At 49.5% G+C, this 64,932-nt stretch overlaps 1 protein-coding gene across 6 annotated transcripts; it reads right to left on the bottom strand.

The window, feature by feature from the left end:
* Positions 1 to 8,610: 8,610 nt before the first annotated feature.
* Positions 8,611 to 63,048, bottom strand: DAGLA (diacylglycerol lipase alpha). 6 transcript variants are annotated; one of them, XM_054275101.1, is made up of 22 exons: positions 62,994 to 63,048; positions 61,886 to 62,183; positions 57,922 to 58,011; positions 35,868 to 36,006; positions 35,036 to 35,247; positions 32,983 to 33,084; positions 32,395 to 32,533; positions 29,056 to 29,143; positions 25,463 to 25,597; positions 24,683 to 24,760; positions 23,754 to 23,878; positions 22,654 to 22,810; positions 22,372 to 22,455; positions 22,175 to 22,252; positions 18,221 to 18,301; positions 16,832 to 16,974; positions 15,512 to 15,580; positions 14,502 to 14,574; positions 13,521 to 13,717; positions 12,589 to 12,718; positions 11,984 to 12,165; positions 8,611 to 11,329 (listed from the first exon to the last, which is right to left on the bottom strand). In XM_054275101.1, the coding sequence occupies exons 4-22, from the start codon at positions 35,960 to 35,962 to the stop codon at positions 10,402 to 10,404; spliced, it is 3,096 nt and encodes a 1,031-aa protein (XP_054131076.1). In that variant the 5' UTR covers positions 35,963 to 36,006; positions 57,922 to 58,011; positions 61,886 to 62,183; positions 62,994 to 63,048; the 3' UTR covers positions 8,611 to 10,401. The 6 variants fall into 6 exon arrangements, with proteins under 6 accessions (XP_054131076.1, XP_054131077.1, XP_054131079.1 ...); XM_054275102.1 differs by lacking the exons at positions 61,886 to 62,183; positions 62,994 to 63,048 and adding exons at positions 38,672 to 38,844; positions 60,431 to 60,514; XM_054275104.1 differs by lacking the exons at positions 61,886 to 62,183; positions 62,994 to 63,048 and adding exons at positions 38,672 to 38,840; positions 60,431 to 60,514.
* Between the last annotated feature and the right edge of the window lie 1,884 nt (positions 63,049 to 64,932).

Raw genomic sequence — 64,932 nt, 5'->3', positions numbered from 1 at the left:
GGACATTGGGAAAATCCCATTTGGGACTCACCTTCCTTGCAGAAAGATCCCAGCATCCAAAGGGTAGATTTCCACACCATTCTGACTCATATATCCAACCTAATTGAATATTTGGGATATATTCTTGACTGAGAGTATTCATCTTCCTCTTCTATCCTTGTCATTCCCATCCACTCCCAAAAATTCCCTTGTACTCAACTTTATTTGCACTAAAATCCTTCTTTTTATATGGCAGGATAACTTTAACTGAGGATAACTCAAAGCATCAAGCTCCTTCCTTAATTTCCTTCTCCACTGAAGGACAGAGTCCTAGAACTGATCTTGAGGGACAGGGATCATGGAATCCTGGAATGGTTTGGTTGGGAAGTGACCTTAAAGCCCATCCAGTTCCACCAGCACTTCCACAAGTTCCTTCCTGCCTGTGATGTTGGATCATATAGCCAGGTCCAAGGACGATCAAAAGATTTGGGAAAGGATCCTGAGCCCAGATTTGGATCCCTCTGGATTGACCATGTTGGGCTTGGCCTGGGATTCCTCACCCTAAAGTGTAAAATCCTGTGGAACAACTAATTTACAATAAAAATAGCACACTTCCCTCCCTTCCTTAGGGACAATGTCAACATTCCCACATCCCAACCTCTTGTGAGACAGCTCCAGAGTGCCACACACTCCTTAACAGAAAGGAAAACCCCTTTGGGAACAGCTCATTGAGGATTCAAATCCTCAGATTTGAGGGTTCTGCCCTCACAAAGTGGCTGCCATTTCCAAAATGCCCTCCTCTGGACATATCCCTAAGGAATCTTTGCTCCTTCCCATCTTTCCTCCTCCCCTGGTGCCTAAATCGAGGTGTGGATGATCCATGTCCTTCTCACCTGAGTTCTTCTCCTGCCTCCCAGTCCTGCTCAGCTCCCACTCCCAAGGAATGCTGCTCTCTCCCTTCCCAGGCCTGATTAAAGGGAAAAGACCCATTGGAAAAACACACCAAGGGATGGAGCCAACCTCCTCCATATGAGGTGGGAAGAAGGGAGCTGGGATGGTCCAGTGAGCTGGGAATGCAGTGAGCTGGGAATGCAGCACTTCAGGGATGGACTTGTGTGATCCCTAAAGGATCTTAGAGAGCTCTGAATCCCAAAAAATCCCAAGGTATTGCTTTGATCCATAGGGAGGCAGCTCCAGTGGGTCCATACCCAGTCCCTCATTGGTTTTCCTTTCTCCTGCCCTCCACATTTCCCACATTTCTCCCCCTTCCCAGTCCCCTCTGGGCCATGCTCCCTGCAAACCCTGCTCTCCCTGTCCCACGTGGCTCGCAGCAGCACGAGCCAGGAAGGGGTGCAGAGATGTTACTCGGGATATTACTCATGGAAGGTGCGGCCGGGGCTCCCTCCGGCGCCGAATTTCAAAGTCCAGTTTCTAACAAAACAATAATTCAGGAATTTCCCCCTCCCTTACCCCATCCCAACCTCCAGCTGAGACTCCCAGGCATGGCTGGAAGGATTTGGAGTCCATTTTTAAAGTTTTTCCACCAGCTCTGAGCACCGACACCTCAGTTTCTGGAAGGGCGCCGGAATCATTGATCTGGCTCACATGAGGCTCAGCTGAGCTGGGATCGTGGATCCAGGGATATCCAATGGATATAAGATCTATTGCTCCTGGTGGGACCAAGTCCCAAAGAAGCTGTTGTGTCACTGTTGGAGGTGCTGGAATACTTGGAATCTCCTACTCACAAACCACCCCAATCCAGGCACAAACTCCCCAAATCCCAGATGGTTTGGGTGGGAAGGGACCTCAAAACTCATCCCATTCCATCCACTGCCATGGCCAGGGACACCTTCCACTGTCCCAGGTTGCTTCACGCTTTGTCCAACCTGGACTTGACACTTCCAGGGACGAAGCAGCCACAGCTTCTCTGGGAAATCCTTTCCAAGCCCCAGGGAAGCTCCCACCCCGCTGGAGGCGGAAGCAGAGCAGAGCTCCCTCGGTTATCTCCTCCTGGCAGGAGACCTGTGCGGATCAATCCCTGCCTGGTTACCCATTAACTCCAAAGGGTTCGTTCCCAAGACAGAGAGAACACCTCCATTGATTCATCAGGGAATAAAGGATCATCCTCAGGAAGGAGCACACACCTCCTGGGACACCTCAACACCCCGGGAAGCCTCTGGAGCTGGAAGTGCAAGGACTCAACCCAGGCCTGGAGCAGGGAAGTGTCACCCACCCAATCCCAAGAAGGACATCCAGGCTCTATGGAAAGCCCCTGTCCACTCTACCAGGACAAACAAGGCCACAAGCGCTGGATGTGCTTTCCAAGGAAGTTCTGTGGTGGGAAGGATGAGTACAGATTGCTGGAAAATCCAAGGAGACATTGCTGAGGAGGCAGGAAAATACAAATGCTGCTGGAACAGGCCAGGAATTACATTCGGACCATCACCCTCACATCACCTTTCCTTTCCCTCTTTTCCAATGGAAATACAACCTGGAAGTCTTGGAAAACCCTGAGAAACTATTTGTGCCATGCTGGTTTCCATTGAATTAATTAACAATTGGATCCCAGCTTTAGTTAATTAAATATTCCCATTATTTCCCCCCATCTTCTTTGCTTGCTGGAGAACACTTCAAAAATTGTTGGAAAATTTGGGGTTTTTTTTCTGTAGTTCTGGATATTTTCTCAATGGATTGGAAACAACTTTTCTCAATAAACTGGGATTTTTTCCTAAGGCCACCAACACACCCAGCAGCTGGAGAATCTCCCTGGAAAACACGACTACATCCCAAAGGAAGGCTTTTAATAGGTTTTATAGCAGCATCCCCCACTCCTGCTGTGTCCACATCCATATATTTTCATCCTTAAAAACTGAATTAAAGCAGCCTCTCCTAAACATGGATTATTCCGTGTTTATCCAAGGATAGCAGCCAGAGTTGGATGTTTTCCTTCCCCAGGAGAGGAAGGGTTTCCAGAAGAGCCAATATGCTTTTATGAGGCTGATATAGCTCTGGGTAGGGAAAAAAAAACCCACAAAACCATCCCAAAACATCAGGCACTTCAACATTCCAGCACTTTTTATAGGCATTTTTATAGGAACTCAGTAGTTCAGCCACCTTTGAGCTCTTAATTCCCTGATAGTCCCTTCAGGAGCAGCCATAAAAAACAATTCCATGCAGCCATTAATAGGATTACACACTTCCAGGCATTCCTTTTCTCCCTGGATTTCTCCTGGCTGGTCAGTGAGCTCCAGGACTTCTCCTGCCCTTATTCCCCAATGCTGTAAGCCATAAATGCAGCTTTTCCCTCTTCCAGAATATTAATTATATGGAATTATTCAGCTGGGAACAGCCCTCAGGCAGTAAGATCCTGCCTTACAACTCCAGAGCCGTGTCCTGTGGGACACTGGGAATATCCCAGTTTGGACTCACCCGGCACACAGAAGGATCCCAGCACCTTCATGTTCATCCAAAGGGGAGATTTCCACACTGTTCAGGCTGGAAAATCCAACAGATTGAGTATTTGGGATATATCCTCAACTGAGAGCACACATGCTCCTCTTCTATCCCTGTCATTCCCATCCACTCCCAAAAAAATTCCCTGTTTGCACTAAAATCCTTCTTTTTATAGGACAGGTTGAATTTAACTTGGAATAACTCAAAGCATCCAGTTCCTACCTTAATTTCCTTCTCCACAGAAGGAGAAATTCCTAGAACTCATCTCAAGGGACAGAGATCATGGAGTCCTGGAATGGTTTGGGTGGGAAGGGACCTTAAAGATCCAGCTCCATCCTAGCCATGGGCAGGGACACCTTCCACTACTGCCAGGACAACTTCCAGCCTGCTCCAGCCTGGCCATGGGATGGCAAATCCACAAGCTCTGGATGTTCCCCCAAGTGTTTTCCCACTCCAAAGGCTGAGATCCAGAGCAGAGAGAGCTGGAGAAGAAACAACCAACCCCCAGTGATTCCCAGGATCCTTCCCAAGTGCCACACACCCAATTCCTGGTGTCCTTCCCACCTCACTCACCACCCTTCAAGGCAGAAACCTCAGGCAATTCCCAACCATCCGTGTCCAGGACATCCTTGGCAACAGTCACATACTCCAGCCATGCTTCCAACATCCATTTTATACAGAGTGCCATAGAATATACAGAAAATTTATATACATCCATGTTTCTGGAATTAGGTTATAATTCATCCAATCTTTCTTTACAGCGGGATTAGTTCAGATCTTTCATACAGAGGTACAAAAAAAGTCACGTGGAGAATGAAGGGCACATGAGGAGTGCTTGAGTTTCCTTGGAATCTTCATGCTGGGGCAGCTTGGAGCAGGGATTCAGAGGGCAGCATTCCCAGGATGAGCATGGGGACGCAGGATGCTGGGCTGTTTTCCCCCCCCAGTTGCATATCCGAGTGCTCCAAGCCCTGCCAGAAGCAGTGGGAGTGCCTCAGAGCTCCCTGGAAGGGCTACTTCTCCCAAAAATGCCAAAGGCTTCAGCTCCAAGGAGGCAATTAGGATCCAGCAGGAAATGAATCCAGAGGTATCCTGCTCTGAGCTGCCCCAGCACGAGATGGGACACAGGTGACAGGCAGGAAGGGCTTTTCCAGAGAGGCAGAGCCAAAGGAAAAGGGCTCACAGGGCTCAACATTCCAGACAGGGAGGCACAGCCCATCCCCAGATATCCCTGTGCCAGTAGGAATTCCACATAGTGCCAGGACAGGAGCTCGAGAGTATTCCCTGGACTTGTGGAGAGAAAGGTGGGAAGCTGGAGCTGCAGGTGAGGCCACTTTGCCACCACCAAGTGCTGGGGACATCCCAGGAAAGGAGTGAGGACCCAAAGGGTGTGGCAGCGTCCTAGGAAAAACCCCTGCCAGGATCCCTCTGCACACAAACTTCCCAAAAGTGGATATCCCAGCAGGACAGACCCGTGCCACCCCAGCTGGGACTTCTGACTCTGAGCCATTGGAACTGCACAAAGCCCAGGATGGGAAGCAGGGAAGTGGAATCCAAAGAGAAACCAGTGTCAAGGCCTGTTCCTGTGCTGCAAGGATTTTCAGGAATCAAGAGGTGAAGACAGGGAGTCATCCCTCAGCACGCAGGTGTGCTGGGAAGGTGGGAAAGTCAGGACATGCAGCATGGTGTGACACAGTGACATCAGAGGGACTGGACATAACAAGGAAAGCTGGAAAAATTCCCAGGGAGCTGCTCCAGAGCCAGGGAGAAACTTGGTGTGAGTTGGAGGAAATTGCCTGCCTCAGGTCAAGATTTGCTTTTGGCACTTGGATACGACCTCAGGCAGCAGGGAAAAGTGGGAAGGTGTGGGAAGTCCTGGCTGAGGCAGAATGGGAGAGCTCAGGAGCAAGGGCAGCTCCTGCCAGGCCTTGGCCACACTTCCATACTCCCAGAGAAGCGGGAAAGTAAGGTGGGAGACGTGTGATCCCAGAAATTGGGACCTGAAGCCAGGGAGAACAAAGGCACAAGAGGTATGAACTCAAAAAAACATGGAAAAAACAGTGGGAATTGAGACAGCAAAGCACTTGGAGGCTGATGATGATTCCCCATAACAAAGCAAGGAATTGCCCTAATCCTCGGCTATTTGGAATTTCCAGCCCTTAAGCAGCTCCTTGGAGCTGGAAGAAGGGGAAGGACATCAGTGACTGCTGATCCAGCCCCCTTCCCATCCCTCTCTGCATCCACAACTCCCCTGTGGCTCTGACTGGAGATGCCAGCTTCCAGCTGCAATGTTCCCTCCACTCCTTCTTCCCACAGCTGCCAAAGATGGGCTGTGTTTGCCTCCAGCAGGATCCATGCAGCATTACTTCCTCCACATGGGAGCCATGAGAGGGAGCTTTGGCACAAGAAATGAGGCTCTTCCTGAAATCCAGCAGCTCTTCCCAAAAATCAGCACTGCACAGGATCTGGGAACAAAGCAATGAGCCCAGTTCCAGGCAGCGCTTTCCAACTGCTTCCTCCAGAGGGATTTCTCAGCAGAGCAATCCATGCAGAGGTGCTGCTGGAATTCCAACCTTCCCTTTCCTGCAGCACTGTAACACTGCAAACAGGGATCACAGAATTCCAGAATCATTTGGAAGCTCCCACCTGCTGCCATGGACAGGGACATCTTTCCCTAGCCCAGGTTGTTCCAAGCCTTATCCAACCTGGCCTGGAATATTTCCAGAAATGAGGAATCTACACCCCCCCTTGGCAATGTTACTCAAAGGCTGCAGTTACAACCACTATCCCTAAATCCACTGGAATTAAATATTCCTGCTCCCATCCTGCAAAGCCAGAATGTCCTACCGCCAAGGGAAGAATATCCCAGAATGGATAAGGACAAACCCAGCATGGAGGGGAGCTCCAGCCCAGCAATTCCCAAGGCAAACACAGAAGGACTCTGCAGCCCAATGGAGGGTCTTGGATACAGCCTCAAAACACAAATCCAAACACACCCATTCCAGCAATAATTAATCCTACCTAATTCCCATTGCCAGGAGTAATCCTGATTATTCCTATGTCCCAATTTGTAAATGAAAGCTGTGTGGGCGAGTCCATGGAAATAATATTATCTGCCTGCAGGAAAAGAGCAGCAGAAGCTGAGAAAACATCAAAGTGCATGGAGAATGTGTTAGATATTCATCCTGCATCCCCACACTCGGAGCTTCTCCTCCTTCTTACGTGCCCTCGGAAACAGATTTCCCACTTTAATTCTGCATGGGACCATCAACTGCTCCTGGAATCTAGCATCCTAAAAGAATAGAACTGGGAATCACTGGAATTCTGTAACCACACTCCCCACCCTCTGCCATGGCAGCCCTCTGCAGAGACCAAAGTACCTCCCACTAATCCTGTTTGCTTTGGAAAAAAAGTTCCTAAAAAGTTCCAAGAATCTAATTTAACTGCTTTGGGATAGTTTTCCCATGTTTCCCATGTGCTACCAAGGATGTGGAATGAGCCATCAGCACCCTGAGAGATGGGAAGGATGAGGTGGCTCCTGAAATAAGTGAGAAGCACAGGGAGCAAAGAAAAGAGGGAAGCTTTTAGGAGGAAATGAATATTCCAAATGGAGAAGGCAGCCCCCATGGAGAAGAAGCAATGATAAATATTGGAAAAGAGCTGGTATATCCTTAGCACTGCAGGATCCTTCCCAAATTTTTGGCACTGCTGCAATGAAAGCAACAATAAAATCAATTTACTGGTGCAGAAGAGCCTCCGCTCCATCCCTCTGCCAAGAAACTCTTGGAATACCAACACTCAGCAGTGTTGGAAAGGACCTTTAAAGGTCACTCAGTCCAAGGAAGAAGGATCAGAATGGATTTTAAGGATGAGGCATGGAATGGGTGACCTGTTAGTCAGTCTGGGGTGTCAGGCACTTCCAGCACTGCCTCTGCACAGGGTGGAACATCCTGTTGGAATATCATGGGAATATCCAAAGATCAGAAGGCACAAAGCTCAAGAGGAAGAAGCAGAAGCCAAAAGATTTGGAGAACTGGAGATGCTTCATATTCCCAAAGACAGAGCAGGAAGAGAAAGCAGGAAGTGTGTACAGTACAGATGAAGGAGGTAGCTGCAGCTTTAACATTTATTTCAGCATTCCAGGTGTGCTTTTCCAGGAGGATATGGGAGATCAGCCTTCCCAAATACCCATATAGCAAAGGAGTGATGGGAATGGAGACATGGAATGCTAGGGATCAAGACACAGTAATGGGGATCAAGACATGGAGACATTTAAAGCAGAAATAATTCCAAGAATGTGAATTTCATTTGAAAGGATTGGGATCAGATCTGTTTGTCAACAAAAACCAGGAATTATCCATGATAGGATACAATGAGAACCTTTGAGGGACTCTTTTGTGCCTTTACTCCTTGACCTGTGGCAAGCCCAGCTCCCAGGAATTATGTGTTTCCAGGTTTTCCAAAGTCCAGTAATCACAGAGCAAAAATACTGCAGCATTCCAGACTGCTTCCTGTCAGGGCAAGGGAAGGCCATTCCTATGGGATACAGTTCCAATGGCACAAAGAAGGAAACAGCCACCCAAGGACTGAGTCTTCCAGGACACAGCAGAGGAATGTCAGGGAAGGGACTTTCTAGTGCAACATTTGAGCCATGGAACATCAGCAGGTTCCCACTGGAATCATTTCAGGAGGGAGATATCCCACTTTTCCTCACCTGGAGGCACCTCCCACCAGTAGTTCCATCTAATCCCAGGTATCCATGTTGCTCCCAGGGACAGAGATGATAATTTTCCTTAGTGCTTTAAAGTGCTTTGCAGATCCCAAGCTCTGCCTTAGTGCTAAGGGTTAATTCCTGCTGGGAATAAGGGCAGGAATGAGCTCCTTATCCCAGCTCCTGGGCCAGAAGGGGAGCTAGCCCGCTAGCCCCAGCCTCCCTGCCCCTCAGCTCCCATTTTCCCCTCAAACCTTCTCAGATTTTTGTGCGTACTCCCAAAAAATCACCTCGGTAGTGTTTCCTGAGTGCAGGAATTCCTCCTTACCCTGTGCTGTGCTCCCAAACCACCTGCTCCCTGCTCCTTTTTTAAGGACCTACAAAAACAAAAAGAACTTCTGGTTGCTCAGAATAAAAGGATTTTTCCTTCTCCAAATTTCTCTGGATCCAGAGGGGCTTCCTCCCTCTGATTCCACTCAGGGAGGGAAAGGTCACCTTTGGAACCTTAACCCACAGGGATAATGTTTTCCTGGCTGCTTCAAGCACTTCTGAAGGCTCTGAAACAGGTAAGGAGCAGGGGCTGGAGCATCCCACGCTGGATGGAGTGGGATATCAGCACTTGGACCCAGAATCCAGTGGAATTCCGTGCACCCAGGATTGTTTACATCAATGCACAGTGGTTATAAAGTGCTCCTCAATGGCATTGGATCCCACTGGCTCCCAGGGAGCACAGCCCTGACCCATCCCAGCGCTTCCACAGCCCACATGGAGAACAGGAAGCTGGGATTTGCCAGGAGCCGAGCTCCTGGAAAGCACAGCATCCACCTACAATGAAAATAGCACTGCTAAGAAGGGGAAAAGGGAGCAACCACAGGATTCTAAGGAAGTTAAACCAGGAATTTCTTTTCCAGGGAGCTCCATGGAGAGCCATCAGTAACTGCTTAGCTTTGAGGGGGAGTTGTGGCAATTCAAGGCCTTTTCCAGGTCCCAAGAATGTTTCATTTCCTACAATAGGTAGTTTTCCTCCTGCTCCCATCACTGGAAAACCTGCCTGGAGAGGCGGAGCAGGCTCCTCTGGGCCCGGAGGCTCAGGTAGTTTTTCCTAACTTGCTCAAGCTTTCCTACATGGAATTGTGCAGGTGGGGAGAGGGGGCAGGCAGTTACCCCCACATCTAAGCCACTTGGGAAGCAGGGGGCTTAGAATTCTGCCTGCCATCCTCTCTTCCCTCAGTCCCCAGAGGGAACAGCATGGGAAGGAGAGGATGACCATGGATTTTCCTTCAGGAAAGCCTCCCTATTTCCTTAATAAATACCTTCCAACCAGCTCAGCAGCTCTGTAAACATACAAGAGATTGCAACACTGGGAAAAAGTCCATCTTTTCCCTGAATTCCCAATGACAGAGGCTGGCACTGATCCACTGTGGATGCTGCATGTGAGTGGTGTGAGGACCCCCAGGGATCCAGGAGAGACTCCCAGACTCCACAGGGGACTGGAAAATAATGCCAGGTGCATCTTGCAGTTGATCCATCCACATCCATGCAGCTCTGAGATGAGAATCCTGGCAGTCCCACAGGAATGTCGCCAGCTTAGAGGGGTCCAGGGAACCAAGGAGTGATGGGGGTGATATCCAGGAGAACTTTCTGCCAAAGGCAGAGGGATTGGGCTCTTGGGAACAGCGTCCTTCCCTCTCTCAGGAGTGCTCGGGGGAGAGAAACCACGGTGCCAGCCCCATTCCTGCTGCGCCTGGCCGGGAAGGGGAGACTGGATTTGGGGGGAATACAGCCCCAATGGCTTTAAAACAGGAGTGTCCTACAAAAGCAATCCCCATGGGAGTGTGCCGAATTGGATCTTGGGCCGGATCCGTGGTAGTGCAACAGGGCCCAAAGTCTCAATCCGCTCATTTCCCACAACCACCGGCTCGGTCCCGAGGAGAGGGATCTGGCCCAGCTCCCTCCTGCTTCCATCTATCCAAGTATCTCACTCCCAAACTCAGCAGGTGCCCCAGGGCAAGGAATCTGCCTCTGGAATGAGACAGGCTGAGGTAGGGAACTTTAGTGCCTCAGACCCTCTCAGGCCCCGCGGGGCAAAGCTTCTCCCAGCTCCAAGCACAGAATTCCAGCACAATCCATCCTCCAGACACCACCACTGGGTCACCCCAGAAAGGATTTTTCCAGCTGTCTCCTCTGATCCCAACTGCCCGATGACAGCCTCCTCCATGGATTATCCCACTGGGATCATTCCACCCCTTTCCCCTGCACTAAAGGGCCGAAATCATGAGGTCGTCCTGCTTGGCAGGGCTGGTTACGTGTCCAGAAGGGGTGGAAGTCCGGATTTTGTCCGTGGCCAGGCATTCCTGGCTGCTCACACCCGTGGGAGTGATATCCATGAGTTCTCCGGATGAGCTAAGGGGGAAGGAGGGCGACACGGAGATTCCCGATGAGGGATCCGTCGAGCCCGCAAACAACCTCGGGGGCTTTGGGACTAAGTTGGGCTCGTACTGTGCCCTCAGCAGGATCTCCTGGTCGCTGACGGATTTGGGAATCTCCGCAAAGTCGCTGGAGCTGTCCGACACCATCATGCAGTAAATGTCCTGGAAGGAGCTGCTTTTGCTGTCCAGGTTGAAGAGGCTGTCGATGAACTCGGCAAATTCCAGTACCTGGGGGCTGGGAACGTCGGCCAGGCGGCCGTTGTGGAGCGGGGGCTCTTCCCGCGGGGACGAGGACGCACGCTCCCCGTCGCTCCCGGTGCCCTCGGCGCTGCAGCGGCGCTGGGGGGTGGTGCCGCCGCTGTTGAGGACATTTTCCGGGGGCTGCGTCTCCTGGGAATGCTTGGAGAGGCTGTCAGCAGCCAGCAGCTCTGTCCGGGAGCTGAGGGAAGGGTTCTCCTCAGGGATAACGGGGTCTATATAAAAGCAGTGCGTCTCGTCCTTCTCCATGACCGCATGGAGGCTGGGGGAGCCCCGGATGCTCCGGAAGCCGGAGGAGCGCCGGGAATCGAAGCTGTAGATGGATTCGTTGTCCGAGAGGCTCTCCATGGTGGCCAGAGGGGCGCGGCGGTCCTGGAGCTCCACGGAGAGACGTTCCTTGGTGTCCAGGAGAAGCAGCTCCACGGGGTCCTTCTGCACGGGAGAAAGCGGCTTCGTCTCATAGAACCCCTCCAGGCTGATTTCCGAATGGGATTTGCTCCTGCAATGGGAAACAGAGAACACGAGGCTGCAGAATTCCAGAACAGCTAGAGGTTCTGAGGGCTCCTCACACAGCTCCTCCAACCAGAAGCATCCACAACTCCAGGGAATCTCTTCTCGCTCCGTCCTCCCAGCTGGAAATACCACAAATGGATTCTCCCTCTGCAAACTCCAGTTCTTGCCCTTCTCTCTTTTTTCCTGGCTCACTAAATCCTTCTCTCCTGTCCAGAGAGGCTGTGGACTATACCTGATGGTGTTCGAGGTTGGACGGGGCTTGGAGCAACCTGGGCTGGTAGAAGGTGTCCCTACCCATGTCAGGGGTTGGAACTGGATGATCCTGAAATCCCTTCCAAACCAAACTGAATTTAGCTCCAAGTTTTACCTTAGGAAAACCTCACCAGTCTGGATAAGGAAAAAAGAAAGGATGTCTCTTTCATACCTTTTCCTGACCTTGTTGCAGTCAAATTCCTAAGCAACACATGGGATTTTTTTTCCCCTCAACAGTCCTCAAGACATCCTGAAGCTTTAATACCCACAAAGGCCCATGGATCTATCTTTCCCACACACACGGATCACAATGCTCCAAGAGGAAGAGGACCCACACCTGTGGGTATTTATTAACACTTCTAATATTCCATATAAAATCTCTCCTTACTTGGTACTGCTGTTCCTCCTGTCCACTGGGATTGGTCCAGTTCCGATCTGCACGGTGGGGCAGCTGGGCAAGGGCTGGCTCTGGAATATCAGCTCCGGGGTGAGATCCACTTCTGTAGGACTGACCATCACTTTGGCTGCAGAAAGCAGAGCTGTTTTCCCCTTGTTGTAGTTCTCCAACACCTGTTCAAAGAAAGCAGAGGAACAGCAGGGATTGACTGGAGGCTTTCAAACAGCTGGATTGGCCTCTTTCTTCCCAGAGCCTTCTGGAAGCACAGGGAGATAAAGGATTAGAAGGATAAACCCTGACACATCCCTGGATGTCACCCGGGCTCCAATTTAATGGCAGTTCCTGGAATGAACCATCACCACCCAACCTCACGTTATTCTGATGTTAAATTTGGAAACAGGAGCTTCTGGGACTGTAGGAATTCCATTCCCAGACCTTGTCACCCTCCACTCCCAATACCCTGTGCAAGACTGACCAGGAGCATCCCCTTTCCTCCTCTTCTCCAAAATGAACAGCCTGGTGTATTTAACTAGCAGCATTCCCAGGCTAAGCCTGCCTGTCCCAGTGGCTTTTGGGATGACAATTCCCTGCCTTACCTTGTTGAGCCCTTCCATGACCACGTAGGGGAGGTGTTCGTGCAGCATGGCCGGGGAGATGATCACCTCGTTGAAGGCCTTGTTGTCCCCCCAGATGGCAAAGTAGGTGGGATCCTCCTGCTCACAGCAGCTGGAAAAGGGGTCCAGACAACAGGGAAAATGGGATGGAAGAGCAGGGCAGTGTTTTGGCATGTGAAACAGCAGGATGCAGAGGCAGAAAAAGAAGAAAAACAGAGGGAGGAGCTGTTAGAATACATATGGCTCAAAAATCCTGCTTTATGGGGACATGATTATGTATGGGCTAATCATCATCTAAAGAGGAAAAGGACTTTGGGAATAATGGGAAAAGGGGGAGTAGCTTTAAGCTGAAAGAGGGTGGGTTTAGATGGGATATTGGAAAAAAATTCTTCCCTGTGAGGGTGCAGAGGCCCTGGCACAGGTTGCCCAGAGAAGCTGTGACTGCCCTATCCCTGGAAGTATTCCAGGCCAGGTTGGATGGGCTTGAAGTAACCTGGGATGGTGGAAGGCGTCCCTGCCCATGGCAGGGGCTGGAACTGGATAAATCTTTAAGTCCCTTCCAACCCGAACCGTTGCAGCATTCCATGTGCTGGTTTAGATTAGGTATTGGAAGAAACTCCTCCCTGTGAGAGTGGTGAGACTGGAAAAATGGGATGGATTTCCAAGGGAAGTTGTGGCTGCCCCATCCCTGAAAGTGTTCAAATCCAGGCTGGACTTGTCTTGGGGCAACCTGGTTTGGTGCAAGGCATTCCTGCCCATGATCTCCACAGTCCCTTCCAACCCAAACCATTCCATAACTCCACCAGCACAGCCACAACCACTGTCCCCATGAGACAGCGGGGAAGAAAACCCCCTTCTCCTTGTGCCAGGGAGAGTTCTCCAGCCAGAATTCCAGCAGGCACTGCAGGACTCACCAGCACTGCTCGGCAGGGTGGTTGTGCACCACGTGGATGATGCGGCCGGGGGGGTACAGGGGGGTGCTGGCACTCAGGGCGATGGTCAGGTCACTGGGATGTGTCCAGAGCCGGTTGCTCGTCACCGAGTTCTCCTCTGGCTCCTCGGGAAGCTCGGATTTGGGAATGCACTTGGTAGCCCCCACAATGATCCGCCACTGTTCCCACAAAGAGAGACAGAGAGGAGGGAGGATTTGAGGAGAGAAAAGCAAAATAAAAGCAGAATTGCCTCATAAGACTTGAGAGGTTTAAAAAATTCCAGAGGCAGGATATTCCCAGTTTTCTTTCACACAGGAGGGATTTGCCTAAGGAAGGTGTGTGAAACACCACCAAAGGTGTCCAGGAAAAACACAGTGACACTGGGAATAAATAAGGAACAATACAAGGACAGGAAAACAGGGAAGCTGGATACAGAGATGATCCAAATGTTTCTGGAAGTTTATTTTCTTTTCCCCATTATATACCCTCTCCAGGTAAATTCCATCACGTATTATCCCTAAAAACCTTTGTATTTTATAGTTTTTTTCCATCTTGGTGCAATGGTAAAGACTGGGGAGGGACAACTTCCCACATTTTCTATCTCCAAGACATGAGCAGACCATTTATCCTGGAACAGCATCACCCCAATGTTCTGACAAGCACAGGTGTTGGACCTCCAGCCTGTTCCCAGTTTTAACTGGCCAGGAAAATCCACATTTGGAATACAGACTTTAAAAGAGGCTCAGACAGAAAATTCCCTGCTCAGTTATTTGGGATGTGTGATGGTGAAGTTTCAGCAAGTGAGCCAGAATGATACCACTGAGCTCTCCAGCTCTTTCCATCATTCCTCTGGTTCCCTAAATAATGATCCTGAGGAGGCCTGGAGGAAAACCATCCTTCTTGCCACTAAAATTCCCCATCCCTGCTCAGAGACATCTCCAAGTGTTGGTTCTTCCCTCTTACCTTTGGTTTGGTGCTTCTTTGGAGAACATCCAGAAGCTGCCGGCGAAATCCCTCCAGCTGAGAGAGCCCGATCCTGGAAGAGAGGAAGATGTGACCATGGAAAAGAGGAAGATGTGACTCTGGAAAAAAGGTGTGGTTATGGAAAAGAGGAAGATGTGATTCTAGAAGGGATTAAGACGTGATTCTGGAAAAGAAGGAGTGAGTCTGAAAAAGAAGAAAGTTATGGATATGGAAGACAACACCTGGGCAGGGAACAGGACAGAAGGATATGGAGCACAGCAAACAAGGCATTGAGTTTAAAAGGACACTATAAGGATACAACATGGAGCAGATGGATTCAGAAGTGGGCTGTGGCATCACCCAGGAGCAGGAGCCAGGAGTGAGAGGCCCAGGGAATTACCAGGACAATAACAAGGATAAGATCAGTGAACAGGAAAGGAGGGAGGTCACAACGAAGATGGCACAGAACAGGTGAGTTGGAAAAGTGTCCTGGAGCTGAATGACACCACTGAGCAGATGACAGGATGGACAGGATCATGGCATCCAGGTAAATCCCAGGTTGCCTGGCTCCCATTCCCTGTTCAGCAGAATGTATCCCAGGAGATGAGGAAGTTAAAGAATGCCAAGGCACAAGGAATGAGCTGGTTTGGAGATGAGGTGACATAGAACAGGGATTTTAGGACAAATTGGTCCAAATGAAGTGGCAGCACATCCAGGACAGGGCCAAGATAACACAGGAAACTAGGAGGGTGGCACACCTGATATTCCAGGTACCACAAGGAGGGATTCCAGAGGTAAGACATTCCCCCTTTTCTTTCAAACAGGAGGGATTTGCCCATAAAAGTCCCAACAAAGGTGTCCAGGAAAAATACAGATACAGAGAACAATAAAAGGACAGGAAAATGAGGAAGCTGGAGACAGAGATGATCCAAGTGTTTCAGACAGGAAACAGATGCTTTGGGACAGAACAGCAGAGATTCATCAAGGAATTCAGACACTTCTCCACTTGCCTGGGCACCAGATCTTTGCCAAGCACCACTGCAGTCACAAACTCCTTGGAATACTCCATGGCATCCTCACTGGAAGAGAAACAGGAGCAAGGAGAAGCAAACAGTGTTTCACTCCCTATTCAGTGGCAGGGAAACCAGGGGCACAGACCCCAATCCAAACTCCAGGCTTTGGGGATTTGTGCCTTGTGGAAGAAGAGCCTGATTTCCACATCCTATGGCCCAATCATTCCCCTGCACACAACTCTGGATATAGCTGGGAAAGGAAATGCTTGAACTGAAAGCCTCATAGTCATTTTCTAATAGTTTGGGAATGGTAGGACAGCCAAGGAAGAAGATATTTCCTGCTCCTGAGGCTACAATGTAGGATGAAATATCCCAATATTTGGGGGAATTCAAATGGCAAACTTCTGCAGCAACCTGACTTCCAAGGCAAGAAGAAAGAAGTCAAGATTCCCAGTGTGTTTCCTGGAGATATTCCCAACCAGTCACCATGGGCAGAGGCTGCCTCACTGACCTAGGGATGATCCTGGGCATGACACAGGTCAGGAGCTACCAAGGCATCCAGGAGTGGAAGTTTGGAGCAGAAGGTTGTACAACTCTCCTGAAATATCCTCCTCTGTAGCTCTTTGGCTGCAGAAGAGCTGGGAATACTACAATAAGGAATGCCAGCATCCAGATTCAGCAGCAGGATGGTTTAAAACCCTTGGCTGCTCCTGGAATATGATGCAGGAACTACCAGGAGAAGCTTCTCATGATCCATAGCTGATTCCAAGAATCCCATGGTGTCTGTCAGGACCTTCCCTCGCTTCCCAGCAATCCAATGGGATGTTTTGTTTGGGAATGACATGACCATAAGGTCTGCTCCCATTTATAATGGGAGGGATTCACAATTAATCTCTCCTTGGTTTTGCCCCATGGCCAAGGGAGGGAAACCAGAGCAATCCCTGTGAGAAATTTTAGGCTGCAGAATGACAGAAATCACATCCCAATTCCAATTTCTTTGGAAAAGAAGTGCAAATAACTGGATCAGCTGCTGCAGACACCTGCATTTGGTCAAGTATCTCCTTTATTTCCATCTATTCAGTGGGAGGGGGCAGAGAGTAAGGAAATTACACCCATTTCCCATTAAATGTAGACCCATGGACAATTCAGTTATAAACCAGAATATCTGGGAAAGTGGCTATTTGCCATCCTAACTTGAATACCAAACTACATCCCAGAGGAAACACTCAGCTTCTCCAGGCTGCCTTGTCCATTTCACTGCTCCCTAGAGCCTCACAAGCAGGATCCAGTGTATCCCAGGTGTATCCCAAGACCTACCTGAGCAGCCCACCTGGGGGGGAATAAGCAAAGCACTTCAGAGACGGGTACTGGGGACGCAGCAGGAAGGACAGGATGGCAGCTGTGCCAGCTCCAAGGGAATGCCCAACCACAATCAGGCCGTAGTGCTTTGTTCCTCTTCCCTAAAAAACATGGCAACAACAAGGAATCGAGGTCAGGTTAGAAATGAAATTGAATTTAACTCCCAAATCTCTCCCTCTCCCAGTTTTGGAGTCTGTTTCTATACATGAGCGCTCCAGATTCCAGCTGAATGGCTCCTTGCTTGTTCTGAATCATGGAATCATCACAGAATCCTGGAATGGTTAAGGTTGCAAAGGAAGGGAAGAGATCATTCCATTCCACTCCACACCTTCCACTAGCCCAGGCTGCTCCAAGCCCCATCCAACCCATACTGGAACACTTCCAGGGATGGGACAGACACAACTTTTCTGGGAAACCCATGCCAGGGCCTCACTGGAGGCTGGAATTCATTCGCTTCTTGAATTCTACATTTGCCCTACTGGGACTTTTCTGAAAGAAAGAAGGTGGGAAGAAAAAGGAAGGGCACACAAGCTATCTGAATTATTTAAGATTTGATGGGAGCTTTTTGTCCCTCCTGATAACATCCAAGCCCACAGAGAAAGTGTCTCTAAACCTCACTGGACACTTTTCTCTGGAATATCTGTCCTTGGCAACTGTCAGATGGCACTTATGGACCTAAAGCCAGGAAATACTCCTCCTGAGTAACAGACCAACTCCCATTTTCCCTTTCTAGGCAGACAAGAATGAAGCTCCATCCCCAAAAGCTGGATGCTGGTTTATCTCTCCCTCCACCCACCAAATATCCCAAGGCAGCACTTCAGCAACTATTTCCAACATATAAACCAAGGTAAGCTGCTTCCCAACATCTCCCTTGAGTCCTGTGACATCTCCCTGCCACCAGGAATGTGCCCACAGGGACAGTCACCACCGCATTCCAAAGAAAATCTCCATAAAAATGGGATTTTAGTTCCTGCTGATTTGGTTTTAATGCTCCCTGTCCCTCATTGCCACCATGTGGCACTTCCTGCCTCAGGAAAAGGAAAATAATCAGGAGCTCTGCACTATTGGTGCTTCCAAAACAAAAAAGCCTTGCAGGAAGTCTGGATGGGGCTTGGAGCAAACTGATCTTGTGGAATGTTCTCTGCCCATGGCAGGGGGTGGAATGGGATGAGCTTTAAGGTCCCTTCCAACCCAAACCATTCCACAAAATGAGTAACTAGCTGGAAATCCAGGAATTAAAGGAAGAGCTGAGAAATGAATACAACAGACTCAGGGACACAGAGATTCCCTTAAAACCCAGGTTTTTATGGAAATCTCATCCTCTGTCCAGAGAAAACTCGTACTCACCAAATCCCGTCCAAAAGCTTGGGACAGCACCATCTCCTGCTCCAGCTTCTTCTTGATGTACTCAGCAGACAGCACCATTCCCTGTGGGAGCAGGAACACACAGCAGGATGTAAATGGCATCTCAACATCCAGAAGGTGAGGAAGCTCTGGAATGTCCCTCAGCATGGATTAGGATGGAGGGAGAACTGATTCCTCTCTGCATTTCCAAAGTTTTGGTGCTTAAGGAGTAAAGGCAGTTCTTAATTAAGGAACACTCCAAGGGCCTATTCCTGGGCTTTTAGGGGGAAAACTACCCCAACTCCAATTAACTTAAACACAGGATTGTGGATTTGGTACTTGAGGCCAAGGGACCTGGGGCAGAACAGAGAAATAGACTTGGATATTCTAAATATTGGTGGTTTTAAACCCAAATTATCCTATTTCAGGTAAATCTGGGAAGGAGTTTTCAATTTAAATCTGGGAATAAAAGTGTGAATCATTTTAACAGAGTTAATGATTCAAACACCAAAGGGAAAAGCACAAGGAATTAGTTCCTGCCTTCTCCAGCCATCAATATTAAGGGGATTTGGCTGTCAGAGGACATTCATCCCAAATTATTAAGAGTTTTTATTCCCTAGAAGTCAAGGAGTGCTGGAAGATGGGAAAGATCATATCTGGATCTAAACATTCCTCCTCTCTGCTAAGGAGTGTTTCTCTGATTCCAAATGTAGTTCAATGCAATTCCAAGTGCAGCTATAAACAAGCAACTGGAATTTGGTTTGTTGCATAAATTCCTGATGATGCTACAGTTTAATTCAGTGGGAAGTGAGCCTGAACTCCAAAAAATGGGGGGACATGGGGAAAATCATCTCCTTCGCTGTTTTCCTTTAAATCCCTATCTTAAAATGGTGTGAGTACAATGGGAATGTTATTGGGGGCTCACTCTTCATCTCAGAGATAAGAAGAGATTCCTGGCTCCAAAAGCAAAGAAAAATTTATGTAAATAATAATATATAAAATCTCAGTTATCCTGGAGAGCTGGATTGGGGGTTGGAGTTAAAAAGGGTAATGAGGATATGAGAGCTGGATAATGAGAGGGAAAAATCAGGGAAACATCAGGGAGAAATCAGAGGTAAATCAGAGGAAGAGCTGAGGGGGAAAATGGTGGGAAGAAAATGAGGGGTGGAAATTTGGTGGGAAAATTAGGTGGGAAAATCAAAACCAGGGATAAATCAAAATCAGGGATAAATCAGGAATAAGTCAGGAATAATAGTGTTGACTGTCTTGCATTGATATCACCTCACCAAGCCTCCAGAGATCCAGTTTTATTCCATTCTTATGGAATTTCTTGGGTTGTTTCAAAGAGGGGTAGAAAGGCATAAGAGAAGCCAGTGAGGAAAAAAAAAGCAAAGAAACATGGATTTTTCCAGGTCCTCAGTACCTGAGATGTCTTTGATCCTAACCTGGATACTGAAGAGAGGAAGCAGGACAGGGGAGACCGCACTCCATGGAAATTCAATATATGGGATGCTGCCACCACCAAAAGGCACCACAGTGGTTGTGCCTTGTCCCAGCTCCTCCCCAGCTTCCAGAAGAGTCTCCACTCCCAATCCTAATGAGAAGTGAGCAGCAGGCCACTGATCTAAATTCCCACTGTGAATTTGGGATTCTATTTTTAGAGAGCGTGACCCAAATCCACGGTGATGTCACTGCTGGGATGTTGCTCAGCCTTTGGGACGTGTTTTTGGTAATTATATCCTAATGGAGACAGGGATTTTAATGATTATGGAATTAGATTGTAAACTTCCATTTAGATTCACCATTGGAAAAATTCCCTAAAATTCCTGGAATCCTGGTTTGGGTTGAAAGGGACCTTAAGGATCACCTCATTCCATGGACAGGGACATGTGCCATTAGCCCAGGTTGCTCCAAACTTTATCTAACCTGGTCTTGGACACTTCCAGGGATGTAGCATCCATAAATTCTCTGGGAAACAAATCCAATTTCAAGTTAATAAAGCTATTTAGGCGTAATTTTGCAAGTTCACACATAAATAACCAAATGGATCAGGCATTTAGAGAAAGGGAAAGGAAATATTCTGCATTTTTTGCATCCCAAAGGCACAAAACTGCTCTGAGATATTTGAGATTTTGGGGGAAAACCCCTAGAAGGGTCTATTTATGAGAGAAAAATGTTGAAAATTCTCATTACTGGGATCATGGCTGAGCTTCCAGGACTTTCCAGCAGCTCCTCGTCCTCCTGGTTAGCTCAACACCAGGAAACAAAGCTCTGTAACATCCTATTTTCACTAACTTTGTCCTGGGAGTTCAACAATTAAATCTGGATTCACCCCTTTGGCTGAGGATTATTTTTAAAATTAACTTTGTTATAAAATCAGTGGACTTTATTGCAAAAATAGTGAAGTTGGATTCTTCTTTGAGTTATAATCCCCCTTTTTTGGCATTCTAATCCCTGAACTTTAGTTCCAGCTCTATTTTTTGATCCAGAATAGCTCAGAGGCCTGATAAATATTTTTTTTAATTGTGACACTGGAGCTGTGGAGTGATAAAAAATTTCATGTAAACATCAAGACTTGGAATTTTAGGATGGCTTACAGACACCCCCAGGGATGGGTGGGACAGAAGCAGCAGGAAAACACCCCAAATGAAACAAATCCTGGGAAAGCTCCCATGTAGCCAAGTCCTTGTTTCCAAATTAAATGTGTAAGTGAGACATTGGATTTGTTTGGATATTAAACTTGACTCCTGGACATTAAAAATGCATTTTAAATTCCATTATCTCCCTTAGTTTTCCCTCGGGAATCAACAGCACATTATTGTCTGCAGATTAATATTGATAATAATTCCAGAGAAAGTGAATATTTCTCTCCTGGCAGTAATCCCAAAAAAGAAATAACACAAAGGACAAATAAAAGCTCTGTCTGGAACAAAGGGAATAAACTGATAATGTTTCATGGAAGTCGCCAGTGGAGGAATATTTTCATATAAAGATCAAAAGCAAAGCCAACTTCTGCAAGGATCTATTCCTGGATTTTCACTGAATTGTGGAATTCTGGAGTGGTTTGGATTGGAAGGGACCTAAAATCCCATCCCAGTCCCATGGGCAGGGACACCTTTCCCTAATCCAGGATCCTCCAAGGTGTCCCAGCCCATGGCAGGGATTGGAACAGGATTTTTAAAGTCCCTTCCAACCCAAACCATCCCAGGATTCCCTGGTTCTATTTCCTAAAGCAGAGGGAAGAGGTTTGGTATTCCAGCAGGACACCATGAGGCAAGCTGGAGCTCCCAACTTATGGCTTCCAAGGACTTCCAAGCTCCACATCCCACCTTGAGCAACACCTCACTCCCCACAGCAGCACTTCCAGCAACTGCTCTGCTCCTTCCAACCTTCACTCTGGATTTTCCTTTCCCAGCTTGGCACTGCAGCTTTGGAAGCTGCCAAATTCCTGATCATCTTAAAAACTCAGCAGTCGTTCCTTTGCCAGCCAGGGGCAAAGGTCAGCTCTGGAATAAATGGATTTAGCCAGCCCAGAGCTGCTCACAGACACAGAGCACCCATCTAATTTCACGGATCCGAGTCCTGCCAGCATCCTTGGAGGACATTCCCATCACAGCAGAATTTTAAGCACATTCTCAGGCTTTGATTGAAAATTCCTTAAAGGTTGTTGGAAGAAAAAGTCACTTGAGTGGCTCCAGGAATTTCATTGTGGGTCTCCACGATGCCTTCCTGAATTTGGAATTCTCTAATTGCACAGAGTTTTTAATTACACGCCCAGTGATTTTAACTGCTCCTACTAATTATTTAACACCTCAAAGCCCTTTCTGTAACTTCTTTTTCAAGTAATTAAGACCATTTGAGGGCTTATAATTAAAAAGTGAAATAATTAAAAAAAAACCACGGGGTTTTGTTTGGTTTTGGGTTGGTTTGGGATCGTTTTCCCTTTGTTTTCCCCACCTTGTGTCCCAGCCACGTTCCGTGGTGCCCCTCAACCGGCAGGCGCTCCGCGTCCCCCGTCAGATCCGTCAGGGCATCCTGGAAGAAAAGCAGTCACCTTGCTTCAGGTGAGTCAAATCCAAGTCAGGATTCCAAACTGGGAAGGGCTCCAACTCTCTGGAATATCCACCAAGGAGGCCACTGCATATCCCACTTACTTTTGGGGACAGAGTCCCCCGGATGCTGATGACCACCTTCTTCTTGTCATGGTCCACAGCCACATAGAAAGGAGTTTCATAAACCTGCAAGAGATCAGGAGAGACATTCCTGTTGGATTATCCTTGAGGAAAAACAGACAGAGCACGTGACAGGATTTACGTCCAAATAACAGAATTTTTTGATGGAAATGGAAGAGAAAAAGGCTTCATTTCCCTTCTTTGTCCCAGCAGAGCTGGAAGAGGGTAAATCCCCTTGGGAAGGGGGCCTGGGGTTGTGCTTACAGCGTCGTGGCAGGAAGTGTAGACGATGTCCACAGAGGTCATGTTCTCGTCCAGGAAGTGGCGGCGGATGGCGATGGCGTTGCAGCCACAGCAATTGTCCTCCTCGATGGTGACGCCGGGAGCGTAGCGCGGCCGCGACGGGCACAGGCAGCAACACCTGCGGGCAGGAAGCACGGCTTTGAGGGGAAAAGGCTGGATTTGGAGTGGCATTCCTAGAGGAAAGGGAAAGGTGGGCCCTCCGAACCTCATCTCGATGGCAGCGAGTGCCAAGTGAAGGATAAAACCATGAAACAGCCTCAAAATCTGGGATCGGGTGCAGTTTTCCTTTTGAGCACCAGAGAGAGCTACAGTGCAGCCAGTCCCCAAGGAATCTAAGGATTGTGGGGTGGGATGGCTCCTCAAAGGATACTGTCCTTGGAAGGACAGTTTTCCAGTGCTTCAACGTGGAAAAGCCAACACTGACTGAGCTCCAGGTTTATTTATAGGAAAACAATGGGTTTAGAATCATCCCAAAATAAAAAGAGAAGCTCAGGTTGATTTTCCTTTTTTCTCTCTCATAAATAAAAGTATTCCCAAGGAATCACATTCCTCCCAACAGCCCAGGAAGTGCCAAAAGCTTGGCCCCAAATTGAATCCGGTGACAGAATTCTGGCAACTGGAAACAAACCCTTGCACCGGGGCAAAAATTCTGAGCTGGAAAAATCCAATTAATCTGAGGGAGCAAAGCCCAAGCCAGGCAAATCTTGGAGGTCTTTTAATCAGGACCCAAATGTCAACTCCCTGATTTCTGAGCTCCAAGAAGCTCTTTTTGAACTTGGTGCTGTGCCAGGTGAGTTGTCTCCGCTGGCTGTTCCATGCTCCAGAGAGGATGGAGCAGAGGACAGGCTGGTTTATGTACTAGGAACTGGAAGGGATTCAGAAAGCGTTTGGAATATGAAGCCCAGAGAGATGGAAAGTAAAAACACGAGGAGAAAAAGGCAGAAAATAAATCGAGCAGGGAGGAAGCACCACGGGGAGGAAATAAACATGGGGAAAAATGAAGAGTTTTTCTAAACGTGGGAAAACCAGGCAGGAAAAAAGGGATGAGGGTGGGCACTCACGAGCAGGATCTGGCCAGGCGGCAGAGTCCACATGTGGGTTTCCTCATGAGGTAAATGGGCCATCCATAGGCAGCCAGGGCGAAGAGCATGTAGTAACACACCTCCCGGTACCGCTGCATCTCTTGCTGGAAGACACGGCACTCCCTGAGCCTGCCATCTCCTGGAATTTCCCCCTCCATTCCCTTTTTCCATAGTTAGGCACGTGCTGAGTGCCAGCCCCCTCTCCCAGCTGCGCTGTGGTGACTGAGGAGAACGAGGTGGGGATGCCAGGCAAGAGCCACCCCCTCCCAGGGATTCCTCTGCCTGATTTCCTGAGGAATTCTCTGGGGTATCCCACCATGCTGCCAATGAAGCTGCTTCCTGCAGATTTGGAAATGAGCTCCCTAAATATCCCCCCTCCAGCAGGCCAGAGGATGCTTGGAGAGGGCCACAAAGCCAATGTGAAGCAGTTGCATCCTATAAAAGCTCAATTATTCCAATGAGCTGGATCAGGGGTTGGAGTTAAACACAGCAGGATAATCAGAGGGGAAAATCAGAGAAACATCAGGGAGAAATCAGAGGTAAACTGGAGGAAGAGCTGAAGGGGGAAATGGCAGGGGGATAATGAGGGGGTGGAAATTTGGTGGGAAAATCAAAATCAGGGATAAATCAAAATCAGGGATAAGTCAGACAAATCTAAATCAGAGATAAATTAGGGATAAACCAAAATCAGGGATGAATCAAAATCTGGAATAAATCATGGATAGAAGTGCTGACTCTCTAACAACAATATCACCTCACCAAGCCTCCAGAGATCAAGTTTTATTCCATTCTCGTGGAATTTCTTGGATTATTTCAAAGAGGGGCAGAAAGGCATAAGAGAAGCCAGTGAGGAAAAGAAAACAAGAATGACAGGTGGGTTTGGAGGATCTCATATCCCAGGGACTTACCGCATTCTTCAGATCCAGGTATTTGGTGTTCCTGGTCACTGGCATTCCAGACAGGAAAGCTAAAATGTCATTGTTTGCCTGGAAGTCACAAATACACAGAAAAATTCCTCTGTGTGACAGCAAGACAAAAATCCACTCTCAAATATCCCAACCAGGCCTCTCAAATACTTCCAATGGTTTTACTCCTCCCTGATTTGAATCCCAACTCAAGGGGGAAAAAACCCATTAAAATCAATCAATTTCCTACTGGGCTAACAATGTGCAAACCTCAGCAGCAGCTTGGAAAACTGGGAATTTCCTTCTGTAACCTGAATCCCAAATCAAGGGAAAAACTCCAATAAAATAAATCCATTTCCTACTGGCTTGACAATCTGCAAACCTCAATAGCAGCTTGGAAATTCAGGAATTTTGGAAATTTTAGCAAATATTTCCCCTGCAGATTGCTGGAGTCTTCTCCATTATCTTTATACAGTGGGAATAATCTTCCCATTCATTTCCAAGTACCTACAACCCCCTTGGAGGTGTTTTGGCATCAAGAGCACCTCCTGTATCACCTGCCTGGAGAGGATCAATCCAGATTCCAGACTTGCCTCAACACCAGCTGAGCGCTGTTTGACAGGGGAAAAACTCCTGGAAAGCTGCTGAAGTTCCCCATTATTTTTCTTTCCCACCTCAGCGAGCGAGAACAGCTCGGAGGTGAGGTGGGCAGAGCCCTGCAGCTGTTTCCCTGCAGGGAATCCCAGGGCAGCTGGCATGGCAGGGGTTGCCAGGTTTGCCCACCTCGTCCAGCACGGCGTTGCGCTTGGCGCGCTGCCGCTGCCGCAGCAGCACCAGCCCCGCGATGATGTCCGAGGGCACGATGTCCAGGTCCCGGAAAAATTCCGCAAAAAGGTAGGCGATCTCGGAGTAGGCATCCTGCAAAATCCAGGGAGAGAGGGCTTGGAGAGGGGGGAGGAGGAGTTTGGGTGTGGGAGGCCTCAAAACAGGACACAGAGTGAGAACTGGACTCGTTTCTGGAGCTCAGCCTCCCAAACAGGCGCGAGATTCCTGCAGGGAATGCCAGATCTGGACTAACCACATGATTATTGTGTCGTGTTTGTTTTCCACAGTCGCACTCGGGGGCTGGATTTGTGCCGTGTGTGGGCACCTCGACATTCAAACAGCTCACACAGGACACAGGGAAGGAAAGGGAATGGGTTTGGCCCTCTCTATTCAACAAAACAGAGAAAATGGGATGAAAACAAGCAAATCTCAATCCAGTGCTACCTCATCCTTTCTCTTCTAAAGCAGAATAAAGGCCATTCCATGAGGAAAAACCACAAATTTTGTCCTATTTAAGAGTCTCTTCAACCCTAACTTTGCCCTTGCATCCTTTTTCCCATATTTATCCCAGGCCTGAGATCCTGTTGTCCAAACTTAACCCAAACCTGAAGCCTTTCCCCAAATTTACCCCAGACCCTTTTACCCACATTTAACTTGCTTGTACTTATTCCAGACCTGGGATCCTTTTGTCCATGTTGCCTGGCTTTTCCAGGCTTAATCTGGATGACACCCAACCAAAAAGGCACGAAAAGTAAAACTGAGACACTGAATGCAGAATTCCCAGGAATGAAGGTGACCAAACCCAAAAAAGGAGGGACAGAAATGGAAGTGACCTGAGAGGGTCAAGCAAAGCCCTAGAGCAGAGGGACAAAGATATTTTGAAGAGAAATGTCCTTTTTCCACTTTTTGCTCTGTGCTGCAGGAAAAGAAAACCATGAGACCTTACAGGAGAATATTTTGGGAGGCTGGAGAGGGGCTGGAATGTGGGTCAGTGCTGACCTGTCATTACTCCAGCCTAAAGACAAGGATGATCCAGAGGCTGGAGCAACAAAACATGGAGTTGTACCCACCAATGATCCATATTTGACTCCTGCTATCCAAAACTTTTCCTACAAGAATGATGACAGCCTTACCTGAACCCTTACCCTGTGTTTTCATAGTATCCTTTATCCAGCATCAAAACCCACAAGACTGGAGTGTTGTGGAAACCCTGAGCACTCCAGGACGGGATTTCTCCTCTCCCTTCTTTGACCATCAAGACAGTAAATCCCTTCTCTTCCCTGCAGGAATGACCTACATCCTTTTATCCCTGCCAAACTCCTGGCATGTGGGATGACTTTCAGTCATTTTTCACTTCCCTACAAAAGCCAGTTAAATCCCCATTAAGAACTGGGGCTCCAGGTGCCAACTCTCTGTGCCAGCAGTGCCTTTGGAAAGCCACCGGCATTCCAACCGCAGTATCCTTGAAATCCTGACCTCATCAATCCTAGCATGGCTCCTGTGAGCTCACAAGAAATGCCAAGAGCCTCCAAAGGAAACAGGACAAACACCCATTAATCCAAAGTGGCAGCTCCAGCCCTGGATGCTGTGACAAAAAAAGGCCCTGATGGAAGTTCAGTGCATATTTTCCGCTCCAAAGGAACAGCTTTTTCTGGGAACACCTGACATTATTCCTGTTTGTCCACCTGGAGTGCTCTGCTACAAACCCTGAAGGCTCTGAGGCTTCAGACTTCACCTCACATCCTTTCCCCAAAGTCATGTCCATTCCATAAAACACTTTTCCAGCCTAGAGGACAACAATCCTCTGCTGCTACATTTTTTTTCCATGGGGTCTGGGATGGGCAGCAAAGGATTCATTTCTGATCCATTATGTGCTCATTCATTCCACACGCTGCCATGCCAGGACACAACGTCAGGGCTTGTTCCTGCAGAGAAAAGAGGCTGGAAATTGCTCAAAAGCTGGATGTAAAGTGGAAATTCAACAGCACGAGGAATGTGAGGCATTTGGAATCCACTTTTATTCCAAGCTTAACAAAAAAGAGAAGCAGTCACTACAAAATGGAAAGTTCGTTAAAAAGAACTCGAAATATTTGGAATACTTTTGCAATCCTGAATAAAATGAGAGTTGTTCAGGGCATTCAGGTGCCTGTCAGGGCTCTCTCCCAGGATGCAGAATCTACACTGTGCCCTCAGGACAGGTTCTCCAGCACCTTGGCAAGGTGACCTGGATGTGCTCTCAGGGAGAAGGGAAGAGCCTCTGCTCTGGAGCACCAAGGAAAAGCTGCTGTGGGAGCTGCCAGGGCACAAAGCTCCCTTGGTCTCAGTTTTCCAGATGGATTTCCAGATGGATTTCCCCAGCATATAAGCTGGGAGCTGTCAGGCCTGAGCTTGAACGTCCCAGAAGGACACTCCCAAGGAACATAGTGGCATTTCAGCCAGGGAAAGGGATCCTGGGAGGGGCAGCATTCTGAGACACAGTGCTGGATTTCTGCACAAGGACTGTGACAATTCCTGAAGCCTTCCACACTATGAAAGCTGCACCTGTGGACAATTCCACAGCACTCCCTAAGAAATGCTGCTAATCCAATTCATCACCTGGGAAGAAGAAACGTTCACCTGACTCTCCTTTATTTTTCCACTTTCCCTTTGGAGCTTTCCATCCCTGTCTCATTTCTCTTCCTCTCCACGTTCACATCCCTTCCAGTGTGCTCCCTTTCCCGCTGCATCCTTTTGGAGCACGAACTCTGGGCTATATTTAGTGAGGACACGGCGGCTGTGGTCGGTCCCTTGGTGTTTTCCCTGTCATTTTCCGTGCCCTTCTAACTGGAGTTAAACGTCTGGGCGGATTTTTTGGCCACTGCTGGTTTTGTTGGAATGTCCTTGATAAATCCCAGCTTTTTCCCTGAGAGGTTGTAACTAATTCAGAGCTCAGTGTCTGCAAGTACACAAATCTTCTGATTTTTATGACTTTCTCCTCCCCTTGCGAACAACTCCCTGGTTCTGCTGGCTCCTTCAGGAGTCCTCAAATCCTCAGAATTTTAACTGACTTAGTTAAATCAAAAGCAAACTTTTCAAGCTCCAAAGTTTGACTTGCCTCTCCAGCAGGTCCTCAGGAATGCTGGTGAATCCCACCCTCAGGCACAAACCTGCTCCTAGTGATTCTAAGGAAAATGGAATGATAACTTTTGGGGAAGGAGTTTCAAGGCCTTTACCCTTCCCTGCTAGAGAACAGCAAGGGAAAATCCCAATGGCAGCACATGAAAATTCCCAGTGACCTTCACGTGGATCTATGGATTAGACAGTTTTTGACTGTCAGGAGATCCAGAAAGATTTTGGTGATTCTTCCAGGTTTTTGTTTTCACATTTCCAAATTCTCCTCCTTAAGGGTGTGAGATTGATGGAAGCAACAGGAGAAAGCGCTCAGGAAGGGGCTGATAAAGGGAAATGGGACCTGCCCAGGAAGTGCTGCCAAATGTGATCCTAACCTGAGGGAAAACAGGGATTTCTCCCACTGATATTTTGATTCCCAGCAGGAGATATTTGGTACCCACCGACTGGGAGTCCTTTGTCCGTGTGCAGCACAGGAACACCTTGAGCCTGCGTGTCCAGCTGCTGGCTTGTCCCTCTTCCAAGCGGTGTCTGGGGATAAAGGGGAGAGCAGGAATGTGAGGAGAGGCAGAACATGGTGTAGGATACAACATGGAGTGGCACAGGCTGTGCTGTCCCTGGAAAAATGGGATAACGTTCTCTCAATCCTCTTTTTCCCCAGGCTGAGCCTCCTGAGCTCCCTCAGCCACCCCTGGTGCTCCAGCTCCATTCCCTTCCCTGGATATGCTCCAGAGAAGTGTGAATCCACAGGATCAAGCACTGTGTTTGGATACCTGGTATCCTGCCTGCATGGGAAGCATGGAATGAAGTTCCTGTTGCAATTTGGCAGCTGCTCCATGTGCCAGGATGTGCAACCACTCAGGAGGAAAAAGTTACCTCAGGGTGAGGGAGTGGGAATGGCACAAGAGACCCTGAGCATTTCAGACACGCAAATTTTCCCAATCACAGAATCAAGGAATGCTTTGGGTTGGAAGGGACTTTTAGGATCATTGAGTTCCACTCCCTGCCACAGAAGTAGGGACTGACTCTGTGCCAGAGTGCCAAGCTCCTTGAGGTCCACAGCTCCTCTTTTTTTTAGGGAAAGACAGATTTAATCCAGGCCAGAGGAATCCAAAATAAAACATCACTCCATTTTCTGGCAGGGTATCCCATCAGGATAAGCCCAAGCCCAGAAAGTGGTTTGCACTTGGAAGGAAAAGATACTAGCAAAGGAATATTTGCTTGAAATGGAAGGAGCAGATCCCACAGGGATCCATCAGCTCCTGCTCGAGTATCTGAAAACAGCTCTCCATAACCTTTCAGAAGAGGAATGGGAATATGAGTGGCAGCAGGGCTTTGCTCCCCCAGATTCCAAAGAACTCCAGAATTTCCCTGGCGGGGTTCAACAACCAAGTGCACTCTGGGCTGCTTTCCCTCCATCTTTTCCCAAATTCTTTCTTCCTAATTTCCACACGTTCAGTAGGAGCTCCAAAGCTCCATGGAAAAGCCTTGGCACACCAAGCCAAGCCTTTTATTGGGTTGTTTCTTTTTCCCAGCCCACACACACCACGATGCCACTGGGAAAGGAAAACCACCGTGGGACACAATCCAGCCAGGCAGAGAACTTCCTCATCTATTCCTTGGAAAGGATTTCTTTCAGCAAGAGGGAGAAGTTGGGAATGTATCCTTTGGAAACAATTGTTTGAGCAGTGAACAGTCACATTTGATGTTTGTTTTTCACATCATAGCCCACAGCGTTTGCTTGTTAACAGCTGTTAACATTCCCTTTCCAGAGGGAAAATCCATGAACAGCAGGAACAAGCTCTCCATAAATACTGCAGGCCTGGAGGGAAAAACCCAGCCAAGGGAGAAAGGCCTTCACTCAGCTTTCTGGAATCTCAAAATTCCCCACAGAGGAGAGAATTTTGGGGTTGGTTTGAATTTACTTGTGCAAGCTGTGGAGCTCGGATTTGCTTTGGAAAAATCATCAAGAATTCTGGAACGGTTTGGGATGGAAGGGAGCACAAAGCTCATCCAGTTTCAGCCCCTGCCATGGGCAGGGACAGCTCCCACTGTCCCAGATTGCTCCAAGCCCCATCCAGCCTTGGACATTTCCAGGGATGGAGTAGTCACAGCTGCTCTGGGAAAACCATTCCAATGCCTCACCACTCTCACAGGAAAGAATTTTTTTCTTTGGATGCAGTACTACATCCACAGTATCATCCTTCTTATCTTCCTGGGAATGTCCTGATTCCAAGCAGCAATCACCATGCTGGGCACTAATTCCAAATATTCCAGGCCACTGTAACACATTGGAAAGGTCAGGAGGAATATCTGACATTCCACAAAAAAACCCAGGCTCCTTCTCACAGAACTTGATGCACTATTCTTAGAAAAGACCATTTTCCCTCAAAAGGGACCTCACTCCAAGTCATTGGAATACAGAAAAATACATAAACCAAATGAAAAATGGGATATTTATGGAGTGGTTTTTGAAAGCCTCATTTTTTATCCCTCGGATCCTGATGCCCTCCAAAGCCACATTCCTCAAGGACAGTCACAAATCAAAGGAAACAAAGCCTGTTTGTGTTGTCCCCTACTGGAAAAAATCCTTCAGAAAAGTTTTGCTTGGTGAAAAAAAGCTTTTTCTCTCCCCATCTGGGGAGCTCCAAGATGGAATCAACTCTTAATTAAAAGATTCAACTGCCAACACAAATGGAATTGTTCCTTGGCCAAGACTAAATAGGAGAAACCTCAGGGCAAAAGGTTGGATTTTGGAGAGGAAAATAAAGGAAGAAAGGGGATTTGGAAGCAGATGCTGCCTCAAAGTAAGGAAAGTTTAAGCACACACTCACTGTTTCCACGGAAAACACTGCTATGGGATACAGACAAACAGGTTGTTGTGGTCAGCAGGGTCCATGAGGACCCACAAATCCAGTAATTAAGGCAGAATCCAGCTGGATTCTGCATGGCTTTGCCTCCTTTGGATGCAGGTGCCCACACACAGCACCTGACAGGGAGCTGCATCCTCCCAAAACCCCCTTCAGCAGAGCAGAATGGTTCTTGCAGCAAGGCAAGGAGGAGGGCAAGATCCTAAAAAAGTAGGACACCCTTCCAGAAACCTTGCCTTGGGAAGCTGTGGTTGCCCCATCCCTGGAAGTGTTCCAGGACAGCTTGGACAGAGCTTGGAACAACCTGGTATAGTAGAAGGTATCCCTGCCCATGGCTTAAAGGGCTTTAAGATCCCTTCCAACCCAAACCATCCTGGAATTCCCTGGCTTGAGGAGGATTTTGGGTGCCTACAGCCATAAGGACACAGCACTGGTAATGCTGAAACCCTTTATTGGTTCTTTCCTTAAATCTCTGTGTCCTTGGATAGAAGGGAAATTCAGTCTGCTGTGAAGACAGGCTGGGAGAGCTGGGAATGTTCAGCCTGGACAAGAGAAGGCTCTGGAGAGATCTTAAAGTGCCTGAAGTGGATCCAAGAGAGCTGGAGAGGGACTTTGGACAAGGGGCTGGAGGGACAGGACAATGGGAAATGGCTGCCCACTGACAGAGAGGGCAGGGACAGATGGGATATTGGGAAGTGACGCTTCCCTGTGAGGGTGGTGAGTCCCTGGAACAGATTTCCAAGAGAAGCTGTGGATGTCCCATCCTTGGAAGCATCCAAGGCCGGGCTGGAGCTACCTTTTCTAGTGGAAAGCATCCCTGCGCATGACAGGGGGTTGGAATTCCATGATCTTTAAGGTCCTTTGCACCCAAGGCACCCTGGAATTCCAGGATCTCAGGGAATGCTGCCTCACCTGAGGTTGTAGGTCCTTAGGTTGCGCTGCCGGCGCTTGGTGGCGCGGAGCTTGACGAAGGTGCGTCCCGTGGGATCAAAGACACACAGCACAGTGATGCACACACTCAGGATCACCACCCAGTTGCACACCACCATTCCTGAAAAAAAAAAACAAACAAAACAGGAGTCACGTGCTCTGGCTCTTACTTCCCACCCCAAAAGGAAATCCTCTGGAAAGGCTTTTAAGCCACAGCTGGATGAGTCTTCCGGCTGTTTTATGGGGCCATTAAATGCTCCCTGAGTATCCGGGGCTGCACCATTAACATCATCCCCACCAGGAGACTGGGAAAGGCTTCCAGGAAAACAGTAAAACCATTCTGAAGGGCAAGAGCAGAATTTACAGACTGCCCTTCCCTGGGAACACAGATCCCTGCCCGAGCGCCGGCAGCACAGGCGGATGAATGGAACGACTGTTCCAAGCAATAAACAGGAAAACAAGCCCCACATTGACAGCTCCCAGCCACTTCCCAGAGTCAATCGGCACAGGGGAATGAAGGATGCCCGCCAATCCGTCGGAATGCTCCCAGGCCACATTCCAGCTCCGTACCCAGGGTGACACTCTTGGCTGTGATGTCGTTGCAGGAGGTGTAGTACTGTGTCAGCCACACGATGCCCACGATGGCGTACACGAACTCAATCACCAGGATCGCTGGAAAAAATGGGAACAGCACGGATGACAGCAGCCTCTTCCCTAAGGATGAGCTCCTCTTTCCCATTTTCTCACAAGGAATAGGTATAAAAACGCTTTGGAAGGGGATGTGTAAGGAGATGAGCCTAAAGTGTGACATGTTCCAAACGGCTCCAAAAAAATGGGATCGTGGAGGGGTCAGCGCCCTTGGTTGTGTCACAGGTATGAATCAGAGATCCAGACCTTCCTCCCACGCTGCTGGAAAGACTCCCTGAGGCAGCAGGAATGACAGGACCCAAACCTTAACTACCTCAGACAGCTGGCCTGACTCACGGATCCAAAATATGCGAGTGTGTGGATCCAGGATTAATCCTGCTCACTATGCTTAGCAAACATTCTCAGCACCTTTGCAGCCCTTCCCATAACAGTTCCAAGGAGACAGCGCCTAAGGAGCTCCTCAGTTTTGCATGTGACTGACAGCAAACTAGAAACTGGGGATTAACAGTGCTTCCCTGGAACAACAAAAGCTGGGAAACTGCTCTGAAGTGCCCATCCTCCCACTTTCTCCCCAGAATTCCAAAGGACACGTGGGCAATCAGGTGTGGAGAAGGTGAATACCTTGCTTGGGATTGCTTAAATTTTGGTGGAGCTGAGACTAAATCCAGCCTGGCTTATCCCACTCACCCTCCTTATCTCCTGCTGGCACAGAATCTATCCATAAGTGGCTTTGCTAAAGACGTGGAAAGACCAGTTCCAGGAGACAGAGCTTTCCTGGGCAAGGAATCAGGGCTGGGACTGGTTCCTGATAAACCCAATTTATGCCTGAGTTAGGTTTTGCTTTCCTTGGCTCCTCTCCCCTTTGCCTGCTGCAGGACAGGAGCAGCAGGTGCAGGGATGAGACATTCCCAGGTTCACATTAGAGTTAATTCCCTAAATTCCTCTGCATTAAACAGCACATGCTTAAATTGGGATAGTCACATGGACCTTGCCCACGCACTGGTCACGCTCCCACTTCCATCAGCACAACTGATCAACCACCAGGAGCAAAATACCCAGGAAAAAGGGAATACAAGACCCAAAATCCAGAGGAAATCCCACTCCTGAGCACACAGAGAGTTTAAGGAAAGAAGAAGGGATGTTCTGGGGGGGCAGGAAAACCTTTCTTTGGACTCTCCCTACCTCCTTTGCCCCACTCAGTCTGGTTTTAACACAAACTGCCAGGCTCTCCATGCTTCCCTAGGGAGACTGGCTGGGAAGCTGGAGAGGGAGATTTGTTTGCTGTTTGCGTTAATGACTTGCACTGAGCATTCCAAGTCTTCCAGACTGAGCTTTCAAGCAAGGTTATCCTTATTTTAGTGGATTCTGCAGGAAAACAACCCGGCAAAAAGCAGGGATGCAAATGGATGATTTGTTTGGAATGGATTTGGCTCTGAATCCCCCAAGATTTTTCTCTTAAAACCTTTCATTTGGCACAGAAAAATCTGATTAAATTTCTGTACCTGGAAGGCAACAGAATCCAGGGAAAACAAGCTAAAAGGGAATGAGGGATCAAGGAATAACTCTCTTCCCTGCTCTAGTTTTTGGAGAGGGAACAAGAGGAATTGCTTATAGGAAGATAAAGGGAGTGAGCAGGTAGAAAACCTCTTTTGCTCCCAGTGCCTGGAGGGATGAATCAGGTGAGTCAAGAGGCAACACCTCAGGGTCAGAACCTTTGGGATGTATGCCTCTATCCTTGGAAAACATAGGGGGGGGGAAAGAGAGACAGAAGGGGAGCAGATTCCATGAGGGAAAAGGAGGCTATTTGGGACATCGCCCGCCAGTGTGACAGCCGTGACAAGGCGCAGCCTATGGATTCATCGGGATGCACGGCACATCCTGGCAGCCATCTGGCCGTGCCAGAGGAGCCCCACTAGGCAGGGAGAGGAGGCTCCAGGGCAGAGCACGGGGAAGCACGGAGGCTCCGGCCGCTTACCCAGTCGCACATAGAGGACGTACTGCATGGAGTCCCGCGGCTCCGTGTACAGGATGCTCCCGCGCATGCTGAGCCAGATGATGGCCAGCTCGGCGATCATGCAGCTCAGCAGGATCCCCAGGTAGCCCCGGCCGTGGTCCACCAGGTTCAGGGAGCACGTCTCGTTGGGATTGTACACCAGCCCGAAGAGCACCACCGAGAGGATCACAAACCTGCCGGGCAGGAAAGCCAAGGAAACCACAGAATATCCCACAGCTCCTTACATTATTCTTCATTTGGGTCCCAAACCCCCACAAGCCATCCAGAGGCCCTGCTACCCCCAGCAGAATCATTTCATCCATGCCACATTATCCCGTGGGATTTGCCACTCCAGAGAAGTTGTGGCTGCCACATCCCTTGGAAGTGTTCAAGGGCAAGTTGGACGGGGTTTGGAGCAACCTAGGATGTGGGAGCCATCCCTGCCCATGGCAGGGGGTTGGGATTGGATGGTCTTTGAGGCCTCTTCCAGCCCAAACCATTCCAGAATTCCATGCCTGTTTTTCCTGAGCTTCTGTAGAGAAACACGACCCTAAATTCTAGTGGAGAATCTTGGGCAGCACAGGAGGATAACAAAAAGCTCTGGTCAGACTCTTTGGAACTAGGCTAGAACTTGGAACAGAGCTTAGCTGGAAAACGGGAACAGAAGCTGGAAAAATGTTGGTGTTCATCAGGAATGTCCCAACCAAACTTTCTGGCCCCATGTAGAAGCGCAGGGAGAATTTCCAGCCATGCCAGAAATAGCCAGAAGAATTCCTGGGTGAATTCCAAGCATCCTTGTGCCCTTCTCACTTACCAGGTGGTGTGAAGGAGGAAGAGGAAGACGGCTGGCAGAACCAGGTCATCGCTGCCCACAGACCAGCGCCGGCGGAACACGACAATCCCTGGCATGGCTGGCAGGTCCCGGGAAGTTCAGCAGGCACAGCACTCACCTCCTGGAAAAGAATGGAAGCAAAGCTGCTGCTGAGCCTCTCCAGCCCCCTCTGGAGAGCCCCACAACCTGAGAGCCAACCTGGTTTATCCCAGAGCTGCTTCCTTCCAGCACCAGGGGGCATGGCATGCTCGGGAAGGAGGGCTGGGATTTGAAGGAGTGGGAAGCATTAGGTGACGCCAGTGTGTAACTCATCCAGATCCACTTCATGGGATTACCTGGAATCCTGTTAGGCTGTGATGGTGAGCAGCCACTGTGGGATTTGGGACAGGTCATCCTGGCCTCAAATCTCTGGAAAACCCTGTTACTGTGTTTTTCCATGCACAAACCTGCTGCCAGGCTGTTGTTGTCCAACAATTCTCCCTCCCACACTTGGCTCAGGAAGTCAAAATATCCATTAGCAGCCAGTGACAGCATCTGGGGAACTATAGACTGGCTCCCAACAGCACTTTCAGTGAGGATATTGGCTCCTAGGAGATCTCCCCATGGACCAGCAGGAGCATCCTGCCAGCTCCACATCTCCGTCGCATCCGCACCGGCCCTGACAGGCACAACCAATTCCAAGGTGGAAGACTGAGGAGCTGCTGTTCCTCCCTGGGTTTTGTTTGTGCTCCTATTTTTAGGGCTTCCCAAACCCTTTGGAAAATAGAAACAGGAGTGTTGCAAAGTCACGAGACTGCACAGGGCGCTCCAGCCTCCTCCAGCACAGCCATCCCACTCCATCCCAGCTGGCCATACTCCAAACTGCTCCAGAGGGACTCTGGCAGCACACCTTATCCCATTCCTGCCTTCCTGGCTCAACACATGACCCATTACCAGGAACTCTCCTTGGTTTTGCCAAATCCAGGATGGTGTCTTTGCACTCTTTCCACAGACACCAGGGATTTCTGGATTGGAGGATTAGTCCTGTCCCTCTTTCCGTGCCCTAATCCCTGTCCCACTTCTTACCTGTGCTACCAGGGAACGCTCCACCTCACTTGTGCCACTCTGCTCCAAGCTCTCCCAGTTGATCCATCTCAGTTCCCAACTCCTCCAACCTCCCAATTCCCACATCCATGCACTGCTGCTGGAGTGCTCCACCCATGGCCTGTGGTGGCCATGCTGTTCCAAAGCTGCACTTGCAAATCCCTAAGTGCTCTTGGATTTTTGCCTCTGGGAACCCAACAGCAGACAACTAAGTGTCCTCATCCATTACTTACAACAGGATTTCTGACAGCATTCCCAAGGGAATATTACCTGCAATACTTCCTGTACCAGGCAAAAAAAACCCCACACTTGGATATGATGCCCCTAATTTAGTGCTGTGGGTAAAACAAATTAGAAAGGAGAGGACATCCATAGAATTCCAGCATAGCTTGGATAGAAAGGGAGCTTGAAGATGATCCAGTTCCACCTCCCTGTCATGGATTGGGACAGTTCCCACCAGTCCAGGTTGCTCATGATTTAAACTAAGTTGAACCCTCCAGATAACACAAATGTTGGGTTTGAGACAGCCCATGGCACCAATTCCTGCCCTGTCCCACTAAATCCACCCCAGCAGTCAGGTGTGGTTACCCCACCACTTCCCAGAATATTCCAAATCCAGAGTCTCCTCTCCTGTGGCAACACCCACAGCCACTGGGATGGATCTTCCAACCCATTTCAGCCACCCATTACTGAAAACCAACACAATCCCCTCAAATTCCAGGAGATTCCATAGTTAACAGGCCGCTTCCAGCTTGTCACTCAGTTGAAAGAAATGCTCCACTCCACAAACAAAGCAAATGCGAAATTCCAACGCCATTTGGATTCCCACTTCCTCAGCACAGAATAATCAGAGCACTGGGTACATTCCAGCTCTACCTTCACTCCTCTGGCCATCTGGAGACTGCCTGCCAGCCCCATCGTGCCTGTCATTCACCACCCAGGATAGCTGGGATATCACAAACCCTGGATACACCTCCAGCACCGTCCAGTCCAGCTCCGTTCCCGTCATCCCTCGGCTGTGTCCCACCAACGCGCCTTCCGGAACTCTTCCACCCCTCCAGTTGGGCTCTCCCAGTTCCCAGCACCCTCTCCCAGTTCGAGAAGCAGGATATCGACGACAGCAACAAATATCCAGTGTGGATTCCTTATCCACGGCAACAGATGGGGACAGAGCAGAGAAGCCTGTCACTCACTGTCACATACGGGAATACTCACTGTGGAACTGTCACTCCACTCACCAGGCTCCCAGGGCAGGAACATTCCCAATTTATTCCCAAAGATTCCTGAATTTAAACCAGGAGGTTCAGGGCTTTGCCCCTGCTTTGGAAAGGAGGGAGATGATGGAAGGCCTGAGACTGGAAAACCCACCAGAAAAAGCTCTCACTGTGAGGACTCTTCAGCTTCATCCCAGCACAGCATATCCCAGGAACTGTTTTAAGATGCTGAAGATACGATCCAGCAGAGGAACTGGGAGGACCGGAAGGCTGGAGTGCAAAGAGCCCTGAGACCACTGACCCCGGCTCTGTGACAGCAAGAACCTCACACTGTCCCTAAAACTGCTGCAAAGAGCCAAACATTCCCAGGATCTTGAAAGCTGAATCCCAGTACAAGCAGCCCCAAGCTCCCAGCACTGAAAAAAGGGAAGCACATGCACAAGGAGCCCCCTCAGAGCGGGGCAAGACCTAGGGAAGCAGGAACCTTACATGGCATGTGGTCCAGCCGCTGCGCATCCTCCTCTCCCAGAAGGGTATTTCAGGAAAAGTGCATATCCAGGGAGACAGGCATCACAAGCTCAGGAGGGAGCAGCAAACTCTTCCTGCAGCCATTGAAAATCCCACTCGGCAAAGGGAAGCACGGCGTGGGAACTGGGATCTGCCTGCCGACAGAGCCGGGCATCATCCTCAGAGCAAGTCCCTCCCTGCACCTCATTTATCCACCGGGAATGCCGAGAGCCAGAGGTCGTGACTCCCCCTTCCACACCCCCCAGCACCCTCTGGAAGGAAGTGACATCATCCCTATTCTGAGGAGATTGTACGTGGATTGTGGGAAGGAGGACTGGGAGCGAGAGCGGGCGATGCTGTCAGAGATGCGGAGCCGGGAGAGGAGGCAAACCCTGGAGCGGCACAAACCTCCGCCCTGTTCCCCCCGGGAAAGCGGGAGCGCTGCCGGGAGCCCTCGGACACAGCCGTGGCATCGGGCTGGGAAAGGCTCCTGGCCACCGACTGTCCCAGTGAATGGCCAGGGGGAGGGGACTTGGATGGGACACAAAAGGGACACACAGAGGGGGCCACCCCGGGCACAGAAAGGCGAGACTGTTCCAGAGGAGCCTCTCCCGGCCTTTCCAGCCGTTAATTCCTTGTGACATGCTCTGGGCTATGACAGGATGTGGGGGAAGGGGAGAATTAGCTGTCTGTAGGGAAAGGCTTAGGGAAAAGAGCAAGGGAGAAAAACGCTACAGTGAGAAAACATTCCAGCTAAACCTCGGAGACTTAGGCTAATCCAACAGCCCATCCCATCTGACATGAGCCTCCTTAGGGAGAAGTGCACCAGGAAATAAAGCTGAAGGAAAAAGGCTGTGCCTGGATCCTGCATGCCAGGAGCCCACCCACACCACAGCAACACCCCCGGAGTCACCCACTCCCTCCACCCAAATCCAGGCAGGACTTGCTCCAAGCTCCCAGAATCGCAGATTCCCGAGGCACCCACACAGCCCAATGCTCCAACCCCCTGCAATCCTCATCCCTGCATCCACAGGCTCACAACCCCCTGCAAATCCCCCTCCCTGCAATTCCCTATCCCTGCATCCACAGGCTCACATCTACTGCAAATTCCCAGTCCTGCATCCACATACTTACAATTCCCTGCAAATCCCCATTCCTGTATCCACAGACTCACAAGCCCCTGCAATTCCCCATCCCTGCATCCACAGGCTAACTCAGGATTCCCACTTCCATCACCCCAAAACCTCCCGGGTTCCCAACCTCCTGCTGTTCACAGCAAAAGATGGGAAGCCAAAGCCAGGCTGAAATCAGACCTGCTGGGAGTTTTCTCTCCCTCTGACAGATCCCTGGGGATGTCTGCATGGAGGAAGCCCTGCTATCCCAATATTCCTTCCCTACCTTTTCCCTCAGGCACCTGATGGCACTTTCACAAGACCCAGGTATGACAAAGCAATCCCATCTCATCTCTGCCAGCACCCTCTCCCAGCTGGCCTCTGCAAATTCCAGAGTCCTCCAGGGTGACTCACCCAAGGAAATTCCCTCTAAACAAGCCAGATGTTTGCCTTCACTGCTCAGGGCTACAGAATTCACCAAAAACATTGGATTTGTAGGTCTCAGTGGATGGTTGCAGGTGTTGCTAAAGGACAGAGCCCTTTGCTGTTCCACAGAAATCCAGCATCATGTCCCAGAGTGCTGCCCCTCCCACGATCCCTTTCCCTGGCTGAAATGTCACCATGTTCTTTGGGAATGTCCCAGACCCAACCTGCTGTCCCACTGGGAAGTTCAAGCCTAGGCTTGCCAGCACCCAGCTCAACTTCTTAGGAAATGCAGCTGGAAAACCAAAACCAAATGAGCTTTGTGTTCTGCCAGCTCTCATAGCAGCTTTTCCTCAGGAGTGATTTTCTGTTCCAGAGCAGAGGTGCTTCCCTTCTCCCTGAGAGCACATCCAGGTCACCTTGCCCAGATGCTGGAGGGCACAGCATGGATGCTGCATCCTGCTTTTTCACTCTGCAGGATAACAAACAGTTCACTTCCCTAACCAACAGAATTGTGGTCCCATCAATCACCCCAAATAATTCCTTCCCTCACCAACATGTCCCACATGGAATATGGGCTTCCATTCCAGGCTGCATCATTCCCTTGCAGCTCCCAGAACCCTCCTGTTCCCACCAAGCACTTACTGAACTTGACAGAAATCATCAATTCCAGCTTGGATCCAACCCCACCAGGCCCCATCCAGCTGTTCTGAAGGTTTTTAAATGAGGCTCTTTCTGCTTCTGAGCTGGCTTCTCACAATCTGGGAATTGTTCTCGCCTTCCAGGGAGAAGGGGGATGGGTCATATCCATACAGAAGGTCCTGAAGCTGGCCAGAGGAATTTGCATGGAGCAGCTCTGCTCTCAAGCCAGGCTGGGAGAGCTGGGATAGCTCAGCCCAGAGAGGAGAAGGCTCTAGGGAGCCTTAGAGTCTCTTGCAGTGCCTAAGGGGGCTCCAAGAGAGATGGAAAGAGCCTTTGGAATAAGGCATGGAGGGACAAGACAAGGGGGAATGGCTTCCCACTCACATGGTGTGGGTTTGGATTGAATCTTGGGAAGAAAACCTTCCCTGTGAGAGTGGTGAGGCCCTGGAATGGATTTCCCAGAGAAGCTGTGGCTGCCTCAAGCCTGGAAGTGACAAGTCCAGGCTGGACAAAGCTCGGAGCAACCTGGGATAGTGGGAGGTGTCCTTGTCTACAACAGGGGCTAGAATGGGATGAGCATTCCATGTCCTTTCTAAACCAAACCATTCCAGGATTGAATACCAAGAGAGGACAAATTCCACAGCACCAAAGGAAGGAAAATCCTTTCTGCCATTTCCAAGGGGCAGGAAGTATCTGCTGCAAGCAGTGCCTGCAGGAATTGCAGGGAAAGCTCTTCCCAGGGGGAAGAAGGCACAGCAGCTGCCGGAAGCTTGTGAGGAGAGCTCTGCCCTCACCGGAGGTGATTAAGGGAACAGACCCTTACTTTAAGGAATAGTCCATGGATTCATGGAACATTTAAGAGCCATATTTATAAGCAAATCCCAGGCAGAGATCCCTGGTAAAAATCAATGAGGATTAGAATTTTGGGATATCTTCATGGCTACTTATCAAGAAGATTCTCCTTGATAATCTCCCATTTTCCAAGGAGAATGGAATAAAAAGAGTCAGCAGCAGAGCCAGGGAAAGAAGCTTGGAGACAGGAAAGGTTCAAAGAGCCTCCTGTGGCTTGGCACACTTTGGATGTGGCTCCCTCGGGATAAGGCCATGGCACCACAGTCACCTCCACAATGTCATCGGGACAGAACTAATGGGATCAGCTTGGATCTGGAACTCCAGCACTGCCCACTGACACAAATTCCCAAAATAATCTCGGAGCATCAACTGACCTTCAAAACACAGAGAGCAAGAACCTACTTGTTTGGCCCATCAGTTTAGCCCTGAAATCCTGGAATAAATTCCTTGTAACTGCAATGGTGATGGATACAGGATTGGTGCAGCCACATCCCAGTTGGCCCAGCACTGATCCATCTCCATCCCACCTCACTCCTTCCTCAGACTCCTTCCCAAAGCCCCCTTGCCATAAATACAACAAGGTGCATGCTCTCCTTGATTAAATCCATCCCCTTTTTCCTTAACTCCAAACTCTCCTGTTTTGGGTAGAGAAAGGTCTCATGAATCCCACATTTCCCCCAAGCATGCACAACATCTCCTTTCTGTTACACTGGGAATTATTAATTTTTAATAAGGAGACTCCAGGATGCATCTCCTTGGCATGGACTCGACCGCAGCAGTGGAATTTTCGGGAAAAATGGGACTATCTTGCAAACCCTAATGGGTTTAGTGCAAGAGGATGGACAAATCCCAAAGTGCCACTCCCAGCACTTGTTCCCTGTTAAAAGCCGGATAAGGGATTCACTGAATCAAAAAGAAACAAGGAAACTCTCCACTTTGAAATTAACCTCCTCTGAACAACTGGAACCAGCTCTGAGACTGTTCCCAGGGATCCCAGTCTTAGAAACCAGGGACACTGCACATCCCAATGCTTCTCTCCACTGGATATCCCATGGGCCAGGATTTGCCCACAGCATCACCATTAAGGCTGGAAAAGCCCTCCAAGATCGAGTCCAACCATTCTTCCAGCACTTCCAAGGCCACCTCTATCCCATGTCCCCAAATGCCACATGCACATGGCTTTTCAATTCCTCTGGGGATGGGAATTCCACCACTGGAGCCTGTTCCAATGCTTTGAGACCTTTTCCATTAAGGAATTTTCTCTAATATCCAACCTAAACCTCCCCTGGTGCAATTTGAGGCAATTTCTTCTCATCCTGCCACTTACTCCCTGAGAGCAGAGCCTGATCCCACCCGACTGCACCCTCCTGTCAGGGATTTGTGGAGAGTGAGAAGATCCCTCCTGATCCTCATTTTTTGCAGGCTGACTCCCCCAGCTGCTCCTTGTGCTCCAAACCCTTCCCTGGACATCGTCCAGCACTTCCATGTCCCCCTTGGTGAAGGATCCACAGGGCTTTATTAATTCCAGACCTCAGCAACCATCCCTGGGCATAAAGAAGAGGTTTGTAGGGATAAGTCTGGAGATACTCCAGCTGCCTAAATGAAAGGGAGAATAATGCTTGGAAAGAGATGGAAAAGCCTCACTCACACCTCCAAGATTCCCAGAACTTTTCTCCTTGACCTCGACCAGAGCACACCTTAACTCCAGAGCTCCAGACTCACCAGCCTATGGAAAACCCAAAGCGCGCACAAACACCTGGCTGAGAAACAAGGGGAGGCACCACTTTTTCAGGAACCTGGGAGTGGAGAAGGAACTGTCACACAGAGTCCCAGTGTGCTGCCAGGAACGGAGTTAAAAACAACCCCCAATCGTTGTCTCGGTGCCGGCAGCTCCGCAATTCCACCCACAGCTTGTGCCGGCAGAGCCCACGGGCAGCTTCCCGACCACTCCGAGCTCCGGCAAAAATAACGGCCAAGTTGCCACGGGGGAAAATGTAATAAATTCCAATCAATTTGGGATCTCAAGCACAACTCCGTGTTCTACAGGGGAATAAAATCCCCTACAACAAGGAAAGCTTGGTTTGAATGGGGTAGCGAATACAAAAGGAATAGCTGGATGAGGTGGTGGATACAGCAATAAATGCTCCCGGCATCCCAAATCTGCTCCCAGGTGTGCAACAACAGCTCCCTGGATATATTTACTGGGAACCACCAAACCTTGGTTTTGCTGGAATATCCCACAGCCACACACAGAACTTGATAATTCCTGGTTGGAAAGCACATGGTCTCTGAGTTATTTATAGCCAAAACTCCAAGGGCTGGATGAAGCCAGCCAGGGCAAATCCAAGAGGTGACCAGTAGTTACACAAGGAGAATTTTGGATGGAGCCTCATATCTTTAGGGAAAGCTATTTTCCACTACAATCCTGGCAAATTCCTGACAGTTTTACTCCACCCTGGAATGCTTATCAGCTCAGCCTCCTTTTCAAAAAGGCAGAAAAAAAGCAGAAGGAGCAAATATCCAGGTGAGATACTGAATTCAGAGACACATCCCCGTTCTGGCACATCTGGAAGCGACGTCTTTGGGAAGAGGGAGCAGAAGCCCAGTCATTCCCAAAAGGAATTGCCTCTCTTCCCTCCTGCAAGCAGCTTCTTGGCTCCCTAGTTTACACTAGTGGGCAAACAGTTTTCCCAATAACTTGACTCATTGCTTCAGGAATTCCCTGGGGATGAGTCACATGCAGGGAAAGCCACCGGGAGCGGCGCCGGGACCACCGCTGCCAACACGAGGAGAGCGAAAGAAGTGGGAGAACACAAAATCCCTGCCAAACTCGGGAAAACTGTGTGGTCAACACCATTCCTTGGCACTCCTTCCCTGCTCCCCCCTCCCCACAAATGTGCTGGAGAGGAGAAGCGCATCCAGAGAGGCGGCTCCAGGCTCCGGAGCCATGGGAATCGTCAGGGAGAGGTTCCCTCCACGTGCATCTGCCGGCATAGGAGGCAATGCTGGCTCTGCTCATCTCCCAGGAACGATCCTAAGGAAATTTAAACTAGGGATTATTTCCCTCCCTCCTGGAACTGAAGGGGAAAGAAGAACACAAATGGAATTCCAGGGCCTCTAGCTCCTTACTCCCTGCTCACCAGCATTCCCTATTTGGCCTTTTTTCTGTATCCCACAACTTATCTCAGGAGTTTTCCTCTTCTCATATTCCATGACATGCCCAACTGCAAGTCTAAAATGCTGGGAATCAAGGCAATCTGGAAAGATTTTTTGGTAATCTATACCCAAATGCATCTTCTCTCAATACAATTTGTCCTCAATTAAACAGGAATCCTGGATCTGTGACACTTCCAGGCTCAAAAACCTTGGGAATGGCTTCAAACAGCCTAAACCTGACCTGGATATGACCTATTCCCATTTTCCTGACGCTGCCTGTTTATTTCCCTCACCGTCTCCCTGTTTGTTTCCTTGGCTGAGGACATGCCTGTATCCCACATTCCTAGAAATCAGCCTGGAAAGAGGTCATGGAGGTCATACTTCCCAAAGTCCAAGCGAAACTTCCAGTGGATGCCACCACCAGCCTATTTGAGGACCTCATCCTGTGGGAGTATGTTCAAGAGGGAACACTCCTGAATGCTGTGAATTCCCTGAAAATGCCATTTCTGTGTTCTGCCTTTTCCTGTAACTCCCCAAACCCTCCCAGATTCCCACTTTCCAATATCTTGGAAAGCATCAATCTTGCATTTGATTAAGTAGCATCTGCTTCTTGGCCCCAATTCCAGATTTTTCCCAGCCTCCAGTGAAAATCAAACCAACATCACGATATCCTGGAATCAGTTATTTCTGCAAGCTCATTTGATAAACCAGAACCTACAGGAATATTTATGGATTAAAAAACAAACCCTGAATTCATGTTTTTCCAGCAAGATCCTGTGAACTAATCACCAGCATCCAAAGGATTGCTGCTATCCAAGGGCTTCTTTACACACTGAATGTGTCCACTTTCACTTCCATGTTTATCCTGGAAGCAAGGATCAAACACCAAAGTCCTGTCTGGGGAAGGGCCAGGACAGGAACACCTGTTCAGGTGGGAATTTTAAATGTACAACAGCACAGATGTGGGAATTTCAACCCAGAAATGTTCATGGCTGGGATATGGACATGGACAACATCGTCTCCCCCTTTTTCCTAAGCTCAAAGGGAACATTTCAAGCCTAACTCTGGATTTCCAGCTGCAACTTCCCAAGAAATGTGCTTCATGTGCTTCTGCCCCTCCCATCCCAAGGCTTCCACCTCAATGCATGGGAATAGCCCTGGTAGTAAAAGAAAGCATCAGGCTGAGCATTCCCAGCAGAAGAATCCTGCTTCATTCCCACCTGGAGAACAGTTTTCTGAAGGAAGCTGCCAGCTCTGCCCCAGCTCCCATAAAACTGCTAATTACAGTGCAAATCCAAAGAAAGCAGGAGCAGGGAAGGAGGGAGGGAATGAGGAAAGGAGAGGCAGATTCCAGGTCTCCAGCTCACTCAAACAACAGCTTGGGAAAACTTTTCCTGCCTCAGTGGTTGCTCCTAGGAATAAATCACTTTTTCCAGTGCTGCGGGACCCCAAAATTCCAGCCCTCATGGAGACCCTCAGGAGCAGCTCCCTCCTCCCACACCCCAACAGCTCCTCTCTCACCCTATCCCAAAAAGGCCCATTGTCCATTAGGAACATGGAGCTCACTGGGGAAGAGCACATGGAAAACCACCAACAGTGCAGCACATGCAGCTCCAACTCTCTCCCAAGTTTATGGAATTAAGTCCCAAATTCCCACACAAATCCTGGAACTTACCAGCCTGCTTTTCCTCCATCTGATGCTTGGGACAAAGTTGTTGGAATCACCACAGGAAACAAATAGCACTGGTTCCACACAACTCCAAACCACCAGGACCAATGGACCAAATGCTTCCTTCTCCTTTTCCTAGGAATTCCTACCCATCCAGTGCCTCCCTAATGACAACCAAGCAACTCAGAACGGCAATCCTGAGCTGAATCCTGCCAAGCTGAACTCTCCAGACTCTTCCTGAATCTCAGATTTGTGATGGAAAGCAGGAATCCTCTTTTCCTTTTGCTTATGTAAGCAAGGATGAATCAAGCCCAGGCTTCCCTGATCCTGTGTCATATTTAAGCCTTAAATATATTTATTTTTCCACATTCCCTTCTCCTTGGACACTCCAGGAGCTGCATTTCCAAATCCCAGCACACACATGCCGCCTCCTCACCACCCACAGCCTGCACGTGGAGCTGATCCGCAGTTTCTCCAGGCTCTCGAGTGCTGTGCTCCCCTGGCAGCCACAACACCCATCCCTCCCCAGCAGGGATCCAGCCCTGCCCACTGCCCCCCAGGGACAGCCAGGAGATAGGGATTCAGTTTCAAGCTCAGGAATTATTTAATTCCATAAGGCAGCTTTACATCTCCTCAATTTCCACAGGTTTTCCAGCTCTGACTCCTGGAATTACTCACACATATTTACTCCAACTTTTTCCCGCTGACACAGATTCCTTGTGCCTGTTTCTCCCTGTGGATTCATCACTACAGATCCTGGAGTTGGAACTGCTGATTCCTGTATCTACACTCTGATATCCAGCAAACTCGGTGCCACAGGTAGCACAGCCACACATTCCTGGCTGCAGCCATGGCACCAGGAATCTCCTCCTGCTTCCATGCTTATTCCCTAATGGACACTCCAGGTGTCTCCTTGATATGCTGACCTTGCTCAGCCTGGAGAAGGGAAGGCTCCAGTGAGACCATGGAGCTCTTTCCAGTGCCTGGAGAGATTCCAAGATTGCTGGAGAGGGACTTTGGATTAAGGCATGAAGTGACAGGCCAATGGGAATGGCTTCCCACTGCCACAGGGTGGAATTAGGTGGGATATTGGCAAGAAATTCTTCCCTGTGAGGGTGATGAGACCCTGAATTTCCCAGAGCAGCTGTGGCTGCCCCATCCCTGGAAGTGTCCAAGGCCAGCTTGGCTGGGGCTTGGAGCAACCTGGGCCAGTGGAAGGTGTCCCTGCCCCTGGCTGGGGGATGGAACTGGATCACATTCCAGATCCCTCCCAACCCAACCTATTCTGGGATTTTTCTCCCTGTTACCACCACTCTCCATGTTTCCACACCCTCCTCACTTTCCCTTGTTATGGGGGAGTCCTTCAACAGAGCTTGGAAGGAGCCTGGAAAGTTGTCACTCCAGGGACACTGTCCCTGCCCTCTCAGCCACCAGCTCCAGAGCCAGAATTCATTTGGAAAAGCTGGACAAGCGGGAGGTGAAAGGAGGTGAGGCAGAAGCAGAGAGCCCACGTGACAAGAGCAGAGCTGCAGCTGAAGAAATCCCTGGAAAAGCTTTCCTTGGCTCCCAGCAGCTGTGCAGGCACAAACTGAATGGCACAGATTGGAACTGACTGTTCCTAACAATTGGTTATACCACAGAAAACCAGGAACAATCCTCCCCAAGGGAACAGGGAGCAGGAAAAATGAACTGGCCACATGTGGGAATGCACCAGTTCTGGAGCTGGGGAATGTCAGACCATGGCAGGAGGCAACTAGAAGCAGCAGGAGATGATCCAGAAACTAAATCAACCATGTGATTGCTAAAATATAAATAGGAGGATCCCAAAAATGAGATGAATGTGCTTCTCCTAAAACTATCCCTAATTCCAGATGGCTTGGGTAGGAAGGGACCTTAGGTTCATCCCATTCCAGCCAGCCCCTGCCATGGGGAAAGACACTTTGCACTATCCCAGGTTGCTCCAAACCCTGCCAAGCTGGTCTTGGACCCTTCCAGGGATGGGGCAGCCACAGCTTCTCTGGGAAATCCATGCCAGGGCCTTGCCATCCTCACTTGGAAGCATCTCTTCCCAATATCCCATCTATCCCTGCCCTCTGGCAGTGGGAAGCCATTCCCATTGTCCTGTCCCTCCAGGCCCTTGTCCCAAGTGCCTCTCCAGTTCTCCTGGAACCCCTTTAGGCTCTGGAAGAAGCTCTAAGGTCTCCCTGGAGCTTTCTCTTGTCCAGGCTGAACATTCCCAGCAATCCCAGCCTGTCCTCAATCCATGTCTGAATTGAACAGGAAAAACATCACCTTTCCATCCCAGCAGGATCATCCTCAGGGCTGTACCTGGATTTCCCACCTGGCTGCTGGACATCCTGGACCATGGCCAGGTGATCCCAATCCCTCTTTACTGAACTCAACACCCCCGCAGCTTTTGGAAAGCAAAGGAAAGCAATTCCATTTTTCCATAGACAAAAGGAGCTCAAATCTCGTTCAGGGAAGTTGGCAATCCTCAGAAAACGAGAAGGATCCCTGCTCCAACAGCACAGGGACGCATTTTGCAATTGATTTCCCCTCCTTCAGCAGACACAAATTCCAAACGAATTTCACACTTGAATTTATAATCCTAACAGGATTATATGCAAAAAAAGCTGTTCATTGGGATCTACTTCAGGACAAGACAAGCCCCTGGCTCCCAGCCCAACCAGTCTGAGGCTGCTGGAAAAGAAATTCCTTTTTCCTCTCATTCCTGAGGCAACTCGTGGCCATCCTGGTAATTAAATTGAGTGCCTTTGCAGAGATTCCTTCAGCAGGATTTGTCCAGGTGTGGATTTTCCTTGCTTTCCTTTAATTATCTTATAATTAACCATGAAGTATCCAATCATCCAGAGCTTTTTCAATTAAGCTTCAAAAGGAAATGCCTGGAAGAGCTCTTGGTGGGAATGTTCTAATCAGCTGGGAAGAGATCACAGGCATCAGAGTTGGGGTTTGGTGACTCATTCTGTTATTGCCAGGACAAGTGAACTTCCAAAGCCATAAAAAATTCCTTTATTCCATCTTTTTCAGTTCACATCCTCATCCCTGATCAGAGCTCAGAGACCTGGGAGCAATATGATATTGTAATTAATACAGCTGATTAAAGAATCATAATCAAGCTCTGAAGGATCAGGAATTATCCCTGCCCAGGTCTGACTCTTCTCCATCCCAATCCTGTGCCTGTTTTTGCCTCAGTTCCTTCCCTCAGCCTTAAATTCCGAGGACAGGCACAAACTGAGATCTCCTACAGTTCTCTTCTGGGCAGCAAGGCAAAATATTCCCAGTCTTTTTGATAAGGAATAACAGGAATTTTGCCTGCATCCTTGTGGAGATGTTTTGGGATCCCACAGCCCAGGGGAGAGGCAAATTGTCCTCAAATGCCAGGCTGAGACTTCTGTGTGTCCAACAGCATGGACAATTGGATCATGGAATAGTTCAGGTTGGAAAAACCCCCCAAGATCATCCATTCCAACATTCCCCAGCACTGCCAAGGCCACCACAACTATCCCAAGTGCCACATAAATGCAGATTTTAAATCCTTCCAGGAATGGGGATTCCACCCCTGAAGCCTGTTGCAAAGCTTTGCAACCCCTTCCATGAAGGAATTTTCCCTAGTATCCAACCTAAAACTTCCCCTGGCACAACTCAAGTGCCACTTGTCACCTGGCTTGTCAGATGGCTTTGATTTTTTTTCAAAATACCAAAAGAATTCCAAAGGTCTCTTGGAGAAGGGATTTCTTGAGCACTCCTAACAGCTCCCAGAATTCCAGGAGCCTCTCACACACCTTCCCAGACAGTCTTTCCCACATTCCACAGACAACATACCTTCTCCAGTGGGGAAAAAAGAAATCAATCAATGTCTCCAACTGCTGACATTCCCATTTTTGCAACTTCCCATGGGTATTTAAGGATTTATAAAGATCCCATGGATGTTGAATGATTTTATTTTCACTGCAAAGAGGGAAAGAGCAGAGCACACAGACCCAGGGAATATCCAGCTCCAGCATCCAGCCTGGAATTGTCCAGCACAGGATGAACCCAAGCATTCCTTAAGCTGGAAAAACTCCATGTCCACAGGTTTCTTCCTCCCTCCACCATATTTGTTGTTCCCAGCTGGGATCAGTGTCCAGCAAAAGAGCTCAAATGATCCTTCTGGAGTAAAGGAATCAGGTTATGGAATGACAGTAGGAATAATTCCCCCCTCAGTTACATGATTTCCTGGCTGGAATTTTCAAGGTGTTCCAGTTGCCAGACTGAAGCTGGAAAAGGTAAAAAGGACACTGGGGTGACCCCGTCCCTTTCCATGAGGAAGTTTTAAATTCCAGCACCAGCAGCCCACACATCCCTTCTTCACTCTCTCCCTGATAAGTCAGGAAGGAGACAACACAGCAAAAAGGGAAAAATCTGTGTTTCCACCAGGAAAGGAACAGGGGGATAGGAAGGGACAATCCAAGCTCTGAAATGTTTGGGATAAAATCTCACCTCCACCCTCATGCAGCTGTTCCCAAGTCCACCACAGGGTTTAGCATTACCAGGATGGGAGCCAAAGAATCCAGAGGTAAACATCCAAGAGAAAACAAGGAGGGAAGGGGCTGGGATCACTGGAAAAGCCAGCAGGAGCTGCCTCTTTAACACCCCTCCCTCAGCTGCCAGCACCCAGGAATCCATTCCTGCTCTGGGCTGCCAGCAAGGAGTGACCTCTGGAGAATGCAGATCCGTCCACCAGCAGCACACAACTCACCCCTTCTCCCTCCTACCACGATCCAACACCCCCATTTCAGGGAAATCTGAGGCGCAATTCCGTGATTTTCTACAGGGAAGAACAGAAGCTCTGAATCCCCCACGTTTCTGGGGTGGGCTTTTCCCCCGCTCCAGGAGGAAGATGAAGTCATGTTCCCAAAATAGTTCCAAGGAAAAAGGCTCCAAGGAAGGCAGAGCTCCCCTTTAACCAGAGAGCTGAAACTTCCCTGCCCTCCAAAGGGACAGATGAATTCAAATTCCATTCTGCAGCACTGGAAACATGGAAAATTGAAGTATTAAAGTACTAAGTCATAATTAATAACAGCCACTAATTAATGGAAAATACAAATTTAGGGGGGGGAAAAAAAAGACAATCCCATTATTACAAAATAAGGGATGACAACCTTCAGGCAGAAGTCCCAAATCCCAGATTTATGACAAATTAAGGGACTGGATGCCTCAGGCAAGAGTCCCAGATGCGCTGACCACAACCCAGCCATGGTGCAGTGGCAGAAGAACCCCAGGGAAGCTCCCACAGGGAAAAACTGCACAGCTGCTTCAGTCAGGATCCCAGCACACTGAAACCCAGGCCCCATCCCATGGCAGGTGCCTGTTTTCCATTGGATTTGGCTGGAAACTCATTTAAAAAACACAGTTTTTCCTTAACTGACCTCTCATCTATTTCCCATTTCCATTTTCTAAGTGAACTTTGGGACTGCAATTCCTCTTCCCTCACACAACTGTTTTCCTGAATTTCCCCCCCCCCCTTCCAGCCTTTCTGAGCACACATGGGGCAATATTCCCAGGAAGAGGCATGCAGACAGGACTGGGCAAAGTCCCATATTCCTTGGGAGCTACTTAAACAACAGCTGCACTGGGAAAAAAGATTTCTCTGTCCTGAACATCTTATCTACTTCCAAGGAGGTGGGAAAAGCAGATTCAGGAACAGCTTAACATGGAAAACTCATCCCAAGGGGGTTCCTAACCCTGCTCCACAAGCATCTGGAATCCAGAGTGGTCTTTTTGCTGCCCCCCCCCCCCCCCCCCAAAAAAGGAGCTCTGAGCTGCTGAGTCAGCAAAACAACAGCAGGGTGGATTCGGGCATCTCCTTATCCAACTTGTAATTAACTCCGAGGCCACGGAGCAGCCTGGAATGGGAAAAGTCAGAGCCAGGAGCCAGCTGGGAGAGAAGGAATCTTGGTTTCCCACTTAAGTCAGAAATTAAATCCCTTTCCTACCTTTCCCGAAAAATCTTCTTATAAATGAAAACTCCCTTGCAACTCCCTGTTCCCATAGGAACATGAGAACTTCCAACCTCATCTCCTTTCCCAAGAGCAGCAATGTCTAATGGAGCCTCAGCAGCTGGAATACTGTAAACATTGGGAAAGGTAAAAGGACACTTCTCTCATTTCTCCTCCAAAAAGGGAGCAGCAGCCACAGCCCCAGGGGCCACCAAGTCCTAAATTCCTCCCTTTTCCTCTCTCCTAATGGGATTTGTCACTTTTTCTCCCCAAAAAAAACCCCAGAGTTTCAACAAAACCTCCAGTTTTAAATGGAAATTCCTTGGAAAACCCTTGCAGTCAGGTGTAAGGAGCTGAGCAAACACCAGGACAGCTGTCTAAAGTACAGAGCAACAAATGGTCACGTTGTCTTGGAACGGGATCTCCTGCTTATCCAAGCCTGGACAACCAGGAATTCCAGTATCACACCCTCTGGCACAAAACCTTTTACCTCTGGACACTGAGGCAGAAGATCCATCTGCTTTCCTCCTATCCATGTCAAACTTCCAGGCCCTGACACACTGAAATGGTGAAAGCATTCCAGAAGGAAAAGGGGATTTGCTCCCACTCTCCACCCAAAAACTTCCCTAAATATTAAAGTTTAACCAAACAGCACCTGCTGGAAGAACAGAAAGGCCAACTCACTGGTTTTTGGGAATGCTGAGCCCTCGTGCTCCGGAGCAGAGGCTCCAGGGCTGCGTTTTCCATGCCAGGCAGGAGGGAGTGTTTTGGCCCAGCCCCAGGGAACTCAGAGCTGAGCAGTTCACCAAACAAATCCATGTTAACATTGGGATTTTGGTGTCATAAATCAGGTGCTTTCAGGTGAAAAGGTTCCGGATTGCTCCGACCACACCCTTCCACGCTTCTTGCACTCCAAAGGGCAGCATTTCCCAGCCCTGCCACACAAAAGGCAAAATCCTGCAGCTACAGGAACAGGAACCAGGATGAGTTCTTCCCATTCCATCTGGTTTTCCAAACCCCCTCTGTCTAGGCTTTTCTGGAACGAGAAGCCTCATTTCTTAGCAGTGGGAAGTGCCTCTCGCTCTCCTCAATGCACATCCTGCTTCCAAGTGTTGTTCAATTAAGAATTAACACGGAAAGGAAAACGAGGAGAGCATCTGGAAAAGGACAGGATAAATACAATGGCAGCTGGGAACACCAGGGACAACAGGAGCTGGATTCCAATGATCCCTATGGGCTCCAACTTGGGATATCCTACGATTGACTCATCCATTGCACAACACCCCCAGGTTTTAGGAGGATAATTGGCTGAGGACAGTCCAGGATCCTCCGTGTTGGAGAGATTCCCACATTCCCTGGGGCAGTGACTCCGCCTTTTCCTCGGCCTGCCCAGGTGACACCTCCCCAGCACCTCGTCCACCCGGTCGGAGCTGCCACGGAACGCTGCACTAATGCGAGCCCTGGGATGAGCATGCAGTGAACAAACACAGCGCATTCCCTTCCGCTCCCCTGAGCCAGAAGGATCTGGGTGAGCCCGGAGTCGTTCAAAGCCACCTCGGATCAGTTCCGCTGCCTGAATCCCCTCAGAGGATCCCAAACACCCGGAACCGCGAGTCCTTACCGCGCTTGCGGACGTCCCAATTCCAAAAGTTCGCTTCCCTGTCTTGTCACCCCCCAAGAGAAGGAAAATCTGGCAGGATCATCCCACTGAGGACTAAGCTAAACCTTGTGTGTCCCAAGGAATCAAGGCTAAATGTGAGAATCCTTGGAGTTCCTACCCAGAAATGGCTGGAAACCAGGGTTCCAGGTTTCAGGGGAACAAACATGCAAGGAGCCAGCAAATCCATGGACACAAAACATGGATTTTGGTATGAAGGACATGGGAAAAGTTGGGAACATCAAACCCCTCAGGAGTGCCTGGCCTGCACATAGAGAATCATGGAATTGTTATTAAGGTTGGACAAGACTTTTAGGATTATCAAATCTAACAACCATGGAATTGTTAAGGTTGGAAAAGACTTTTAGGATTATCAAATCCTACAAGCAACCCCCTAACCCACATCCCCAAGTATCATATCCATATGGATTTTAAATCCCTCTAGGAAAGGGGACTCCACCAGTCCCTGCTGCCCAGGGCACCATCCTTCAGGGCTTCACAACCTCCTCCATGAAGAAATATTCCCAATATCCAACTTAAACCTCCCCTGAGTCAACTTGAGGCCGCTTCCTCCTGTCCTGTCATTTGTTCCCTGGCAGAAGAACCCAATCCCTGGCTCCCACATCCAGTCATGGAGTTGTAGGGAATGAGAAATTCCCCCAATCCTTTTCTCCAGAATAAAACACATCCTGCAAACTCACACATTAGATAACAGAGAAACTTCCAACACTGGCATGTTCCTGATTTCCCTCCCCAAATTCCCGCTCCCCACCTCACAAGGGAATTTCACCAACTCTGCCAGTATTCCCAGGAGGCTCCACACTTACTCAGCCGCCCATTCCTGAGCATTTTCTGCAGCTTCCCACATGCTTCCCACCTCCCAGCTCGCCTCTCCTCATTCCTCCGCCCTCATCCAAGGGGAACACAAAGTCAGAGCAAGGCCCCAGAGAGTCCCGAAATTCTCCTTGCCAGCTGGGATTCCATAAGGCAAAGAGTTCCATGCCACAAATCCCTTTATCTCAGGCTCCATCAGGCCTTGGAATAACCATGGATAACACTGGATTTGGGGATGTGCCTGTTTCCTATGGAGTTAAATTTGATTATGGCACTGGAGGTGTTCATACGAGCTCAGGGAGAAAACATGATCCCTTCTTTTTTTTAAGGGCCAAAAGACTCTTTTCCAAAAGCAACACATTGATCCAGGAATAGCCACAAAATTTAGAGGGAAGAAGGTTTTCCAGACAAAGCAACCTGTGGCTTCCTGCAGAAGTTTTAACACCACAATTCCACAAAGGGAATACTGCCTCTGGATTTCTCAGTGAATTTTGAGGAAAGCTCTAATCCTTCCAGTTTTGGAACATGGATGTGTCTTTTTCCACTAGAAAATAAGGGAGAACTGACAAAGGCAGAGGGAAGAGCAATCCCACAGAGCACAAAATCTCTCCACAAAATTTTCCCTTATTCCCTACTCTGTCCAGGGAAGAAAATGAGCAGCACAAATCACAAATTCCTGCTTTTATGGGAAGTTTTTCTCCTTCCTCTGACAGGGCATATGCTTTCCCCTCTGCAAGGAAAAATCCAGTTCATCCCTGAATGCTCTCATTTAGGGAAATGCTGGTTGTCATTAGCGGATGCTCTGGTGCCATGGAGATGGTGACAAACAACTGAATCAGCCGGAAAAAACCCGGAGTCACAAAAAGGGGAAATGCTTCCAAAGGTTAAACGTGGCCCAGAGGTACATGAAGAACATTTATAGGATATGGATATCACCAGGAAATAAGGTGCCCAGGGAAGTTGTGGCTCCATGGAAGTGTCCAAGGCCAGGCTGGATGGGGTTTGGAGTTACCTGGGATAGTGGGTGAGCTTTAGGGCCCCTTCCAACCCAAATCATCCCAGGATTCTAATCATGGCATCCAAGCAGAGCAGGATAAAGTTTTTTCAGGACAATCCCCAGCTGGCTGAGATGCTGGAAGCTCCTAAGCAGCACCTGCCTTGTTCTGATTTTCTGGGAGGTGAAACAGTTCATTTCCCACAGGAGAAAACAGCACCAATTTGCAGGATCATTTAGCAGACCCAATGGGAAAAGCCAAACCTCCAGAGGCTCCCAGTTTGGAGCTGAAATCCATATTCCAAAAATACATCCAGGCTGTGTCAACACCAGGGATCTGGGCTGCAAAGACAAGCCATGGCAGAATAATAAATTTCATCCCAAAGGATCCAAAGCTGTGGAAATTCCAACTTCCAGCAGACATGGAGCAGTGGGACACATCCAAATGGGAACCTTCCAGGGAAGAAAAGCACCTTTCAGGGAAGAAAGGGCTGAATTCCATCCCAACCTCCCCATTTTCTATTTGCTGCACTGAACTATAACAGGAATGTCCTGAATTTTCCTGTTTCTTCTCATTATCCAGTTCAAATGTTTTAAGGTGGCCTGAGGGATTCAGCATTTTATTCCAAAAGAACAAGGATAAGGATTCTGTCCTGCAGCCTGCCTGGATGCAAAATCAGGACCACTCAGATCTGTGGGGATAATAAAACCTCTAGGCCAAGAAATCCCAAGGAAACATGTTCCAGAGGATAAAAGTAGTGGAAAATGCTCATTTAAGGTGGCATTTCCATATTTACTGATGGCTATGAGTGGGATTTTTGCCACTGACTCCTGATGAAATGGCAAATTAAAAACACCAGGAAAACTTGGAACTGAAGGCTCTAAATTACATCTTGTCTCCTGTTTTCAGGGAAAAATTCCTATTGAGCTCAAAGGCAGCCCTGAGGAACCCACTTGTTTTAATTCTACACCAAGGGAACACGTAGGAACCAAACTCTCAGCTGGAAGGGAACAAAAAGCCAGGAATTTTCATGCAATTCCACAGATCTTCAAAGAGGAGCTCAGAAGGCTCCTCAAAGAGAGGGAGGAATGCCAATAGATGGGGCAGGATGAGGATTTCCAGGGATCTGCTGGAGCACAAGGGCAGTGAAGGAAGGATCTGAGTTGAAGAAGAAACTCCTGGATTAAGAGCCCAGGACAGAATTCCTGACAGTCTCTGCCTGCCATGCACATCTCCAGCTCCTGCTGCAAGGAGGAGGAAAATAATCCAAAGCTTTTTTTTTATTTAATCTTCCCAAAGAGATCCAGAGGTAAGGAATCCACTGCCTTCCACTGGAAAGAGGGGAGAAAGGAAAGAAAAGCAGGAAGGAGTGCCTGAAGGTACAGGGCACATTTTTCCTGAAACTCTGTGGGAATTACTTCCTGTATCCAAAATCCCTGCTAGGGTCCAGCAGCATTTCTGTTCATATTTCAGGGCAGGATATTCCTCAGCAGGGCAAACTTTCCCATTTTTTACCAAAACCTGGAAGACCATTCTAATTTCTCCCATTTTCAAAGTCCCAAGCTGGGCAGGTGCTGCACCTGGCAAATTTTCAAGGATTTTTTTTCTCTGATCTCTCCTTAAAAATCCACACAATAAGGTACAGAAACAGACCTAAATTAACAATATAATGTATGAAATAACAAAAATATCAGCTCCAACTGGCTTGGAATGAAGAGCCTGATTGACTCCCATCCATCCCAGCAGGAATAAACCTCCCAGCACTCTCTGCAGATCCCACAAAAGTCCATTTGTCACACTTCCCATGGCACAAAGGCCACTTTCATCTGCTCCCAGTGCCTGAAAAACTCCAGCCCTGCAGCTCCAAGAGCAGATTAAAATGGTTTCACTCACCCCATCTCAACTGCTGCGTCTTTAACTGGAAATTCCTCAAAATCCAGGGCTCAATCCAGCTCAGGATGTTCTTATTCATCAGCTGGATCACTGTTGGGAGCAGAGGTGGAACCAAGGGTCATTCATTTGGGAAAGATGGAGTGAGAGGGGAGGAAAAGTAGGGTGAAGGCTCCCCACAATAAAGCTGCATGGTCTAGGGGAGCTATAAAGGCTTAATTCCCAAAAAAAAGTCTTCAGACAGGACAGGGATGTTTGGGACAGAAGAGAATTCCTGCTGGTTTAGTCCAAGGAAGTTTCATAAATGACAGCCAGGCCTGGGAATGATTGGAAGCTTCTCCAAACTCTTCTCCATCCAAAGCTGAGCAGCTTCCCAAGCTTTACACCCTCCAATTTGAACACTTCTCCTCCCTACATCCTTCAGCTGCCTGGAAAAGACCCCCAAAAACCAGGATTATGCCACTTTAAGGAAAAATTTCCAAGGCACACAAGCCGTAAATCCTGATTTTGCAAATCCATACAATGATAGGGCAGCTCTGAAATCCAAGTGACCTCGTTTGGAGCAGCCAGCTCTCAATTAATTAACTTCCAAGGGGAGGGAGAGCAGAAGGAACAGGACTGAGATTCCCACACAAAATAAAAAAAAAAAAACAAAAAAAAACCCAAAAAAAAAACCAACAAGAAAAAAAACAAGCAGAGGGAGTTTTTTGGTTGCTGTAATTGTTTGTGCAGCGAATTTTAACAAAGTTTCCAAAACGTGGGATTATTTTATTCCTCACATTTTTGGTCATTGGGAGGAGCATTTCCACCCTTCTCACTTTCCCTCCTGGCACAGCACTTCCCTTTAGTCCCATCATTGCACAACTGCTCCTTCCCAGCCCTCTGAAAAGGGAACACAGGGTGGACACAGCCCAGAGAAGTTTCACTTTCTCACCACCCCTTTCCCAGCAGCCACAGAGGGATTTCAGCATTTCCTGTCTCTGGAATTTGGATCTGGCTGTGCAGGTAGCAGGCAAAAAGTGCCCAGTGCCTTAATTTAAATGGGAATTCGGGTCAAATCAGGATTTTTTTTTAGGTCAGCACTGTCAAAGTCAGTACCTGCAGTACATAGTCCATATCCTTAAATCCCTGATTTTGACCCTCCTGAGTAAAATTTTGGACAGCAGAGCTGCCAACTCCCAAATTCCCAATTTAAATCCCCACTTAAAGGGGGAATTTTATCCTGCTCCTTGCTGAAGGGTTTTGGCTGCAGAAATTCCAGGTTATTGGTATCATTTACCACCTAACAGATGCTTTTCCATATCTCTTGTCCCTGTTGGGCATCCCCGACCCCCTCAGCCATTCCCAGTCCAAGCTGGCACTGCTGGAATTTCCCCAGCAGCCTTAAGACCCCCGTGCAACTTTTATGACCCTGCAAACCAACACCTGGCACAACAAACACCTTCCCCCAGCTCAGGTTTCCAACTTGGAGAGCTTCTTCCAGCAGCGTCCACAGGATACACATTTCAGCCAAGCCAATGCCAGAATCACGGAGAGCCCAAAGCTTTCCAAGAGCCACTTCCCACAATTTCATTATCTCCCATTTAAGAACACTCAGCCTGACCACAAAAAGTCGGATGCTTCTCCCTGTCCAGCCAGGAGGATGCAGCAGCTCATCCCCACTTAGTTTCATCCAGGGGGGGATGAATATTCCCACCTGGGAATACTCCTTTCCTTTAACACCACTCCCCAGAGTTTTGCTGCTTTCACGTCCTGGGGTTCTATATCCCACCTTGGTGAATAATTCCATGATTTCCCACCTGGAGCAGGCTCTAAGGACCACGGCATGCACCAGGCTGGGCAATCCCCATTCCCATATTCCCAATGCCAACTGAAGCCTGTCCCAAATACACCAGCAGGTACTAATTCCCAGAATTGGGCACAGCAGGAATTCTGGCCGAGCAGCCTGGCAGCATCCCAGCTCCAAGATCTCGGAGCGACATACCCCTTACTTTCATAAGGATATCTCACTTCTGCAGCTGCCCGCGATCCTAAATTTGGGAATTTTACGGCCGCGGCTCAGCATCCGCCCGCGTTGCTCAAGTCAGGTACCGTTCCCTGCGGGAAGTAATAAAAGCTGGGAGCAAGAATCCCTGTGTCACACCCACAGCGCAGCTTCTCCCTGGACATCCAGCAGCACCGCTCCCGCCTCCCACCGCAGCATCCCGACTCCCGAGCGCCGGGATCACCTTCACGCCTCGCACCTGCCCGGCCCGGGATGGCGGCTTTCCAGAGGCGCAGGTGGAATCCCCCGCTCCCCACGGGGCGCAGGCCACACGGCGCGGGGCCCTCCCGCCGGGACCGCCGCCCTTCCCGCGGGATCCGGAGCCCTCGGGCGGCGCGGGCCTGCAGCCCAGCGGGGCGGGGGGCGGCGGCGGGCGCTCCCCCGGCCCTGCCAGCGCCCTCCCGGCTCCCCCGCACCTGCCGCAGCGCCGGCCCCCGCCGCCGCGCCGTGCCCATCGCCGTCCCTCACCTCGCTCCCGCTGCCGCCGCCTCGGGAGCGCCGCGGCCGCCGCCGCCTCCTCCATGCCGGGGGCCCTGCGGCCCCCGATTCTCCAACGCCGCCTCCGCCCTGCCGGGGCCGCCCCCGCCTCGCCGGGGCCGCCCACTGCGTCAACTGCGTAAGGGCCGCTACGCAACCTGCGGTCGCCACGACAACCGGGGGTGCGGGGCGCGGCGGCGCCGCCTGGTGGCGGCCGGCGGTAGCGCCACGGGGCGGGGCAGTGGCGGGCCGGCCGCGATTCCAGCGGGGAATTCTCGGCGGGATCCCGGGAACCAATCCCCCTGCTGCGGGCAGAGGCCGCTCCTGGGCTGATGCTCACCTGCCCTACCCAAATTATGACGGAAAGATCCCACTAGAATCACAGAAGGGTCCCACAGAAACCAATTCCCTGGGAAAAGACCTCCAGGACCACCGAGTCCAACCTGTGACAATCCCTGCCTTGTCACCCAGCCCGGAGCGCTGAGTGCCACATCCAGGCATTCCTTAAACACCTCCGGGGATGGGGACTCCACTACCTCCTTGGGCAGCCCCTTCCAGTGTCTCATCACCCTTTCCATGAAGAAATTCCTTCTGGTGTCCAGCCTGAACTTCCCATGGCACAAGTTGGGACCATTTCCTCTTGTCCTGTTTCTTGTTCCCTGGGAGCACAGCCTGGTTCCAACCTTCCTCCCCCTCAATCAGAGAATTCAGGGAGTAATAAAATCTCCCCTCAGCCACACGTGGGGCTCTCCCAACATCCCTTCCCTCTGGAAAACTACCCAGTATGGCGCTGTGGTCTCCCTCATGGAGAGCACTCTGCTTTTAATGCCCAGCATGGAAAAGCAGTGCTTTCCCATCAGGAAAAAATGTTCCCAATAAAGATGGAGAGAGCCTATTCACAAGGGTATGGAGTGACAGGAAAAGAAGGGATGGCTTCCCACTGACAGAGAACAGGGTTAGATGGGATATTGGGAAGAAATTGTTAGACCCTGGAATGGATTCTGCTGGGAAGCCGTGGCTGCCCCATCCCTGGAAGAGTCCCAGGCCAAGCTGGACCAGCCTGGGAGTAACCTGGGGCAGTGAAAGGTGTCCCTGCCTATGACAGGAGAGCTGGAACTGGATGAGCTGTAAGGTCCCATCCAACCAACCCCCCTCTTCCCAAAAAAACCCTTGTGAGGATGGACACACCACAACAACCATCCCCTCTGGGAGGAAGGACAGCGATTCCCTTTGAACACGGCAGCTGCCATCATCCAAGGACACAACTTAGATGCTCCTACTGCAAAAAAAAGGCATTGAAAAATAGCAAAAAAAAAAAATTAAAAAAAAATCTCTGTCCCAGAAAAGCTGATCCAGCAGGGAATAGCAGCGCATCCTCGCCTGCCCATTCCTCCTTAAAGCAAGTGGAGCAGCCTTCAAATGGTCTGCTGGGTGATATCACCGTACCTGGGAAATAAAACAGCCTGACAGGGGCGGAAAAACATTCAGGAAAGGCTTTGAAGCTCCGGAATTCATTTGTGCCGAGGCCTTTGTATCCCGTTCAGGCAGAAAAATCCCCCTCACACTCATTCCCAGTCCCTTTATCTTCCCAGACAGGTGCAAAGTGGCTCCGCTTTGGATGAAAAGCTGCTGCCAAATTTAGCATTCCAACAAATCGTTTCATCCAGCCTGTGGCGCTTCCAAGGTCTCCCTTCAGCACGATCCGCTCTCCCGGCCAGGCAGGCGCCCCTGGAAGCCCCAAAACCTGGAGCAGACAGAGGGAAGAAGCTCAGGAAGATTGGAAATTAGGATTTTATTCAGGGAAATACAATCAGAAGCCGTCCAAGGCTTTCCAAGGGGTGGGATAGAGCGCATCCCAGCCCAGATCCTGCCAATTAAGGGACACAAGGCGATTAATCCGATACAGCTCAGGACTTCTGCCTTCCAGCAGCTCCAGCTGCCCCTTTCCAGCCTGGCTATGCTGAATTGCAAGGGCCAGACCCCATTTATAGCCCAGCTCCAGGGCCAGGATTCACCCCAGTGACCCCCAGGGCTCTGTTCCCTGACTCCTGTATGGCAGTGGCACCATTTACAGGCAATTTTGGAATGTTCTGGATGAACTGGATGCCTTTTAAAGCATTAAGGGAAGGATTAATGCCCTCAGAAATCCCATTTTTTCTCTGCTGTCATGACACGGAGGGCGGGTGGCGAAGCATTTAAGGGAATTAAGGAATTAATTTGAGCCTGTCACAAAAGATGTGATTTTCCCTGATTTTCACATGGATCTGTCCCCACCTCCAGCCTCTAGAGCAAATCCATTCATTTCAGAGCTTCCCAACCTGTGGGAAAGGGTTGAGGCTGGGTTTAAATGCCTGGGGCAATGGTGTGGTGATGTACACACATTCCTGGGAATCCCACACCTTCAGAAGGATGTAAGGGAGAGTTAGAGTATCCCACACATCCATCAGCTGGGTTATCCCTCTGGATTACTCAGATGCAGTGTCTCCATCAGGGCATCACCAGCCATTTCACAAGCAAACCTCCAAAGGTTAAGGAATTGTTATTCCTCACTCACCTCTGGATGGATCTGTGCTCTTTGTGCAGGAATGACCAGGGAATACGAGGGAGAGGGAATTCTGTGGTGTTCTTCCAGCTGGAGCATCATTCCTCCACACATGAATATGGCATGGGGCTGTTCCACACCACAGCCTTGAAATTCTCCATACCAGCTCCCAGGAAAAGGCTGGACCGCTGTAGGCAGCCTTGGAGCTCTGGAGATCCCTGGAATGTGCCAGGAAGGATTCAATCAACAAAGAGCCCATCCAGCTGGGTGTCCTGAAAAAAAAAGCCAACAGATTCCAGGGTTAAGGATTCTCCTAAACCTAAAAGCAAACCAAGCCCTCCTCCAGGGAATTTGGACAAGGAACAAGGCTCCAGGAATAGCTGGGAACATGGGAAGCTTTATATTATTATTCAGTTTGTTGTCATTGCCACCGCCCCCAGGCGCAGCACATCCAATCCCGCTGCTCCGGAATCCTGCTCCTGTTGGGCTCCCAGTCGGAGTCAGACGCTCCGTTACTCCCAGGGTAACGAGCCCCTCTCCTCCTCCATCCCAACCCTGCCAATTTCCCTCAGCTGCTCCATTAGGATTACAATAAATCACAGGGAAGCAGCCTGAGCAAGGCTGGGAGTGCGGCAATCTGGAGCAGGGATTCCAGCATCCCGGTTATCCAAACCCCTCCTCACTCCTCAGCCCCTGCAAACACCAGCCTGGGCTCCATCACCCCTGGAGCAGGCACAGGCTGTTCCAGCTGGCTGAATCCCAAGGAGTGACCGCAGCAAGTGTCGTGGGAAGGTGCTTTTGTCCTTCTCAGAGGGGACAGGCCGCCAGGGAAAGGTGGACAACAGCGTTATCCTGACATTTCCTCCAGGGGAAAGCATTCCAGCACCTCACTCACTGTCTCTGTAGGGAATATCAGTTACTGAAGAATTGCGGTTGGAAAAGCCCTCCAAGATCACAGAGTCCAACTGTTCCAAGGCCACCACTAACCCATGTCCCCAAGTGCCACATCCACATGGGTTTTAAATCCCTCCAGGGATGGGGACTCCAGCCCTGGAGCCTGTTCCAATGCCTGACAACCCTTTCCATGGAGGAGTTTTCCACCCTACCCAATCTAAGCCTTCCCTGGCACAAGCCAAGGCTGCTCTCTCTGTGCAGCCGACCGTAATCCCACACGAAATTCCCACCAAACCACACAGCTGCCAACCAGAATTCGGGAAGCGCTTTTAAAAAGCCACACCAGCAGGCATTCCTGTCCCCCATTCCCGTGTCACCAAGCAGGAAGTGCCTGTGTTTGCTTCCATCCCCGTGGTGACTGTGTCTTCTCAGCCCTCCCTTCTTCCCTCCCTTCCCAGCGTGATTCCCACCCGCGGCTCTCTGGAGGCATCAGCCTCCATCACCTCCTGCCAAAGCGCTGCTAATCCAGTGCCTCCAGACTGTTCCTGCTCCTCAAACCCTTCATTATCCCGGCAGATCTCTACAGAAACCTGCTCTTCCCCGATGCCCCCCAAGCCAGCACCTCCTGGCTCGACCCTCTGTGCAATTCCCAGTCCCTGGGAAGCTCCCAAAGCAGGGATGAGCAGCTGGCAGTGTCCCCCCAGCAGGAGCAGCTGCTGCAGCTCTGCAGAGAAACAGCATCACTCAAACCTTCACTGAAAATCATTCCCTAATGGAGAGGCTTCTCCTGCACTCTGGATGTTTGGAAAAATCTCCCTCTCCAGCTGCCTCAGCTTTCCATGGCTCCTCCAGCACTGGGAAGGGATTTGGGGGGCCCAGGCTGCTGTGCCACCCCTGAGCCTGAATCCCTAAAAAGCATTTAATGCAGAGGGGAGACATCCCAGCCAGAGCCAAACCTAGGGAGAGCTGGTGCAGGGATGAGCTGGAAGCCCAAATTCAGGCTCAGGCTGGCACACTGGAGGCTGGAATACCAGCCAAAGGCAGGGCACAAATTGGG

This window comes from Melozone crissalis, unplaced genomic scaffold (genome assembly GCF_028551555.1).
Source record: "Melozone crissalis strain CALT ecotype California unplaced genomic scaffold, PUWL_Pcris_2 ptg000018l_1, whole genome shotgun sequence".
Classification (NCBI taxonomy): Eukaryota; Metazoa; Chordata; class Aves; order Passeriformes; family Passerellidae; genus Melozone; species Melozone crissalis.
The sequence above is the reverse complement of the archived record's forward strand: the minus strand, read 5'-3'. Positions and strand labels throughout refer to the sequence as shown.

Bases quoted from the DNA above. Each gene is read 5' to 3' on its own strand.
- DAGLA (XM_054275101.1), bottom strand. From the start codon at position 35,962: ATGCCAGGGATTGTCGTGTTCCGCCGGCGCTGGTCTGTGGGCAGCGAT. The intron at 23,879-24,682 runs GTAAGTCCCTGG...CGTGTCTTCCAG, and splicing joins ACCTGGATCTGAAGAATGCG to CAAGAGATGCAGCGGTACCG. The intron at 22,253-22,371 runs GTAAGTGGGATA...CTTTTCTTCCAG, and splicing joins GGGGGACTCTGTCCCCAAAA to GATGCCCTGACGGATCTGAC.